The following is a 72,089-nucleotide window of genomic DNA, read 5'->3' as shown; positions in this document are numbered from 1 at the left end:
TAGGGGGCGGCAGCTGAAGGATGCACCCATGTTTGGATCTGACAGCAGCTGTGGTATCCAATTCAAATTCACTGTGGCAGGAAGAAAGAGTGTGAATGCTAAAGTATCCAAGGTGTTTGTAAATACTCTGCTTTGCTAACCATTCAAATCTGGTTTGCATAGATTGCTACAGTTGCCGGTATAAATGTAGAATGACATTTATAAAAAAAATAATGTGCAACCGGTGATGAGTTTTCCTTCTAAATGTTTTTTAAAACAGTACTGCACAATTCATTGGTATTCATACAAAATAGAGAAAGAGTGATGATTAAAAAGCAGCTTCTGACTACTGTGTACTTCAGGGGAGAAAATTAATTGTGATTTCATCAAAAGCTTCTGCACAAGGGTTCAAGGATCACCTATATTTTAGCTTTGGGTAGATTTCAAAGTTATGGAATCAAAGTTATGACTTGCTAAACTGGTTGGGAATTTTGTTTTCACTGAATGGTAGTGAAATGTCAAAGAATTTCAGACACTGGAAGTCAAATAATAGTAGATAGCTTTGCTAGAAGACTGACCTTGTATGTGCTGCGTATGTGCTGTCTGACTCTTCGCGACCCCATGGACTGTAGCCCGCCAGCCTCCTCTGTCCATTGCATTCTCCAGAAAAGAGTTCTGGAGTGGGTTGCCACGCCATCCTCCAGGAGATCTTGCTGACCCAGGGATGGAAGCCGCATCTCTTATGTCTCTTTCATTGGCAGGTGGGTTCTTTCCCACCTTGGTGATCTCTAAACAAACTTCTAAGTCATACTTTCTATTCTCTTATTGGTACTGAGATGTGGAATTTGTTCACATTAGAAACCCTCTGAAATGATGAGGGTCCCTTTGAACATACTCTGAAAGCCTTTTTTTTTTTTTTCTCCAGACCCTTCTGGAGATCTTGTTGTAGATGAAGTTACCAACAAAATGGGTAAGGATAAAGATAATTTGGAGTTCCATTACCTGTTTTGTTCTGTGGTAGTAAAGAACAGATTTAGAGACGTTCATGGGAATTTTTAAAGGGGAAGCAAAAATGGGGCCCGCATAGAATCATTTTTGTTTTTCCAAGAAAAAGACAGTCACATAACTGCATTTTGGAGCCATACATACATTGGATTGTGGCACTTGTTAGCACATATTCCCTGGTGGCTCAGACAGTAAAGAATCTGCCTGTAATATAGGAGACTCGGGTTTGATCTTGGGTCAGGAAGATCTCCTGGAGAAGGGAATGGCTACCCACTGCAGTATTCTTGCCTGGAGAATCCCATGGACAGAGGAACCTGGTGAGCTACAGTCCATGGAGTTGCAAAGAGTCAGATGTGACTGAGCAACTAACACTTTCTCTTTCAGACAGATATGGGCTTAGACTTTAGCTGTTATGTGGTACCTCTTTTACTTCCCTTGGACTTCTGTTGCCCTGTGCAGAGAGGCTTATGGACTAGCCTGTACAAGGCAGAACATCAGATTCCACTGTTGAAGAGCTTGGCTTTTCCATTTTTAACCCATCTACCTGGAATCACCTTTATTGCCCTGATTTATAAATGAGACCCCATTTTGGCCTGAAAAGTCCAAGGTGATAGATGACTAGGTGATCATCAACTGTTTTTCATACTGTCTCCTGAATGGATAAATGTGTCAGAATTAAAAGATAGTTTATGCTTTAGCTTGAGAGGGGAAAAATGAAATAAAGCTGTGTTGTCACCCACCTGGTAATGGATAAACACCAGAGATCGATGTGTGTGCTCCTTTGGAAAAGATCATCAGTGACACTGGAGCTTTACTTAGAAGATGACAAGACATTCCTTGACTGAGAAGAATTACTTAGGGAATCTCTAGCTGTTATACTTGGGATTATAGCTGACAACTTTAGGTACGTCATCAGTGGAGTCTTGGGCTGTGAGCATAACTAAGGGAGCTTCTTCTGAGGAAGAGGATTCTTAGTGTGGGCTTCAGTAGACTCAGTTCTTAGTGTGGGCTTCAGTATATTCAGTACTAATATACGACAACGAATTCTCTCTGGCTGCATTGTAAGGCAAGATAGACTTCCTCTGAGGTAGAGGATTCTTAGTGTGGGCTTCAGTAGGTCAGGCAGGTTTATGCTTCCCTGGCGACTTAGTAGTAAAGAATCTGCCTGCTCACGCAGGAGACATGGGTTTGATCCCTGGATCAGGAAGATCCCTTGGAGAAGGAAATGCCTACCCATTCCAGTATACTTGCCTGGGAAATCTCATGGACAGCGGAGCCTGGTTGGATCCATGGGGTCACAAAAGAGTCAGACATGACTTAGCAACTAAACAATAACAACAGCAACAACAAGGCAGGTATATAATTATTCCCATTTTATAAATCAGGAAATTGAAGTTCAGAGAGGGTGACTGAACTAAACATTTTAGTTTTTAGGTGGAAAATTTTATTGCCTTAACTCCAAAAGATGAACTGTATATATTCCACAGTGGTGGAATGAAGACTTGAATTTATTTCTCAACATCTAATTCAAGCATGTTTTCAGTAGAAGGAGAAAGTCAGTAATAATACTAACAGCAAAAGCTGTTAGTAATGATACAAGTAGCAAAAATGCTATTGTTGAAATATGATAATATTCAAGGTCTTTTTTTAAGTCCCTTAGCTTGAATTTTTTTCAGTAACCCAATTTTCCATTTCCTCATTTTCTGTGCTTTATGAGTTCAAGTTTCTTTGAAAATACTCAGATCAGATCAGTCGCTCAGTCGTGTCCGACTCTTTGCGACGCCATGAATCACAGCACGCCAGGCATCCCTGTCCATCACCAACTCCCGGAGTTCACTCAGACTCACGTCCATCGAGTCAGTGATGCCATCCAGCCATCTCATCCTCTGTCATCCCCTTCTCCTCCTGCCCCCAATCCCTCCCAGCATCAGAGTCTTTTCCAATGAGTCAACTCTTCGCATGAGGTGGCCAAAGTACTGGAGTTTCAGCTTTAGCATCATTCCTTCCAAAGAAATCCCAGGGCTGATCTCCTTCAGAATGGACTGGTTGGATCTCCTTGCAGTCCAAGGGACTCTCAAGAGTCTTCTCCAACACCACAGTTCAAAAGCATCAATTCTTCGGCGCTCAGCCTTCTTCACAGTCCAACTCTCACATCCATACATGACCACAGGAAAAACCATAGCCTTGACTAGATTGACCTTTGTTGGCAAAGTAATGTCTCTGCTTTTCAATATGCTATCTAGGTTGGTCATAACTTTCCTTCTAAGGAGTAAGCGTCTTTTAATTTCCTGGTTGCAGTCACCATCTGCAGTGATTTTGGAGCCCAGAAAAATAAAGTCTGACACTGTTTCCACTGTTTCCCCATCTATTTCCCATGAAGTGATGGGACCAGATGCCATGATCTTCGTTTTCTGAATGTTGAGTTTTAAGCCAACTTTTTCACTCTGCACTTTCACTTTCATCAAGAGGCTTTTGAGTTCCTCTTCACTTTCTGCCATAAGGGTGATGTCATCTGCATATCTGAGGTTATTGATATTTCTCCCGGCAATCTTGATTCCAGCTTGTGTTTCTTCCAGTCCAGCATTTTTCATGATGTACTCTGCATATAAGTTAAATAAACAGGGTGACAATATAATGCCTTGATGTACTCCTTTTCCTATTTGGAACCAGTCTGTTGTTCCATGTCCAGTTCTAACTGTTGCTTCCTGACCTGCATACAAATTTCTCAAGAGGCAAATCAGGTGGTCTGGTATTCCCATCTCTTTCAGAATTTTCCACAGTTTATTGTGATCCACACAGTCAAAGGCTTTGGCATAGTCAAAAAGCAGAAGTAGATGTTTTTCTGGAACTCTCTTGCTTTTTCCATGATCCAGCGGATGTTGGCAATTTGATCTCTGGTTCCTCTGCCTTTTCTAAGACCAGCTTGAACATCAGGAAGTTCATGGTTCACATATTGTTGATGCCTGGCTTGGAGAATTTTGAGCATTACTTTACTAGCGTGTGAGATGAGTGCAATTGTGCGGTAGTTTGAGCATTCTTTGGCATTGCCTTTCTTTGGGATTGGAATGAAAACTGACCTTTTCCAGTCCTGTGGCCACTGCTGAGTTTTCCAAATTAGCTGGCATATTGAGTGCAGCACTTTCACAGCATCATATTTCAGGATTTGAAATAGCTCAACTGGAATTCTATCACCTGCACTAGCTTTGTTTGTAGTGATGCTTTCTAAGGCCCACTTGACTTCACATTCCAGGATGTCTGGCTCTAGGTGAGTGATCACACCGTTGTGATTATCTGGGTTGTGAAGATCTTTTTTGTACAGTTCTTCTGTGTATTCTTGCCATCTCTTCTTAATATCTTTTGCTTCTGTTCGGTCCATACCACTTCTGTCCTTTATCGAGCTCATCTTTGCATGAAATGTTCCTTTGGTATCTCTGATTTTCTTGAAGAGATCTCTAGTCTTTCCCATTCCGTTGTTTTCCTCTATTTCTTTGCATTGATCACTGAAGAAGGCTTTCTTATCTCTTCTTGCTATTCATTGGAACTCTGCATTCAGATGTTTATATCGTTCCTATTCTCCTTTGCTTTTCGCTTCTCTTCTTTTCACAGCTATTTGTAAGACCTCCCCAGACAGCCATTTTGCTTTTTTGCATTTCTTTTCCATGGGGATGGTCTTGATCCCTGTCTCCTGTACAGTGTCACGAACCTCATTCCATAGTTCATCAGGCACTCTATCTATGAAATCTAGGCCCTTAAATCTATTTCTCACTTCCACTGTATAATCATAAGGGATTTGATTTAGGTCATACCTGAATGGTCTAGTGGTTTTCCCTACTTTCTTCAACTTAAGTCTGAATTTGGCAATAAGGAGTTCATGATCTGAGCCACAGTCAGCTCCTGGTCTTGTTTTCGCTGACTGTGTAGAGCTTCTCCATCTTTGGCTGCAAAGAATATAATCAATCTGATTTTGGTGTTGACCATCTGGTGATGTCCATGTGTAGAGTCTTCTCTTGTGTTGTTGGAAGAGGGTGTTTGCTATGACCAGTGCATTTTCTTGGCAAAACTCTATTAGTCTTTGCCCTGCTTCATTCCATATTCCAAGGCCAAATTTGCCTCTTACTCCAGGTGTTTCTTGACTTCCTACTTTTGCATTCCAGTCCCCTATAATGAAAAGGATATCTTTTTTGGGTGTTAGTTCTAAAAGGTCTTATAGGTCTTCATAGAACCGTTCAACTTCAGCTTCTTCAGCGTTACTGGTTGGGGCATAGACTTGGATTACTATGATACTGAATGGTTTGCCTTGGAAACGAACAGAGATCATTCTGTCATTTTTGAGATTGCATCCAAGTACTGCACTTCGGACTCTTTTGTTGACCATGATGGCTACTCCATTTCTTCTGAGGGATTCCGGCCTGCAGTAGTAGATATAATGGTCATCTGAGTTAAATTCACCCATTCCAGTCCATTTCCGTTCACTGATTCCTAGAATGTCGACATTCACTCTTGCCATTTCTTGTTTGACCACTCTTAGCATACTCATGTTAATCCTGCTATTGGAGGTTTTTATAACTAGTGGGATGAAGTTTTTTTGACAAATCTATAAACAGGCATAATTGTAAGTAGAAACAGATTTTATGAATATTATTACTGTGGTTATTAGTACTACTACATATCAGTTTAGTTTCTTCATATAACTGTACTTCTCAGCAGAATAAGGGATGGGGAGAAGAGAACATATTAGAATGATCCAGGAAGATTTTTCAAAATATTTATTTTGCCCTTATTAATCCTAATTCTTCTCCCACCTTCCTCTACTCTTTAAGGTGTATGAGAATTTCAGAGAAACTTAAATGTGCCTATTTTAAACAATCAACCAAACAACAAAAATAAACTCCCATGTGATTCTAGGTTATATCTCTTGATTGATAACCACTAATTAATATGATTGGGAAGAAATTCATTCATTTACTCGCTCACTCATTTATCAAATACTTTTGAACATGTATAACGTTTTAGACAATGAGCTAGATGGCCAATACATTTAGTGGCTTAAAAGATGAACAGTTTCCACTTTGCAGCTTTCCATTTATATTTGCTAATAGAAGCACACTGTGGAGGCACTGGTACTTCATCCTGGTGCTGGAATTTAACATAATTTAGAAACTGATAGACATAGAGACACATTTGAGAACTACTTTCCATATCTTTTGTTATGATGTTCAGTGACTATGAAAAGCAATAACTTGCTATTACTATGTATACTTTTTATTGGGTTCAAATATAGATTTTATATTGAAAATCATATAAAGATTACAGATCCATGAAATAACAGATGTTTAGTTGATGCCATATATGGCAAGGGATTCTCCCTGGCTAAATTGTAAGGCTAAGATAGAGCAGCAGTTGACTTTGATACTACTAAGTGACAGCTCAGATCATTGTTACTGGTCTTTTCTTTGCTATATTTTTATACTGCTTTTTATTTCGCTTAACATCTCCTCTTTTCCTTTTTCCTATCTTTTCCCTTGCATGCACCCTTCAACTTGCTGCTCCTGTCTTGCAACAAAGCATCAAGTAACACTGGTGCTCTGTACTTCACAGACCTAGCACTAAATCTTGTGCTTTTTCTAGTCCTTGCATCTGACTTTCATCTGCTTTGGAACAGCTTACCTGTTGAGACCCTGGTTCCTGATCTTATTTTTAGATCTCTCTGTTCTTTTGATCTGCTTATTAAAAACTTTAGCTCCTCTTAATGTGGCTACTATAGACTAATTTTCTGTGTGGATTTGGCACAAAGAGAGTTCTGACACAGTTCTCAGTTGTCTTTGCAATTTCCTCCAATTCTGTTTATGCTTCTCCACCACTGATTTCCATGGTTCTCAAATCTGGTTCTACTCCAGAAGTACCTGTGGAGTTTCTAAAAACATGGATTCTAGAGCTAAATTCTAGATCTTCTGAACTGAACTTGCCAGGGTGCCACTGAGTTAATGAAAATGATTGATGTCTATACTATCCCACGTGGAGCCACTAACTACATGTGGGCATGTAAATTTAAAGTTACAGAAATTAAAAATTCACTCCCCTTGGTTGTTCCAGACACATTCAAGTGTTAAATAGTCACATGTAGATATTGTTAGCATAGTTCCAGGTTGTAGGTCCCAAGAAACTAACCAACAGCCTTGCTGTGTCCCTCACAGATTTGAGAACCACGATGTTAGGTGATCAGTAAGTTTCCATTGATTTTACACTGATTGATTTACTCAATTTTAAATATAGTAATAGTGAAAATATTTCTGATTTTAAAAATGATCTGGTTACTTCCAGGGTAGATCCTGCAGTCAGGAAGATTCCCCTGGAGAAGGGAAGGGCTACCCACTCTTACCTGGAGAATTCCATGGTCAGAGGCTATAGTCCATAAAGTCCATAAGAGTTGGACACAGCTGAGTGATTAACACATTCACTTTTTTCAAGCAATTGCACATGTCCATTGAGTCTGGTCCAGGGATCAAGGAAGGGAAAGTCCTAAAAGGTGAAGGGATGGAAGGTTTAAGAGAGTTGGCCGACTCATGTCTTAAGACAGGAACTTGAGCAGTCTAGAAAAATACTGGTGTGAATCCAGTGAGGACGTAGTAGAATCTGTCTGTGCCTCAGTGTTTTAGAATGTTGGGGATGAAACTGGATATGAGGATGGCTCTACCACATAAGTGAGAGGCTGTAGTTGGTAACCCTCAGATTAATAAATAATATGGGGGGAAATGCTGGCAAAACATTTGCCTAATAGCATGTAGGCAGATGCTAGCATGTAGGCACATACTCTCACACATGTGAAAATGTTCTGAGTTGTCTTGTTTAATGATGAAAAAAAAGATGCAGAAGGTTTTTGTGAATATCAGTTAGGAGAAACACAAACCATTGTTGGTTAACTGGACTACGTTACAGCCTTGTTAGTTGCTGTCACTGAGTGGAAGAGTGGTGCATTGAAAGTACTGAGATACGTGGCATCTATCCTGACTTGCAGCTCAAGGTGGGAGCCAGAGTATGTGACACAGAATGAAACAATAAAAGTTATACTGGGGGTCACTGTTCTCATGAACCTTCTAAATGGTTTTTATAAGATAGATTTAATGTTAAGTGTAATGATGATGATATATATAAAATCTGATTTTTAAGGTATAAGTTTTAGGGCTAAATTCTTTCTTCTTTGGGACATAGACACATATTTACAAAACGGATTTCCTACTTAACACAATGTCTGATATACTCCACAGAACCACTGCCTATACCACCATCCTTCTAACCAGCTAGCCATGACCCAAGGAATGTTTGTGATTATCATGGGGAAAGACTTGTACAAATAGAGAAAAAATTCTCTCTCGGAAGAGAGAATCCTAGGAACCAATCAAGCTCCTGCAGAATCTCCGGAGTAAAAAAAATTTCCTGATAAAAAAATGGAATCCATTTGCCATATGGATTATTTCCATCTTAGGCATGATATTTAGGTAATGTCTACTCTTTTTCACTTGGTTCTGATGAGATCAACAGAGCTACTAGTTCTGCAAATTGTAAACCTCACTAAAGGATAAAATTATCCATATCACTTGTCAAGCTGCATGGCAAGGAGACAGTTTTCAGATGTAAATGTTAACTTTCTTTTTTGTCTGAGACATTTTCTCTCTATATCCTCTACATTGCATGCACTCTCTTAAAAACACAGAAGATGTGCCCATTTGAAAAGTGTTCCTGGCCACCATTTTGTTTATAAAGATTAACTGAATCACTAAGTTCACTAAAGATATTTGCTTAAATTCAGTAAAATCCTCTAAGAACTGTCATAGGACAAAAGGACAGAATGACAAGTAAGCAGTCAACTTAAAGACTATACTTAATTTGGTAAAGTTGATTTGTGGTATAAACTAAATATTATAAGTTGTATTTGTTGTTAATTTAATAAGCAGTTTTTAATAGGGGATCTTATATCAGTAGCATTGCAATTATCATCTGAAATGTTTAAGTCTGTTTCTATTATATACAATCCTTACCCTCCATAGGGTTACAGTTTAAGATGATAGTAATTCTGGGGTGACAGAATTTCAGGTCACAGTTTATATCAATACCTAAAATGAATCAGTCACTGTCACTAGTAAAAGTGCAGATTAGCCAGCAAGTTAGAGCTTGGAATTTGCAAAGTTAATGATCCTGTAAATTTAGCCTTATTTCCATTATATTTGGAAGCCATTATGGGTAAAGAATATTCTTTGGAAACAAATGGACCTGGATGGAATTTAGGCCCGGCATGTAGCCTGGACAAGTTATTTATTGCCCCGTGACTTACCTATCTAGAGAATAGTGCCCACTTTAAGGTGTTGTGAGAAATAAATAAAGCTAATGCAGTTGGTATGGTATCTGACACATATATATGTTCATTGCTGAAATGTTGTTTTATTTTTAACTATTTCAGAGGATTTGTATTCTTAACAACAGTTATATGGACCTTAATTTTCTTGAGGATATACTTAAAAATATTGAAGATTTTTTTTTGTTTTAGATACTTGTTAGTTGAAAAGTATTTAAAATGGCATAGAAGTATAAAGATGAAAAAGAAAGAAAAAAGTGAACAAATCAAGAACTCTTTTACAAAGTATCTCTTAGATGCATATCACAAGATTTTTACTTACAAAATTTTATAGTTGAACCTCAGAATCCTCAAGCTTTGCATTTGTAGATTCAACCAATGGATACAAAGAGACAATACCAGTTTGATACATCTGGGGATTTTGGTATTTGTGGAAGCTCCTGGAATCAATCTCCTTGTGGATATTGAGGGAAGACTGCTTTTTATATAGTTTCACAGGTTCACTGGATCTACTTTGCTCTTTTAACCTGCTGCATAGATTGCTGGGAGAAATATCAATAACCTCAGATATGCAGATGACACCACCCTTATGGCAGAAAGTGAAGAGGAACTAAAAAGCCTCTTGATGAAGGTGAAAGAGGAGAGTGAAAAAGTTGGCTTAAAACTCAACATTCAGAAAACGAAGATCATGGCATCTGGTCCCATCACTTCGTGGCAAATAGATGGGGAAACAGTGGAAACAGTGTCAGACTTTATTTTTTGGGGCTCCAAAATCACTGCCGATGGTGACTGCAACCAGGAAATTAAAAGACGCTTACTCCTTGGAAGGAAAGTTATGACCAACCTAGATAGCATATTGAAAAGCAGAGACATTACTTTGCCAACAAAGGTTCATCTAGTCAAGGCTATGGTTTTTCCAGTGGTCATGTATGGATGTGAGAGCTGGACTGTGAAGAAAGCTGAATGCCGAAGAATTGATGCTTTTGAACTGTGGTGTTGGAGAAGACTCTTGAGAGTCCCTTGGACTGCAAGGAGATCCAACCAGTCCATTCTGAAGGAGATCAGCCCTGGGATTTCTTTGGAAGGAATGATGCTAAAGCTGAAACCCCAGTACTTTGGCCACCTCATGTGAAGAGTTGACTCATTGGAAAAGACTCTGATGCTGGGAGGGATTGGGGGCAGGAGGAGAAGGAGACGACAGAGGATGAGATGGCTGGATGGCATCACTGACTCGATGGACATGAGTCTGAGTGAACTCTGGGAGTTGGTGATGGACAGGGTCTATGGGGTCGCGCAGAGTCGGACACGACTGAAGTGACTTAGCAGCAGCAGCAGCAGGGAGGCCTGGCGTGCTGTGATTCATGGGGTCGCAAAGAGTTGGACATGACTGAGCGACTGAACTGAACTGATAGTATTCTATGGTGGGCATAAATTGATCATTCTCCTAGGGAATGAAGCTATGTTACGTCCAATTTTTTAAAACAGGCATTTTTGTTTTCCAAACATTTAGAATTTGTTTTTCAAAATCTAAAATAGAAACCCCAATTTCTCTGAATCCTTTATTTTTCCAGTGAATAAAATATAGTCAAGCCACCTGCAGGATCAGAACATCATAATTATTTGCTGTACCTTTCAGGGAACTGTATGATTTGGCCTATGCTATGGTCTGAATGTGCACCCCACATTCTTATGTTGCAATCGTAACCCCAAAGATGATGGTATGAGAAGGTGGGATTTGGGGAGGTGTTTAGGTCCTGAGAGTGGCACCCACATGAACAGGACCAGTGCTCCTACAAAAGAGACTCCACAGAGCTCCCTTACCCCTCCCACAGTGTGAACACACAGCTAGAAGATGCCACTAACAAGGAAGAAGGCTCTAATCAGAAGGTGACCATGCTGTTGCCCTGACCTTAGCCTTCCCAGCCTCCAGAACTATACAACATAAATTTCTGTTGTTTATAAGCTACCTAATTTGTGATATTTTGTTACAGCAGCCTGAAATGACTCTCTCTTGCTATAGAACATCATTTATTAACAAAGAGTATGTTTTAAAAATATACTTCTGGATTTCTTTCACCTTTGAAAAATGCACTAAATATCATTTATTGAGCATCTAGTTTCTGTTAAGTGCCCCCCCCCCCTCCCCGCCCCCGACCTGCACACCACTTCTGATATAGTTAAGAAACTTTAGGAACTGGTAGAGGTCACATTTGAACTCAGGACTCAAATCCTGTTTAGTCTTTCAGCACGCTAACTAAAAATGGTTAAATGAGAAGGCAATGGCACCCCACTCCAGTACTCTTGCCTGGAGAATCCCATGGACGGAGGAGCCTGGTGGGCTGCAGTCCATGGGGTTGCGAAGAGTTGGACACGGCTGAGCGACTTCACTTTCACTTTTCACTTTCATGCATCATTGGAGAAGGAAATGGCAACCCACTCCAGTGTTCTTGCCTGGAGAATCCCAGGGATGGAAGAGCCTGGTGGGCTGCCGTCTATGGGGTTGCACAGAGTGGGACACAACTGATATGACTTAGCAGCAGCAGCAGCAGTTAGATCAAATCACAAGGATTTATGTAGCATGATTAGTATATACTTAAAAAAAAAAGAAAAATGAAAACTTGATTATATACCATCGCAGCCCTGTGAGCAGAAAATAAACTTCTGGCTTCTAATTGCATTATGCTACTCTCCTGTGCATGATGCATGGGGCTTCCCTGGTGGCTCAGAGAGTAAAGCGTTGGCCTGCAATGCGGGAGGCCTGGGTTCGATCTCTGGGTCAGGAAGATCCCTTGGAGAAGGAAATGGCAACCCACTCTGGTACTCTTGTCTGGAAGATCCCATGGATGGAGAAGCCAGGTAGGTTATAGTCCATGGGGTCGCAAAGAGTCGGACATGACTGAGCGACTTCACTTTCACTTTTTTTTTCACTCTCTTGTGCAATGTTCTCCAATGGCTTCCCAATACTTGAAAAATAAAATCCAGTCTTTACAGGATGCTTTACTCTGCCTGTGTGATTTCACCACTCATCAGCTATCGCTTACTTAGTCCACTTGACTTTAGGCATTCTGGCCTTTGTGAAAGTTCCCACAACACGAGGAACATCCAGGCCTTTGTATTTGCTTTCCTGTGCTTGAGCTCTTTCCCACAGATCTGTGTAGAGCCCACTTCCTCACTTCTTTCAGGTCTCCGTCCGGTGTCATCTCCTCTGCAGAGGCCTTATGGCTCTCCCTGACCATCCTATCTCCACTGCGCCACTCTGCTCCCTCACCTTGCCTTGGTTTTCTTCCCAGAACTTGTCCCTCCCTCACGTCCTAGCATGGATTTATGCTCTACTTGGTATCTCTTGGTTGCTGGCCTCCTTCAGGGGAATGTAAACTATCGAAGACAGGGGCTTGTTTCTCTGTAAACGCAGCTATAATGGAGCCAGCTGCAGAATAAATACACAGGGAGCTTTTGCTGAGAGAAGGAATATGTGATTGGCTCAGTCTGTTTTGGCCTGTATACTCTCTAGTATATACACACACACACACATGTATACGTACATATATGTATGTGTTTTTTCAGAATTAAGTGAACCCACACCTTACCTCTGGCCATGTATATTGTGTGTATTCTTGGAAGCACAGAATTTATAGATACTGGTTTGAAGATTAAAATAGAAGTAAATATGCCTGCACCTTTATTACTTCTGAATTTTACTAAAGGATCTATATTTCTTTAATTGAAGTTTTAATGAAATATTAAGTTTCAGAAAAATGTATAAACCATAAGTGCTGATTTTTACAAACTGTGCAGCTGTGTGACTACCACCCACATCAAGAAAAAGAGCATAACCAGCACCCAAGAAACCCACTCGTGCTCCCTTGCCATCATTAGGTAACTCTCTACCAAGGGTACCACGATCGTGGCCTCTAATAATGTAGATTAATTTCACCTATTTGTCACATATCTTAATTTTAATAGTCATTTAAATTCTCTCTCTCTTCACAGTGTTTGTCCTTTGTTTGGTGCCTGTTCCCCAAGGTCTTGGAATCCTTTTATAGCAAAAAAATTAATTAAGTTCTTTAACATCTCTTACTCTTTTAATAGTTTTGTAGGAGTAAAACTGAAAGCCTCTTAGTAATTCTCAATAGACAGGAAATTCGAGCAATGAGCCGAGAGTTGAATGCATTTGATCTGTGAAATGTTTGGTCTCAAAGTACTTCAGGGAATAGCAACTTTTTGTATGTGTCATTTTAAAGATAAACAATATTTAGCAGAATATTGAGCAAAATGATGTAATATATCAGTAATGGTAATATATTTAGAAAAACATATACAGCCCAACAATGTACTTTAAAGAGATGAAAATTATCTGAAAAATATGATTCATGGTTTTAATACCTTCCAGGAAAAAGGAGTGGAAAACATAGGGGAAAGTGATAATGAATTCATGTATTTAAAAGGTGGTGGTACATTTCAAGAGTGTTTTCATGGAAATCACAGTGTTGCTCAAGAGAATCCATTATAGGATTTAAAAAAATTTTTTTAAATATGTGTTGCTGATTCATTTATGATGGCTACTGCACAGTTGGCATTAATATCAATATATCCTTGAATCCTTTCTGTAAGAATCTTATTTTTTTTACTAAGATCGATTATTTTAAGCCAAACATACTTTATATTAAAATGTATCACTTATAATGTAAATTTATACCATTTGTATCTTTAATCTTTGGAAGCTCCTGTATTTGAATATACAGTCGTACTGTTTGACTACCTTGCATGGTATTGCCATGAGATAAAACCTGTCTTGCTAACAACAGCCTGTATGTTTATCATGTGGGGTGTTAAGAGGGGCAGATGGTCTCAATTTTGGTCATTCTCTTTTTTTTTTTTAAGGTTAGTCTTCAGTGGAACTCATTTGCACTTTTGATTCAAGCAATTTACCATGTGGAAATATACCATAGGTTAAATTACCATTAAAGCAAATATAGCGTGTGGAATGGGCAATGTGTTTCAGTGAAATACTGTGAATGAGGCATCAAGTCTGAGAAGTGGTACTTTCAGGTGGCTGGAGAATGGGACAGAGATGGTTCCCTCTAGAAGATAGATGTTAGGATCACTATGAGGATAGTTAGCCCATGAGGATCACTGATTGCTGCCTCCCCCGCCCAGAATTTCTGATTCAGTAGGTCTGAGGTGAGGTGGTGCTTGAGAGTTTGTGGTTCTAATTCTGACAAGTTTCCAGGTGATGCTGATGCTGCTGTTCCAGGGACCAACTCTGAGAATCACCAATCGGAAAGTTAGAGAGATACAATGCAGAAAATGGTGGGTTAACCTCAGATAACCCACTTAACTTAAGCCTATTTTGGGGAGGCCTATGTGCAGCTTCAGGAATAAATTTTTAAAAATGCTTGCTAAACTCTAGTCAGCTACGTAGGTCCTGAACCTTTGGTAACTTGGTCCCTTTGAATCTCTCCAAATGCCTTTCTAACATGGATTTACATGGCTGGAGTGGGCAGGGTGCTGTGGAGGAAAGTAATTGGGATGTGGTTTGGGGGAAAAAAAAAAAAAAAACTTGCCAAGTGATTCTTACCCCTTTCCTGTTTTAGAATCACTGTATGTACCTTACCTGTCCTGTTGCCTTAGGGGTTTATGTCAAAGAACTGCTTAATAATGGAGGTGGCTTCCTTTGTTAGCATTTCTAAAGGAAGAGTTCAGCCTTTTTTATATCCTGTGTAAGGGAAAAGCCCAGTTCTTCCCGACTGTGTGTTTCTTTCCAGTGAGCCTCCTACTCATTTAGAAACACTCCTGACACTTCTGATCACCAAATGTGTGGAGGTTTTTACACCAAGCAATTCTCTGTGACACCAACTGGGTGCCTGATAATTCAACTTAGTTCTTGCACTGTCTGCTGATTGGAGGCATCATCTAATCCCATTGGCTGTTAAGGGCTCAGTCCTACAAGACTGCTTCTTCCTTGGACTTCAGAAGCCAGTTGCAAGTCTAGGTTGTTACCTGTGCTTCTGAGCAACTGGCTATAAATCAGAAGTTCCCAAGACCCCCCTCCTTGGGTTTGATCATTTGCTAGAGCAGTTCGCAGAAAGAACTGAGAGAAACATTACTTACTAGATGACCAGTTTATCATAAAAACATGTAACTCAGGAACAGTCAAATGGAAGAGATACACAGGGCAAGGCATGGGGAAAGGGCATGGAGCTTCATGCACCCTCCAGTCTCCTCACTCTCTCAGCATCTTCATGTACTCACTACCTGGAAGCCCTCTGAACCCTGTTCTTTTGGGATGTTGTGGAGGCTTCATTACGTAGGCATGACTGATTAACTTATTGGTCATTGATGGCTGATTCAACTTATAGTCCCTTTCCCGTCCCCAGAGGTTGGTGGTAGAACTGAAAGCTCAGGCTCTCTAATCACAAGGTTAGTTCCACTGGCCATTGGCCCTTGCCTTAAAAGCTTTCCAAAAGTCACCTCAAATTCATAATAAAAGATTCGTTTATCCCCCTCATTGCTTGGGAAATTCCAAAGATTTTAGGAGGACCAGATATAGGGACAAAAACCAGATACATATAATTGTTGAAAAAAAAAAGTGAAAAGTGTGTTACTCTTTCAGTCATGTCTGACTCTTTGTGACCCCATAAACTGTGGCGCACCAGGCTCCTCTGTCCATGGGATTCTCCAGGCAAGAATACTGGAGTGGGTAGCCATTCCCTTCTCTAGGAGATCTTCCTGACCCAGGTCTCTTGCATTGCAGGCAGATTCTTTTACCATCTGAGCCACCAGGGAAGCCTGAAATACAACTCATATTATGCAATGCATCAAATATCACAGCAACCATTAACATCTTTAGACTGGGCCAGCTACTCAGTCACCCAGCATTCCCCGAGCACCCTGTCAACTTTCAGACTGTTCAGTTCCAAGAATCTTTAATACCTTGTGGGAGGGAAATATATGAACCAGTGGAAAGTAAGTGCTAGGGGAGAAATGACCCAGATCTAGGGTGCTCTACGGCAACTGAAGGACTTTAGAGGGTTTAGTTAAGGAAGGACTTTAGAGGGTTTAGTTAAGGAATGCTTCACCAAAGGGGAGAAGAGACATCTCTGAGTAATCTTAAAGGTTTCACTGGGATTTTCATACTGAAAATTCCTGCTTGTATAGGAGAATTCCCATCCACTTCAAGGACTCTCTCAGTAAAAAGGAAGCCATGTCATGGGTCTGGTACCTGCTCAATTGGTTTGTGGAAATGTTAAATACACATATGAATTAACTGTAATATTACGGATCATTCAGTAGTGCAAAAAAGACACTGGAGCTAGAATATATGAAAAAGATATATAAGGTCAGCTTTGTAAGTCATTAAGAGAGCAATGGGGAATGTTATTAAAGTAAACATCAGCTGTTAAGATTTACAGCTGTTTAGAGGATGTCTCAGAGAAGGCAGTGGCAACCCACTCCAGTTCTGTTGCCTGGAAAATCCCATGGATGGAGGAGCCTGGTAGGCTGCAGTCCATGGGGTCGCTAAGAGTCGGACACGACTGCGCGACTTCACTTTTACTTTTCACTTTCATGCGTTGGAGAAGGAAATGGCAACCCACTCCAGTATTCTTGCCTGGAGAATCCCAGGGATGGGGGAGCCTGGTGGACTGCTGTCTATGGGGTCACACAGGGTCAGACACGACTGAAGTGACTTAGCAGCAGCAGCAGTAGAGGATGCCTTAAAATGATCACTTGAACCCTTTTCCTTGGCCTGATCAGAATTCCTACAGCTCATGCCCCAAAACTAACTCCCTGTGCCCAAGATAGCTGGTCATCAGAAAGTCCATCACTTTATCTCAAGAGAAGACACTAGTGGCAGTAACCTGGGACTGTGTCCGGATGAATGGATCAGCTCCTTGAAATAGATCTCAGTGGATGCCTGCTTTTTCAAAACCTAAGAAGACTTGCTTCTGCCATTACTGGTCAGGCAAGCCAGCCCAGTTCCAAAGCCCAGTAAGGGTCTGGACATTCTTTGGAGGCATGACTGTCCCTTCTCACATCTTCAAAAGAGCATACATACTTTGTCCTCGTGGGAGCTGGAGACTGGGAGGTAGAGACTATGGATGTGCATGAAACGTCTGATTATTACTGCTATCTTCTCTGCAGAACTTAGCCCAAGGGCAGAGGGCCAGAGCAGGGGCCAAAGTCATTCAAAAAAGGATGTGACTCTCTTTCCATCCCTAAAGTATGTTAAGTGTACAAGTTCAGAGATGAGACTAAATGATATTTTCTTTTAAGGAATTTGAATTTTCTCCTAAAGGTGATGGGGATCTATTGAAGGATTTTAAACAGGGTAATTTACATAACATCTGCATTTGGAACGTTCATTCCACTGATAGTATTGAAGATGTATAAGGAGGGAGGGAATAGAAGCTAAGCACAAAACACCTTTGTATTAAATATTGTTTCTTAATGAATAATGAATGAGAGGGGTTCCAGTGAATCCATAAAATAAACTTTTGTCTATCAAAAATATGAATCTGACTTCCATATTTAAAACTTAATATATGAATTAACTCCCATATTTAAAACTCTTCATATGCTCCATATTGCCTAGAAAATGGTCTTCAACCTATTTGATCACACTCTTTTCATTAAAGAAAAAAGTTCAAGAATTTCCCTACTCCAATATATGTGTATTTATTTAGCTGTAAATAATAGGCATATATAAAGTATTAAGGTATTAAGTGCTTGAAAAAACAGATAAATTAAAAATTTTGAAAGCACAAAGCAGAAATTCGATTTTCTTCCTAATATTCAAAGGACCCATTGCACATCCCTTTGGTGAAACAATTCTAGAGAATAGAGAAGTAGCTTAAGCATAGCATATAAACTCATTCATGAAGTGACACATACAGTATCTTCAGGCTCCCCTCTCTCCACTGTTGACCACCAGTGCCCCAAAGGCAGTCCCCTGCATTGTGCAACAATTTCTCCCCTCTGAGTCCTAAATCTTGCTAATTTCTCTTTGTGGATTATTACACTCCCGTCTTTATTCTTTTCTCTAAAGTATCTCTATCCAGATGGTGTGGACATCATCTTTATCTTTTCCCTCCCCTATCCTATGAACTCCTTGAGGGCAAGGACTATATTTGAGTCTAAGTTGTGTTTCCAGTGGAACTGAGCAGACATATCCAACGCATCCCTAGCTACAGCTTTAATCAGATGCAAATAGAAGATGTGTTTGAAGACAGGGATAGGATCAAACACGGGGTATGGTTATGTGACTGTAGTATTTTTCCTTCCTCAATTACATTTTTCTGTTAACTGTGGACACTTTATAGCTTATAAAAAAGACATATTTTTAGTAGTAATGGTAATAAATACTAATAATGCTTCATGAATAGGATTATCCTATTATTATTAATCATTAGTTAACAATAGCCATTAGTTATTAGTAATACTAATCATAATAATTATAGTAATAATAGTAATAACTACTATTATATAATATTAACATATGTTATTATAATGTATTTATATTATATAGTAATAATTATAGCAATTATTACTACTACTAATTATTATTAGTATTAATAATAATAATTAAGCTGAAGCTCCAATACTTTGACTACCTGATGCAAAGAGCTGACTCATTGGAAAAGACCCTGATGCTGGGAGAGATTGAAGACAAAAGGAGAAGGGGGAGGCAGAAGATGAAATGGTTAGACAGCATCACCACCTCAATGGACAGGAATTTGAGCAAACTCTGGGAGATACTGGGGGAGAGAGGAGCCTGGTGTACTGCAGTCCATGGGGTCGCAAAGAGTAGAACATGAGTTAGTGACTGAATAATAGCAACAATATTAGTAATTAGCTTCAGTTCAGTTCAGTCGCTCAGTCGTGTCCGACTCTTTGCAACCCCATAAATCGCAGCACGCCAGGCCTCCTTGTCCATCACCAACTCCTGGAGTTCACTCAGACTCACATCCATCGAGTCGGTGATGCCATCCAGCCATCTCATCCTCTGTCATCCCCTTCTCCTCCTGCCCCCAATCCCTCCCAGCATCAGAGTCTTTTCCAATGAGTCAACTCTTCACATGAGGTGGTCAAAGTACTGGAGTTCCAGCTTTAGCATCATTCCTTCCAAAGAACACCCAGGACTGATCTCCTTTAGAATGGATTGGTTGGCTGTCCTTGCAGAATTATTCATTAGTTATACCTGAATCTTCTTTTCAAGTAATAATAATAATAACAATAATTCTTTGTATTCTGCTTTGTTATTTTATAAGTGGTTTAATATAGAATATCTACTTCCAAATATACCTCCTTCAAGAACCTGAGAGAGGGGGTAAAATTCTTATCAATTAAAGCAGGCTTGCTGAAACGTTATCCAAGTTTTTTGCAAGAGAATAATCATTTGGGAAAAACTAGGTTCAACAGTTAAACATGCCTCTTACTGTAGGATTGTGAAATACTTATCTTACAGGCACATACATAGGTATGCTATATCTTCTAAAATTTTTGATCATGGGAAACCCCTTTGTTAAGGAAACATCTCACTGAGCTACCAGGTTCTACAAAACTGTGAGAAATCCTGTCTTAAAGGCTTGAAGACATGCTTGCCAAGTAGGTGCTATGCATACCTGCTCAGTTGCTCAGTTGTGTCTGACTGTGACCACATGGATTGTAGTCTCCCAGACTCTTCTGTCAGTGAGATTGTCCAGGCAAGAATATTGGAGTGCATTGCCATTTCCTCCTTCAGGAGATCTTTCCTACCCAAGGATTGAACCTGGTTCTCTTGCCGTTCCTGCATTGGCAGGTGGATTCTTTACCACTGAGCCACCTTGGAAATCCCAAGTAGGTTCTATGCATCAATCAATAAATAAGTGAAGTGAGGGAAGTCACTCAATCGTGTCCGACTCTTTGTGACCCCATGGACTGTAACCTACCAGGCTTCTCCATCCATGGGATTCTCCCGGCAAGAATACAGGAGTGGGTTACCATTCCCTTCGCCAGGGGATCTTCCCGACCCAGGGATCGAACCCAGGTCTCCCACATTGGAGGCAGATGCTTTAACCTCTGAGCCACCAGGGAAGATAAATACTTTTATAATAAAAAAAAAATTGACTGGTTTTTATCTCTGGTTCCTAGGCAAATTCCTAGCACCTTGGGTCATAAGTGATAGCCTGTGCTAATGAGGTGCCTCCTGGTGGACCCCTGAAAGCTTCAGCATAGAGGCTGGTCATGCTGGAAAGACCAACCATATGATTAGTGTGTTGGAGTTTTGAGCCACTTTTTAAGTTAATTAATTAATTAGTTTGTTTTTGGCTGTGCTGGGTCTTGTTGCTGTGCAGACTTTTCTGTGGTTCTAGCAGGCAGGGCCTCTTCGGTTGTGGTGTGTGGGCCTCTCACTGTGGTGGCTTCTCTTGTTGTAAAGCATGGGTTCTAGGGTGTGGAGGCTTCAGTAGCTGGGACATGTAGCTCAGTAGTTGCAGCATCAGGCTCTAGAACACGTAACTGTGGCACACGGGCTTAGTTGCTCTGCTGTGTGTGGGATCTTCCCAGATCAGGGATTGACCCTGTGTCTTCTGCATTGGCAGATGGATTCTTTACCACTGAACCACCAGGGAAGCCCCCTGAGCCACTTTACATCAGCTGACCTCCCACCCTCTGTGGTGATGAAGAGTGCTGGAGATTGAGTTCAATCTGTAGCTCATGATTCAATCAGTTATGTCTATGTAGTGAAACCACAATTAAAAACTCTGGACATGGAGCTCAGTGGAGCTTCCTGGTTGGTGCACACATTGATGTACCAGGTGGGTGACATGCCCTCATTCCATCAGAACATAAAACAGAAGATCTGTATTCAGGACCCTCCCAGACCTTACTCTGTGTCTCTTCAATTGGATGGTCTTCATTTGTATTTCAGTGGCAAGATTGTCATAAGTGTAGTGCTCTCTTGGGTTCTGTGAGTCATTCTAGTGAATTGAATTATTGACCTAAGGGAGCCATGGGAATCCCCAAAATTAGTAGCCAGTTTGTTGGCATGCTGATGGCCTGGGGACTTTTGAAATGTGATTGGTATTTGAAGTGAAGCAGTCTTATGGAGGACTTAACTGTTAACTTACGGGGTCTGTGCTTCCCTGGTGGCTCAGACAGTAAAGCGTCTGCCTGCAATGCAGGAGACCCGGGTTTGATTCCTGGGTTGGGAAGATCCCCTGGAGAAGGAAATGGCAATCCACTCCAGCATAGACGGAGGAGCCTGATAGGCTACAGTCCATGGAGTTGCAAAGAGTCGGACACGACTGAGCAACGCAACTTCACTTAACCTTAACTTACGGGGTCTGTGATGACTCTAGGTGGTTAGCCAGAATTGAATTTCAGTACACCAAGGGGGTCGGAACATGAAACAACAAAGGAACTCTGGTGTTCTGACTCCCAGCCCTAGATTCTGGTATATTCTATCTGCCCTGAGTGCAGGGATGCATGTTCCAGTTGTTATGGTCCTACCCTGGCATCTTGCACAGTATATCACAATACGCACAGTAGTTGCTTAATACATGTGGTGCAGTATAGAGTTAGACCACGGACTAATACAAACCAAGTGAACAATTTATACTTAAGCAAAAAGAGAAAAAAAATGACATAGTTAACAGATTTAATACACCTGGTTGGAAACGACTGGAACCTGGTTATTCCACACTCACTGTGTCTCAGTATGTATTCCATGTGCATTTCTGCTTAGTATTTCTGTTTCCTTGGTGTATACTCCTCAAAGAGACATAACAAAAAATATTGAATGCATCATGAGTAAGGTTCAGGATTGGAATTCAGTTCTTGGTTTCCTGGTCTGAGAAATGATCACTCAAAATTGTCAGGTTGGGGGATATGAGCTCAGTCATACACTTGATCTTTTAGCTGGTGAGATTGTACTGAATTGAAGTGTCTGCCACCAGAGAATAACTCCAAAGAAGCCATGCAGTCCAGTACCATGCCTCAAGTTCAAGATTCAAAGGATATCCATCTCTTTTTAGGAACCTCCAGGGAGACTTCACAAGATACCAAAATTTCTTTCAATTCACTGGTTTTCCAGATATGAATCATCCTTAAAAAATAAACAAAACCTCTTGTTTGAATCTTAAAAATCTTCCTTGGATTTTTCCTTTATCTTTTCCCTCTTCTATTTTTTTCTTTCTCTTCCTCCTCTTCTCTCTTTTTAAATTCTCTTCTGCACCCTTTCTTGCTTCTGCTTTGCTTTCAGCTGTTGTCTTTTTCTTCTCATCTGTGCTCAACACTGCCCCACTTGATTTCTATTTATTTGCAGACTCCTTTTTTGTTTCACCGTATGAAACACACTCTCTAGGTTCTAGGACAGCTGTTAGGATCCTTCCTATAATACTTATTGTCATAACTGTGGCTTAATAGGTATAAAGGAATATTATTCCAGTTTGCAATTGGCATTTGTTTCATTGGCAAAGAACCAGAACCTGGCCCAGGTCAGTACCATGACATTAATCCTCCAGTGCATGGAGAACCTAAACCTGGATTCAAATGAATTGCTTTGCTAGGTAAATTATCCACATGAAGTTTGCATGTGGTCTGACAAAAACAGATAGTAAAAAATACATAATAATCACACAGTTAAAAACCAATTAAAACTTAATAAAATGTTCACAGAGTGTATGTTTTTAAAATCACAGATTCTGTCTCCATAGGTATCATGAGAGGGAGTTCCACTGGGCATGTGGCATTTACAAATTTTGATTGGCATTTCCTTCTTTGTTGAAAAGCGAACCTAGCTCAGTTTGCAGCAAATATGACAATAGGCTGTGCAAATGTATGTCTAAAATGCAGCTCTGTGGGGGTTAAACATTCAAGCTTATATGAGACAGCATCAGTTTCAGGTCAAAGTGCTGTTCTTAAATGATCAGTATAGAAGAGAAAAAAAGGCATTGGAGTGACCTTGCTGAGGGTCTAAAACTGCACTGAAGCCTTTTCTGCATGATTAAGTGAGCAGAATCTTAGATTAGCTAAAAGCAGTGCAGAAACATAATGAGTTCACTTATTTTGGAGCATTTAATAACAGTTATAGACAGTTATGTGATCAGGCGGAGTTATGACTTATTCATTCTTTCATTGCTATTAAAATTACTGCATTTGAGGTTTTTAAAGTCATTGAAATAAAAAAAGTCTGATTTATGTTAGGAGAATTTAGCTTGCCCTTTGGTCTCTCAGTTTTTAAATGATATAATTAGACTTTTTAAAGACCATTCTAAAAGCATTATTAGCATTTTGTATAGCAGAAAGTAAATGCATGTTTTGTGGATAGTTTAATTTTAAAAGGGATAATAGTACTTGATCAGACAGTGATATTAAAGAAAGATTTTTTGTATGAAATTTCTCAAAAGGCAATTGTATAATTTTAGTAATAGACTATACAAAATATGTGTGGATTTTGCTGTGTGTACACACAGTTGCTCTCTTTCTAATGCACTCTCTAATTTCATTTTGAATGGACATTAGAAAGACATGGAAATAATACAACACAGCTTTCTTCCCATTTGGGAAAGCAAGGATGGGAAGAGAAAGTACCAGAGGATGTATTAACTCATGACCTTTAGCATATTTCCCTGAAATTACAGAGCCATCTATCAGCCTGGGGATGGGGGGAGGCTTGCTTTAATCATAACAAAGGGACATGCAGGTGGTTTGAATTAGCAGTAAACAACAATCATTAATAAATCATTTTGGAAGAATATGGAAATGTACTGGATGCATCAACATTTTAACATGATTCTGCTTCTTAAACTTTTCTTACTATTTCATTGTATGCAAATATCATCCTTTGTCTAAATGATTCCAAATTAGACATTACTTCCATTTCAAGTGGGTTACTGTACTATGCATAAAAGAGCAGAGAGAAAATATATCTCCCATGAAACTGTGAAATAAAGTGCTGATTTTAGGTAGACACCACAGTTGGATTATTGAATATACACATCTCTGCTCATAAAATCCAACTGACTGCAATCGCCTTAAATAACAGCTATTTGTGCCACATGTGTGTTCTGTAAACAGTTTGGGTGTCTCTTTGGGAGGCTCAAAATGCAGTACACTATACTATTAAAGAGGACTTCCCTTGTGGCTCAGACAGTAAAGTGTCTGCTTACAATGCGGGAGATCCAGGTTCAATCCCTGGGTAGGGAAGATCCCTTGGAGAAGGAAATGGCAATCCATTCCAGTACTCTTGCCTGGAAAATCCCATGGACAGGAGGAGCCTGGTAGGCTATAGTCCATAAGGTCCCAAAGAGTCGGACATGACTGAGTGACTTCACTCACTCATACTGTTAAAGAGGGCTTCCCAGCTGGCACTGTTGGTAAAGAAACTGCCTGCCAGTGCAGGAGATGTAAGAGACACAGGTTTGATCCCTGGGTAGGGAAGATGACCTGGAGGAGGGCATGACAGCCCACTCCAGTATTCTTGCCTGGAGAATCCCATGGACGGAGGAGCCTGGCGGGCTGTAGTTCACAGGGTCACACAGAGTCAGACATGACTGAAGCAAGCACACACGCTATTAAAGACAGAAACTGAAAAACACTTTGATGAACTCAAAGAAGCCCTTAAAATAGCCAGTAATGGAGGATTATCCAGCCCTGTGGAAAAACCAATGGTCCAGCTTGTATATCTGTTCAAACATGACTACATGTTTATGAGTACATTACACATGCTTGTTATGCCTCCCTCTTTTATCTGAATTTAGTCATATTTAATTATTGAAGTTTGCCTTCCACATGTGTAACCACCCTCTGGGAAATGAGTCCTTAGTTGAATCCACTGAAACAGCCCAGTGATTAGTTCTGTTTACCCTTTTTTTTTTTTTATAAACTGACAGGAAAAGGTGTCACTCAGTTTACAGGAAGGGAAGGTCAGGTTATTTGGGTGGAAGCTGAGGGGTCAGAATTGTGAAGCAGCAGCCTCGAGTGACTTCACACCGCTCGTGCTGTTTGAAGAGGCTGCTCTGAAAACAGTTTCCTGACAGTGATGTCAGCATCTACCTGGATCATTTCCAAAGGGACAGAATGGACTGGAAACATGAAATCCCATCAGTCCCACTGACAGGGGCCGATGATACGTGGGGCTATGGTTATTGGGTGGCCTCCAACTCATGCAGTGCAGATTTTTGTCCACTAGAGACTGATCTCTGCCCAGTAAACATGTCGCTTAAGGTTTCACAGTGAAGACTTGAACTATGGTCTCAGAGGTGAGAGGCTAGCGTTTCATCCACTAAGCCATTTAGCCTTTTCCTTTGAAGGAAGATTGATTTTAAAAAAGCTATTAACCTTCAGTGATTTATCTCATCAGATCATCTTCATTTTCTTCCGTTTATAATAAGACTATATTATATAGTTTTATTCTTCAGTTAATTCAACGAGACTATCTGAAAGGGAAATACACGAGAAACATAAAGAAGGCAGAGATAATAGAAAATTATCAGCAACACTGAAATGAAAATGTTAACAGGGGAAACAAAAGAAACTGCGCAAATGTTATCGCAGATCTCAGAGATGCAATCACAGAAGATATAATGGTTCTATGTAACCCAGTTTTACAGAAAAACTTTCCATGTGTCACACTGATTCTAGGGCCGTACACCATGCTAATGTCATAGGCACTACCTTCCTTTTTCCATTGGAAAGACAAAGGAGACAGGTTTCATTTTTTTGCAGTGACTAGATTATAAGCTAAGGAAACCAGTGGTAATTAATTCACATAGAGCATATATTCAGAGGTGCATAAGAAACAGCAATTTTCAAGGAAATTGCAATAAGACACATTCTGTTCTGAGCCTGAAATTAGAGTTTATCTATTTTTAGTGAAAAATGTGGAAAAACGTGTTAAGCAGTAACTTATTCTGCTGCCTTATCCTGAATCCCTTTAAAGTGAACCAGAAAACCAGTCACTTTCTGTACTGAATCATGTTTGATATATTGCATTATATTGATTGAGTTTCTATTTTGGAGAAAGTGTTACATTTTGTGAAAGATATGTTAGCATTAATGACTCATTCATTCTCCATAACTTTATGATAGACACAAATTTACATTTCTTCCGGAGTACCTGATAGTAAAGGAAGTTGTGCCATTTTCTTTCTTTCTTTTTTTTTTTTAATACTTCCCACCAGGTTCAGTGAGAAAGGAGGGTGCAAGAACAGAAGAGTCTGTTTTGAGGAATAAAGGCTCTCCCCCACCCCCTAACCTAGGCTGCCTCACCGCCACACTCAGATAAGTTCACTGAAAGTCAAACTGGAGGCTTATGATAACATCTCAGTGTTTGACGAGGCTAAGCAACAATAGCCATCAATCTGACATTTTGAGGGATTATTTAACACTCATGGTTGAAACTCCTTTTGTTTCAGGTGTTGTTAGATTATAGTTTATTTAAGTTGGTATTTGGGCAGGTGAGACTAGCTCAACAATGGCAAGTTCTGACAACTTGATTCTAAGAAAATCGAAGAAGCTGAGCTTTACAAGCTCTTGTTCTGTGTTTCCTGAACTGGTCAGTAAAGATACCATGTAAGAAGATTTGCAACTGGAGAAATAAAGGACTAGAAAAATATTTGTGGTAATGAAGTCACCTTTCTGTGTTTTTTGAACAAATGAAAATAATGACAAAATAACTCTCTGGTAGCTAGTTATACATCCCCTTGTTAGGTATTTCACGATACAAAATGACTAAGTTTAATGCCTCTTCTCTCATTTTTTCAGTACAGTTCTAATTTCCTCAACTCACTGTAGTTAAATACAAAGACATGTTTTAATTGCTTTTCCTTATCTGGACAGAGTATGAGATGGTTGGATGGCATCACCGACACAATGGACATGAGTTTGGGTAAACTCTGGGAGTTGGTAATGGACAGGGAGGCCTGGCATGCTGTGGTTCATGGGGTCACAAAGAGTCGGACATGACTGAGCAACTGAACTGAACTATCTGGATTAACTCTGGGATTGATATTTGCAAAATGAATTTTGATGGGAATTTGAGAAGCAGGGTTGGTGTTAAAGGTGAAGGAAATTACAAGAAGGTAAAAGTAAGTGATTCTTGGAGTTCAAGTGTGGTTCAGCTTCGCAAAAGTGAAAAGGTTTGAGGTTGAGAAGCGAAGGAGAATAAGGAAGATGACTGTTGCCCTTTACTCTCAGCTTCTCTTTGGTTCACTTCAAGTGTGAGGAGAGAATTCTGAGTTGCCATCTATTGTTTCTCTGTCTCTTACCTAGATTCCTTAGTGTGCAGAATTCCATAAGTTCTGCCCATCTCTTGACCCAACTCCACACTCACTGAAATGTCCATTCCTGTTGGATTTTCTGAGTGTGATCTTTCCATGATCGCATTAAAACCCACATTATTCCAGTGCCTGTTTTATCTCATCTGCTAGGAAAAAGGAGGAGAAAAGATGATGGACCACACTAAGAAATGATCAATTGCCTAGATTTGTGAACTTTAGAAAACTCTGAAAAATGTTTGACATAACAGGCTCTTTTAGATTTGGCTACTTATGATAAAGTATCTTATCAAAGAGTTAATGAGTTGCATTTCCTACAAAATTCATGTTTTCCTCTATGTTGAAATTGCTCCCTGATATAGAAAATGCAATGGTGAAGATGTCTTAAATAGTAATAGCAACTAAAATGATAATTAGCTGGGTTTTACTGACATACCCTAACATGACTCTTATCCCAGGTATGAAATGACATGTCATAATCAAATAATCAAATATGTCAGAAGATAATGAAAAAGTACAGAATAAAACCAAAGAGATAAACAGATGTTTCTTTTTGCTATATTAACCAAAGACACATTTCTTTTTTTCAATTAATTTTGATTGGAGTATAGTTACTTAACAAAGTTGTATTAATTTCTGCTGTACTGCAAAGTAAATCATTACATATATCCCCTCTTTATTGGATCTTCTCATTTAGGTTACATAGAGCTTTGAGTCGGAGAAGGCAATGGCACCCCACTCCAGTACTCTTGCCTGAAAAATCCCATGGACGGAGGAGCCTGGTGGGCTGCAGTCCATGGGGTTGCTGAGAGTCGGACACGACTGAGCGACTTCACTTTCACTTTCATGCATTGGAGAAGGAAATGGCAACCCACTCCAGTGTTCTTGCCTGGAGAATCCCAGGGACAGGGGAGCCTGGTGGGCTGCCATCTATGGGATCGCACAGAGTCGGACACGACTGAATCGACTTAGCAGCAGCAGCAGCAGAGCTTTGAGTAGTTTCGTGTGCTATACAGCAGGTTCTCATTAGTTATCTATTTTATACATAGCAGTGTATATATGTCAATCCCAATTTCCCAGTTCCTCCCACTCCCTCTTCCCCTCCTTATATCCATTCTCTATTTCTGCTATAGAGTAATTTCTTACTCCTCTCTGTTTTATGTCCTTCAAAATATTGCAGTAGATTTTAAAATAAGATAGTAGACTTTAGGTAATAAGGGATCCTACTCATTGTAAACTCTAAGCATAAGCAGCAATAGAAGTAGAAAGTTAAGGATTACAGTGTCTCAAATCAAACATACTCCGAAAGCTGCCATGGTTACCTACTTGGTGAAATGGTGAAAGACTTTGCTGGGCAAAAGCTCTCATGGTTTAGAGTCTTTGTGCTACACTTACTGCTCTTTACTTGGCCATACATAAAAGGAAACTTTGGTTCCTTATGGAGTTCTGAATTCTTGGCTTAGATCTGATCCCTGTACCCTACTCTTTCCTTTCTCTGCACAACCACCTGTTTCTAGTTCCCCAGCTTCCAATGGCATTGCTTGCTTTCTGCCTTGGATTTCTCCCTGGTGGTCTTCGTGGCCATCATCATGGTTCTTCACAGGTAGTGATTCAGGTCTTCCTGCCACCTTTCATCATTCTTGCAGTCTGTGTCAGATCACGTGGTTAGGTACTCTCTCTCCTGCCTTTACCCCAATCCAAATGCATTCTAATTCCTGCTGCTCTGTAGGTGAGATTCTTGTATGATTTGCCTCAGTCTTGAAAGGACAATCTGCATAATAAATTCCTGTCACTTTGTAATATCAGTGATTTGGAAGGGACTGATTCCACCAAAAGAATGTGCTTAAAATATTTGTGAACCACCTTTTAGTAATTTGTTAATTAAGCTGTTATATTTGAAGTTACAAGATGCTTATGTTTGCCAAAATCTGTTGCAGGATTTTTTGTGGAGTCTTTGAGCACAACTATTACAATGTTCTAAGTAGTACTAAGTCTAGGTGATACACATTTTTGAAATCATAAAGATATCCAACCAATCAATAGAATATTGTCTCTAGATCCAGTTGAACACATTCCTCTCTGTTTGTACCAAATCTGAATTCTTCCAGCCTCTTGCAAGAAATTCAGAACTAATATAGTCTTCTAACTTACCTCCATATTAAGCATCTTATTTAGAGTTGAAACATTGGGAAGCCAGTCATGATTTTCCTTAGAAGCAGAGTAATTCCTGCAGCTTTAATAAGCATTTAGGAGGCATTTGTCTGAGCTTCCAGGTGTCACTATGGTAAAGAATCCACCTGCCAATGCAGGAGACTTAAAAGACATATGTTTGATCCCTGGATCAGAAAGGACCTCTGGAGGAGGGCATGACAACCCACTCCAGTATTCTTGCCTGGAAAATCCCATGGACAGAGGAGCCTGGTGAGCTACAGTCCATAGGGTCGCAGAGTCGGACACAACTGAAGTGACTTAGCACGTATGCACGCACGCAGGCATTTGTCAGGGGGTCTAATTAGCTCTAGATGGATAACTGACAGGATGAATCAAATATACAGTGTGATCAAGAGCAAAAGTCACTCCAGGTGGACACTACATCCTTGAAAGCTTTCCAGTAGCAGTCCCATCAGACTTGAGAACAACTTCTCCCTAGTAAAGTGATCCTAATGACCCAAATTACTGATCAGTCTCCATTTGACCTGTGATAGTTGAATTTCGGCCAGTCTTTAAATTATCCTCCCATTTTGTAGTCCTCACTCTCCAGCCTTCAAAAAGTACGATTGTCGGCTCTCATGCCCGTAATACAAATTGACCATGCTTAAAATGAAAGGTTATTGATGGAAATTAAGAATTGCTTATGGCAGCACAAAAACCCATGCTCAAAGACAGGTGCAAATAAATGGTGATATAAGAGCCTGGAGAGTTTGACTGTTTACCTGAAACAGCTCTGCAAATATTGCCTGTGGAAGTTTATTTTTCACCTGGCCTTTACATGTTCCTCTTTTAGGGGCATGGAAAGTGAACATTAGGTTAAGAGAAGTAATAAAAAAAGAAAACAAAACTGTAAACCCAATTAATTAAAGGCTTGTCTTTGACTGTAAGTGGCAGATGTATTTGTGCAGGGTGATTATGTCTCAGTTACAAAAGCATCAATGTGATATTCTGCCTGTGCTTTCAGCAGCCTCTCAGGTAGAGTGAATTTGTAAGTGCTAAGCACACAAATGAGATGTACAATTTTCAGTGGTTTCCAATCAGAGGTTTAAACTTGGTGCATAAAAATAACCTCATCAGGGTAATTTTTTCCTCTCAACAAAATGAAACAGAAAAACTTAACTGTGGAAATAATAGTTAGGTTACCACATTCAGATGATTAAGCATCATTGCTTTTGTTGAAGTTCTAGCCTCTTTAAAAATTCAGAAGCAAAAATCTTAGAATATCATATATATTTCTTTCAACTGATTTGTGGCCTAGATAGAATCTAGAATTCAGAGGTTTTTATTCTTGCTTTCCTAATTTACATTCCCTTATAGCGTTTTCCAAGGGCTTACCAGGTGGTGCTAGTGGTAAAGAACCCACCTACAAATGCAGGAGACATGAGACATGGATTTGATCCCTGGGTTGGGAAGATCCTCTGGAGAAATCCTCTGGAGAAATGGCAACCCACTCCAGTATTCTTGCCAGGGAAATCCCATGAACAGAGGGGCCTGGCAGGCTACAGTCCATGGGGTCGCAAAGAGTCGGACACAACTGAAGCGACTTAGCACACTGCAGAATTTTCCAGCTTGCACTTGCTTGACTCAGCCTGTGCCCACTAACTGGTCTCTTGCCTTCCTGTAATTAACCTCTCAAAGAACATGGCCGCCTCCACAGTAGCACATACACATCTCCATCCCATGACTACATGGCTGCTGTGGCTCTGAGTGCCATTCTTGGCTTCACTCAGCCACTGTTCCACGCCCTGCTTCAGCTTGGACATCTTTGTGCGCTTTCTCCCCCAACACCTCCATGAAGCAACTTTCTCTTCAGACCGTGGCTGCTCTGTGCTTGTCGCCTTCATTTTCTGCTTTTTCTTCCTAGCCTCACATTCCCTCTCCATCCCACAGTTTTATGATTCCACCCAGTCACTTTACAGAGACTGTTCTTTTTTTTTTTTTTCAAAAGTCACTAATGACCTACTTGTCAAACCCAGTGACTCCTGCAGAGCTTCTGACAATTTTGACCATCACTCTTTCTTGTTCTTGCTCTTCTCTCTTTTGACTTTCTGACTCCACAATGCCTTCACCCTGTTCTCTTCCTATATCTGAAATGCTGACAGTAACTTGCTGGTGAATGTCTAACAACCATATCCTTGAAGGGAAAAAACAAATAAAAACCTCTGATGTGCAATGCTTTCTGATTTCTGTGGTGCAGATACTCTCACCATGGTCCATGGTTTCATTTCAAATGACCAACACAAAATCACTGAATGCAGAATTGAGAAGAGATGTAAACAGTTATGTCTTCAACTGATTTAAGTCAGCTCCAGCATACTACCAACTCTTTGTCTTCTTTTATTAGCTTGCTCCTCAGAATAGGAGTTCTCTGAAAGTGTGGTTTCCAAGTTGAAGTGCATGTATTCCATGGGTTCTACAAGATAATCTATTGGAGTGTGAAAGTAGTATATTAGAAATTATACTTAATTTTAGCTTTGTTTTCAAATGTTTATCTTATGTGTGTTTTATTATGTAAATATTACATTAGAAAATTATACATATGGTATATATGTATGTTATATATATGTGTGTGTATGAATAGTGTTTATTAGACTCTTACTATATGCTAAGTGTATGTTAGGTTACTTCTTACTATAATTCTATAAGCACTGAAGTCCAAATATTTAAATAATTAGCTCAAGATGAGTTATAATTTTAGAGTAAGTAAATACAATATATTGATGATGCATCCTCATTTTTTAAATTGATGAATTAAACAATCCAAAACTTGTGGAGGTTGTAGCCTGAAGCTTGGCTTACTTTATACTCTGTTTACTCCTACCAGATTACCTCACATGCACTGATGGTTTTAATAAACATTCATAAGCATTTGATTTACATTTTTTTCTCCAGTCCTGGAGAGTTTTAGACCTAAATTTCTAAAGCCTTCTGGTAGCCCAATATGTTGAAGAAGTAATGAGAAGACTTCAGGGCTCATGTATTGAGTTTTTTGCTAGTATAATTGCTTCTAATTATAAACAAAGTTAAATTTCCAGAAAAATGTCAAAAACGTAACGTTAAAAGATATCACTTGTTGTAATACGTATTTATGTAAAACCATTTTGTAGGGTCCTAAAAAGTTAAATCAAATACATCCTGGCCTTCAGTTTCCTCATCTATAAAGCAAAAAAGTTGAATTTGGTGGTTTACTTGAAATATTTTTGTCCTCGATTCCTAGTAATACTCTACTTTATTAGTGTTTTCAGCATAAGTTTCTGCCTAAGTTACCAATCAATAACAATTTGCTGGTTTGTGGACTTACACACTTAATAAATGGAATTCTGATTTTCTTCACATTATCTCCTTTAAAAATGGATATATGTGTCTGTTACAGAAATGACCTCTGATTTCTGACTTGGAATTGACTCTTAATTTCAAAATAATGAGTTTCACATGAAAGATTATTTAAATATATGTTGGCAAATATCCAGATTGACAGGTTTCCAAGAGAATTTTTAGTAAGCTACTTAGGAAAGAATGTAATGTACCCTTTGCACTCACTATAGGCATAAGGGAAATCTGCGTTTGTAAAACATTTGGTGATCACTAAGCTTTTGACGCTTGCCTACAAATGTTATTGTATGATGGATATAGTCTCAAAAAGACAAAACTATTAAAATGTGATGGGGCAAGAGGACATAATATTGAGGGTTTATTTCACAATCTCTTGTTGGAGTGCCAACTAGTTGCAAGGTACTAGAGTTTTCTTAGTGATAGGTACTTTCTTCTTCTTTACTCTGAGGCTTCCTATTTTCATTATAGCTTAAGGATTCTTACTTAGAACAAGAGCATTTATGACTCCAGCAAAGATGATTTTGAAATAGAGACAGGTAAGACTTTAATATCTTGACATGTACTGATTTGTAAGATTTTGAAAAAATTAGTTCTATAATTTCTTAATTTTCATTTTGTAATATGAGAAATAGGATAAAATGGCTTCTTTGCATCTGCTGCTGCTGCTGAGTCGCTTGAGTCGTGTCCGACTCTGTGCGACCCCAGAGACGGCAGCCCACCAGGCTCCCCCGTCCCTGGGATTCTCCAGGCAAGAACACTGGAGCGGGTTGCCATTTCCTTCTCCAATGCATGAAAGTGGAAAGTGAAAGGGAAGTTGCTCAGTCATGTCCAACTCTTAGCGACCCCATGGACTGTAGCCCACGAGGCTCCTCCGTCCATGGGATTTTCCAGGCAAGAGTACTGGAGTGGGGTGCCACTGCCTTCTCTTTGCATCTAGATGATGTTTAATCCTTACAGATTTTTTCACTTAGAAATGAATTGAGATTTTTCTTTATTGATATATCTAAACATTTTGAGGTATATGAATTAATCTCTCACTGCATATAGGTGAAGCCTATTATATTTCCAAGGTTATTTTTTAATCAACAGTTTAGGTAAATCCTGTTGACTGTGAAGTTTAAAAAAATCCTTTTAGCTTTATATATATATGTCAGAGAAAATATTTGCTTTTAAAAATGATGTTCTAATGATAAAAGAGCTAAATATACCAGGTCATCTCTGAGTAAATGTAAGTTATCAGAACTCACTGTCCATCTCCTATAGAAGCTACAGTCTGTTCTGCATTCCCAGTTTATCCATTTATAAAAGAGAGAGAGGGGTAGCTGGAGAAAGATTTATGAAGGGATATCCAACCATGTCTAAGGAAGATCTTAAAGTTCTACTGACTTTCTTTGCCACTAAAGCTGCGTGAAAGTTAATATTTTTAGTCCACAGAGACTTATGCAAATTATTTTTGAAGTCCTAGTCATGTGAGGTCATTTCCCTTGAGTGTCATCAGAAATTCTGATTTGTATTAGCTGGTATTCTCAGAGCTAAACTCATCCAAAATGGCTGAAAGGTACCAGGGAGATTTTGTGTTCAGGAGATATATTTCATAGAGGCAGAAAGAAGACTTTGATAGTTCTTTTTTAAATTATGAAAATAGTACTTTCTTGTTTTAAAAATCAAACAATATAAAAGTTTATAAAGTAAAAAGCAGAAGTTCCATACATCAACCATTAGAGTTAACCAGTAATAATTGTCTTTTTTTTTTTTCATTTTTTAACAACAACAACAACAAAAAGGTTAATCTGCCCTTACTGTTGTATAACTTGCTTTTATTTACTTTGGGATATGTCACTAACATCTTTCCAGACTTATGCATATAGATTATACCTAATACATATTTATACACTTCTCTATAGAAGGATATTTAGATTATTTCTAATTTTGGACCATTACCAGCTATAATAGAAACTCTCCTACTTTAAGGCTTTCATGCTGCTATTTCTGAAGGCTTGGTGCCAGAAATAAGGTTGCTTTATTCATTTAACATCTTTACAGGTGATGTATAGAAGGACTTTACAAAACTTTTTCATTATAAGATCTTGATCTTCGCATGTAAAATAATCCTGGGTTAGAGACCAAGTGGAGCTCAGCTAGGCTTGGTGTTCAACACAAGAAGTGGTTATGTATTTATTTGTTGGGTTTAATTGCCTGACAGTCTACAGCCAGCTTTATGAACCAAGGTAATGCATATCTGTGGAAATGAAAACCACTGAATCACTTATGCAAGTTTAATTTGGCCTTATGAATATTTTTAAACATCATTCAAAAGGAAACTATAAATAATCTTCCTTGAGTATAATCTTTCTCTTAAGGAAAATAATACACACCTCACAGATTGGGTATGTTATTGCCTGCTGCCATACCTGGTTTATATCTGTGCTGTTTTGCTTTTTTATACTCTGTAGACTATTTTGTGAGTTAATAAATTTGCATTGGCACATCTATATGCTACCACAGATAGTGGACACACTGCCCTAAGGCAACTGAGTGAAAATAAACCATGGAGAAATTAGTGTTAAGATTTGGGGTGCAACAGTGTCACTGAGAACAAAATCTGTCCTGTTTTTCACGCTTTTCTGGACTGATTCTGTTGCCCCCAATCTATCTAGGAATAGAAAAATTACTTTTTGACTTTCCTTCCTATGCTTAAGGCCAAAATGACGACATATTCTTTTTTTTTCTCATCTCACTTTTATTTATAGTTCCAAGACATAGCCATCATAACCATACCTATATATATAAATATTATGTTTTGGTTTTGTTTTGTTTTAGAAGCAATCAGACTATAAATACAGTTATGGAGCCTCTTTTATTTTTTATCTTCAATACCACTTGGACAAATTTCTATCTGGCATAGTTATACTTACCCACTGTACTTTTAACTGCTACATTTGATTTCTTTTTTAAAAAATATTTTCCATTATGGTTTACCCCAGGATATTGAATATAGTTCCCATGCTATACAGTCGGACCTTGTTGCTTGTCCATCCTAAATGTAATAGTTTGAATCTACCAACCCTCCTGCAATGCCCCTCCCCTTTGACATCCACAAGTCTGTTCTCTATACCTGTGAATCCATTTCTGTTTTGTAGATAGGTTCATTTGTGCCGTATTTTAGATTCCATGTATGTGATATTATATGGTATTTGTTGTTCTCTCTCTGACTTGCTTCACTTCGTGTGATATTCTCTAGTTGCATCCGTGTTGCTGCAGATTTCATTATTTCATTATTTTTTATGGCTGAGCAGTATTCCATTGAATATATATGTACCACATCTTCTTTATCCATTCATCTATAAAGTGACTACATATTCTATCACTTCATCTACTGGTTTAATAAAATGAGAACTGAAAAAGCTTAGGGACAAGAGAATTTAATACCAACAGTAGCTATGATTTTGCCACTGGGATTCTGAAAGTTATAAAGCAAGGAGATCAAACCAGTCAGTCCTAATGAAAATTAACCCTGAATGTTGACTGAAAGGACTGATGTTGAAGCTGAAACTCCAATACTTTGGCTACCTGATGTGAAGAACTGACTCATTTCAAAAGACCCTGATGCTGGGAAAGATTGAAGGCAGGAGGAGAAGGGGATGACAGAGGATGAGATGGTTGGATGGCATTACCGACTCGATGGACATGATTTTGAGTTGGCTCTGGGAGTTGGTGATGGACAGGGAGGCCTTGCATGCTGCAGTCCATGGTGTCACAGAGTCAGACATGACTGAGCGACTGAACTGACTGACTGACTGATCCATTGGAAGGACTGCTGCTGAAGCCGAAGCTCCAATACTTTGGCCCCCTGATGTGAAGAGCTGAATCATTGGAAAAGACCTTAGTGCTGGGTAAGATTGACGGCAAGATGAGAAGAGAGTGCTTGAGGATGAGATGGTTGGATGGCATCACTGACTCAATGGACATGAGTCTGAGCAAACTCCAGGAGATGGTGAAGGACAGGGAAGCCTGGCATGCTGCAGTACATGGGGTCACAAAGAGTTGGGCACGACTTAGCAACTGAATAACAACAAAATGCCAACAGATTGGAGTACTTATATAAAAACAAGTACTGATGACCAGTACTGATGACCTTTATATCTTCTTTCAGTAAAATTATTTCATCATCATGATGATGTTATATCTTTCTAAACTTCCATGGATGCCAGCAAAAGACACTCTTGATGTCTGGGTACACTCAGAAATGTTTGGATGAACAGATACTGGCTTTTAATATCTTTTAGTTGTTCATTTTAGACCTTTTCAAAGAGCTAATTTTCAGCACATGTACAATTAAGACTTTGAGTTTCTGTTGGGGAGAGTTATAAGCAAATTGTTTCCAGTGCTTGCTCTTACCATTCCATATGTTGGCCCCCAATTAAGAACTGGTCAGGTCTCAACTGGGGCAATCAAGGCCCTTAGTAATTTTATTACTGTGCTCAAATGTAGAAAATGCATCAAATGGTCCAGTGTGATTCTTTTTTTTGATATGATATTTTTCATTTTGCCCTCTTTCTACTTTCAGGGGGGAATTAAGTAAGGTATTTTCTTAATAGTAACCACTTTATTCTCACCACACTCCCAAAAGGAAGGAGCCAAATCTTTTCTCAGAACTGCAGCAATAGTTTTTGAACTTCTCTGCCTTTTATCCAGTTCCTACTGTTACTGAATGCTCTTTGTACAGAACTAACTTGTTCTATCACTCCCTTGCTTCTTTCTGTGGCTTCCTTTTGCCCACTCTGGTTGTGCAGGTAATGCCTGCCATGATCTCAGTCCTCTCCCAGCCTTTTCTTTCAGAAATACCCCTTTGCCTAAGAAATTCAGTCGTAAGAGATTGCCGTGCATTTTCTTTCAAAAATACCCCTTTGCCTAAGAAATTCCAGTCATAAGGATTCTCCAGGACTGTAACTTCCACACATCTTTCCTAAACACTTTCATCTAGAATACTTTCTCCACCCTAACACCCCAGCCCTGGGAAGCTGGTCGGTCAGTCTTTTGTGCCGAATTGTATCTGTGAGTACTGTAAAAATAGTTCATTAACTATATTAGTTTAGATGCCTATTTTATATTTCTGGACTGAAAGTGCTTCATTGACAGAACTAAATTTCTACATTTTTATATTGCCAGGTCTAATCTATAGTAGGCAATGCCTAATTGGCCAAATAATTAATGAATAAATATTAATATATCCATTGCAACCAAAGGGAAATTAGACCTAGTTATCAGAGTCATAAAACTGTATTTTGTGGGTGTGTGTTTGTCTTTTTCTTTTGTCTTATTCTAAAAAGGATTTAAGTTAATGAAAAAATTATGTATATTCATTCTAACAGGATAGTAAATAAACAATGGTTGACATTAGGATAAAATTGATGAATGAAAAGATGAATTGTAAAATCATGTTTAGAGCTCTGAGTCCATTGTTTTAGCCACAATCAACTGTACCCTTAGTTACACTGTTAGGAAAAGCAAAAAGTAGACTTGAAATACTTCAAAGAGTAATCTGGGACTTACTAAAGGATTGTGGGTTTAAAAAATCCGCTGGACATAGAAATTAGAATATTTTGAAAGGAAATATCAATCAGTGAAATTAAGTATAATTTTATTAAATAATTTTACTAAATTATACTCAAGTTAATAAGTATAAATTAAATATTATACTTGTAGTTATATTTATAATACAAAATTTATCTAAATTTCAGAATTAATACATTGTAGAATAATGGTATCTCATTGTTATTGCCAAAGGCCTGAGACTATACATGTATTATCATTGAATATTAAACTATAGCTCTTGGGGTTCTCAGGAAACTTTAGCTTAAATTTTTTAAACATATTCTGGAAGCTTGCCATCAAATATGGCATGAAAGACAAACTAGACATACATTCATTCAAGGAAATAAATTTTTCTTGGCTAGGGGAGAAACAATAAAAGTTTGATTTTCTTTTCCTTGGAACACAATTTTAGCTAGTTATCCATGCTATTTCATTGTTGTATTTGTAAGACATTTAGGACCTTAAACTCTGAAAAGTTCAGAGAAGCTGAAAGAAAGGAAACTGTGTGGAATTTGAAGGGACATCTAAGAATGAAAACCAACAGATTATTATAAAACACAGAGATTATTATATCTTATACTAAAAATTTTTGGTATAATGACAACTCCAAATGGTAGAATTTCTCCTACCATCAAATCTAAATAATTGTACTTTATTCACTTGGAGAAGATCGAGCATCTGAACTTAATGTACAAAGCTTAGGAAAAATGTAAAATATTTAAATTCTAGGTATAACTTTTAATCACATTCTACACACTTATCTAAGTTGCAGTAAGTTCAAGAGTAGTTAAAATTTATCCTGATCAGTGATTATCTTATTTGCATATACCCTTATTAAAATATTATTAATGTGATTGACTCTCAAGTAGAAGAAAGCTACATATATCATGGGGGTATGATTGCTGCTTTCAGAAGAGATGATCAACCACATTTATTCAGTTTATGCAGTTCAGAATTGAAAGGAGGCACAAAAATTAAGTGATACTCTTGTGAAAACCTCCAATTAAATTTCAGGTAAATATCTAGTGTGTTAAGAACCCTTGATCTCTTGGAAGTAGCACTAAACTTGTTTCTTTGTTGAGAGTTAAGGTTGATGTTCAAATATATATTCTAATTTCAGCTTATATAGTGAAAAATCTCTGATGAGATCCATTCATCAGGCAATAATCAGGGTTTTCTATCTTTTAAGAAAAATGTGTTTTATCTTTCCACATTTTGAGTTAAAGAACTTTCATGTTCACTCAGCTGTGGGAAAAGAAAATGGGAAACATATGACCAATTTATTTCCAATTTATTTCCAAATTATGAGCAAAAGAAGGTTTTTAATTGGGGATTTTCAAGAAACCCTACCTACAAAATTTTTCAGTAGGTAATAAAGTTGATTCCTCTAGTGAATGCTAGCAAGGTTGTCAGCTGGCAGGTGTAGATAATAAGTTTCTTTCTGCCTGTATCTTCTTTTGTCATCTCTTTTTCCATGTACTATAAATGAGAAGGAGAGATGAATTTGGTAGGGGTGGACATCTGGAGATGGGAAAGAGGAAGTCAATACCACACCGAATTCTTTGGGTTGATTATAATAGAGAGTGTTAGAGGCAGTAGCTGAAGTGCTTATTTAGTAGAGATTTTCTAAGACTACGGTTTCTGGGACAGCTTTAGGCCAAGCAACTAAGTTTGGAATGCAGTTGTGAAGAAGACCCTTTCCACTGCTTGTGTACCATACCCATCATCTCCTGGAGAATGATATGGTTCTGGATGAAACCAGAAACAATCCACTGCTGCTGCTGCTGCTGCTAAGTCGCTTCAGTTGTGTCCGACTCTGTGCGACCCCATAGACGGCAGCCCACCAGGCTCCCCCGTCCCTGGGATTCTCCAGGCAAGAACACTGGAGTGGGTTGCCATTTCCTTCTCCAATGCATGAAAGTGAAAAGTGAAAGGGAAGTCGCTCAGTCGTGTCCGACTCTTAGCGACACCATGGACTGCAGCCCACCAGGCTCCTCCGTCCATGGGATTTTCCAGGCAAGAGTACTGGAGTGGGTTGCCATTGCCTTCTCCGAACAATCCACTAGCCATGGCCATTGGCTTGCTTACATTGAGTGGCAGCAATGGGAAAGCTTCTCTGAAAGTCTTTGAAAGCAGCACACATAGACAGTGGGAGCACGGCAACCTCTAAGAGAGTGCCAGCAGAGCCAACTGGCTAGGGCTTACAGAGAGCCTTGGGAGGCAGCATTTTCTGGAAATCACTATGCTATATTTGAGTAGAAGGTTTAATGGATGTGTGTATATGCTCAGTCACTTAGTTGTGTCTGATTCTTTGTGACCCCATGGACTGTAGCCCACCAGACTCCTCTGTCCATGGGGATTCTCCAGGCAAGAGTACTGGAGTGGGTTGCCATTTCCTTCTCCAGGGGATCTTCCCAACCCAGGGATCAAACCCAGGTCTCCTGCATTGCAGGTGGATTCTTTACCATCTGAGCCACCCGGGAAGCCCACTATTTAGCACAGGATTTAATTAATCATGAATACAGACATGCAAATCATAAGTACTCACTGCTCTTTATCATCTATTGTTTTTACTTCTTTAAAAGTTGATGGAATGCTTAACTCTGTGGACATAAAGAAAATGTCTCCATTCTGGTATTCACTTTTGTTTGTCTTGTCCTAAATTCTTTTTCTGCATAGGATTCCATTCTTTTCCTATACTGTCCTATAAAATAATAATTTCCTTGGATCATGACTTTAAATTCTAATTAAGAAATTTCTTTATAGTTGGAAGTTTCTCAAAGTCAGACCTTATTTAATATGAAATATGAATTAACTGTATTTCCAAAGTTTTGGTTCCTTCTAATGCATTTTGTAATATGTCTACCACCAACTCATTATTGTCCTGGGAATGGCTTCTCTGTGTTTGTGAGTTTCTTGAAGTCTGTTTTGTGTTTTTGATCTGATGCTCAATGCTCTGTATCTGCTGTTTATCTCTGTTCACCTGTAGCACTCAGTTCTGACTTCTCATTGGAAAACCAACCTGTTGAATAATCTGTGTTGAAAAGGAATTTCCCTGCCTAAAGATACAGACACCCTGATACTTTTTGTTTAACACTATTAAATGTCTTTTGTGCTCACAGACACACAAAGTTTTATATTTCCATTTCAAATGCACTGTCATGTGAGCTACACAAGATCTGTGGTGCAGATGTCCTTCCAGTTCTTTGATTAGGTCAGTGATATTAAAGTAGCTATTGAAATTCAAAATAACTGTCAGGACTTTTGAAGAAAGTGGCCTTCAATCTATCACTGCTATGTGCATCAAGTCAGATCATCTCAGCTAGCTTGGTCACATCTTTGACCAGAGTGTAGTGCTCAATGCAAATATTTATAGACTGGATGTAAGCAAGGCAATAACTTGCCTGCCATTGCGTATGATGAAACACCGACTGTGATGGTTAATTTTATTTGTCAACTTGACTGAATCATGGGATGCCCAAATATTTAGCTAAACATTATTTTGGGGTGTGCTTGTGAGGGTTTCTAGTTGAGATTAGCATTTGCATCGGTAGACTAAGTAAAGTGGATTGCTTTTTGCACTTTGGTGTGCATCCTCCAAGTTCAGTTCAGTTCAGTTGCTCAGTTGTGTCCGACTCTTTGCAACCCCATGAATCGCAGCACGCCAGGCCTCCCTGTCCATCACCAACTCCTGGAGTTCACTCAGACTCACGTCCATCGAGTCAGTGATGCCATCCAGCCATCTCATCCTCTGTCATCCCCTTCTCCTCCTGCCCCCAATCCCTCCCGGCATCAGTGTTTTCCAATGAGTCAACTCTTTGCATGAGGTGGCCAAAGTACTGGAGTTTCAGCTTTAGCATCATTCCTTCCAAAGAAATCCCAGGGCTGATCTCCTTCAGAATGGACTGGTTGGATCTCCTTGCAGTCCAAGGGACTCTCAGGAGTCTTCTCTAACACCACAGTTCAAAAGCATCAATTCTTCGGCGCTCAGCCTTCTTCACAGTCCAACTCTCACATCCATACATGACCACAGGAAAAACCATAGCCTTGACTAGATGAACCTTTGTTGGCAAAGTAATGTCTCTGCTTTTCAATATGCTATCTAGGTTGGTCATAACTTTTCTTCCAAGGAGTAAGTGTCTTTTAATTTCATGGCTGCAGTCACCATCTGCAGTGATTTTGCAGCCCCCAAAATAAAGTTTGCCACTGTTTCCCCATCTATTTCCCATGAAGTGATGGGACCAGATGCCATAATCTTTGTTTTCTGAATGTTGAGCTTTAAGCCAACTTTTTCACTCTCCTCTTTTACTTTCATCAAGAGGCCTTTTAGTTCCTCTTCACTTTCTGCCATTAGGGTGGTGTCATCTGCATATCTGAGGTTATTGATATTTCTCCCGGCAATCTTGATTCCAGCTTGTGCTTCCTCCAGCCCAGCGCTTCTCATGATGTACTCTGCATATAAGTGAAATAAGCAGGGTGACAGTACATAGCCTTGACTTACTCCTTTTCCTATTTGGAACCAGTCTGTTGTTCCATGTCCAGTTATAACTGTTTCTTCCTGACCTGCATACAGGTTTCTCAAGAGGCAGGCCAGGTGGTCTAGTATTCCCATCTCTTTCAGAATTTTCCACAGTTTATTGTGATCCACACAGTCAAAGGCTTTGGCATAGTCAATAAAGCAGAAGTAGATGTTTTTCTGGAACTCTCTTGCTTTTTCGATGATCTAGCGGATCCAGCATCTTCCAAAGCCATCCTTTTTGAGGGTTTGAATAGAACAAAAAGGCACAGGAAGGGAGAACTTGCTGTCTCTCTGCCTGATTGTTTGAGCTGGAACTTCTGTCTTCTGTCCTCAGATTAGGACTTACACCATTGGCCCTCTCATCATCAAAATTACACCACTGGTTCTCCTGATTCTCTAGGTTTCAGATCTGGAACTGCTCAGCTTCTATAATCATATTAACAAATTCCTTTTAATAAATCTCTTTATGTCTGCATCTATAGATTATGTATACACATATAGATGCAGATATAAATAGATTTTTATATTATTATAGCATGTGCTATTGGTTCTATGTCTCTGAGGAACTCTAATACACTGACCTGATTAGATCTTCTGTCTTGGGCAGAATGGAAGTCAGATATATAAGAGCATTAGGGCCACCGGAGCTGATAATTGTCAAGTAGTATCTTCATTGTGTCAGGGTTGCCTATCCTACTTATAGAGGTGGTACTTTACTGTAGTTTGATTTGCATTTTTCTATTAGTGATGTTAAGCATCTTTTAGTGTACCTGCTGCCAATTGTATTATGTACTTGTTATGGGTTTGAGGACCAGAAATGGTATGAAAAAAAATTAGTAGGTCAGTAACAATAGGACAAATGTTAGCTACAACCTGCAAAGTTACTGGTCTCATGTTTTTTTTTTTTTTTAATTTGTAATAAAAAGGTGTTGTTTCATAATGACTGTGATTTGTGAAAGTATAACCTCCCCAATTCTCTTCATATAGATGAGTAGATAGAGAATAATGGTCTCCTTTTCTAACATTTGGTTGCTGATCTATAACCACTGATTAGTAGGCCATTGTGACACATTACTGAGCACCTGATTCTCTCAAATTCACTTCCTCTTCATCCTTTTCATTCTTTTCTCCACACTAACTTCCCTTTGTAATGTCACTGTGGTGACACTCCAGTCTAAGTTTGAGCATGACTTTAGACTGCAAGACATTTTGAGCTTCTTACCAAAAATCATAGAAAAGCAAGGCATTATTGTCAACAAAGAATTTTTATTTTATTTTTTATTATTTTGTACTGATAGGAATAGCAAAAGACAAGAACATAAGCTAATGTAACCCCTATGCTTTGGTGTACAGTGAGTTCCCTACATACCTATGAACATACAACTTGAGTATTTTCAAAGATGTGAGCATGCATCTGGTTCCAGCAAGGACCAGTGCCATCAGTGTCAGGTGTGGATAAGATTGCAGCTTACCCTCCATCTCCTATTGCTGACTATCCTTCAGTTCTACCATCTCCCACCTCCTCTCCCTCTTCTAGTCAGTAACTTGTCTTGCCTGTTCGTTTTTTTGTGTTTGTTTGTTACAGATTATTTGTGTGAAAAGCATTATAAACCTACTACAGTTCAGTACTATATAGGCCATTTTATTAGTTGGGTACTTAGGCTAACTTTGTTAGATTTATGAACAAATTGGACTTACACACATGCTCTTGGAATGGAACTCATTTGTATGTAGGGGACTTACTGTATTTTTCTTAAAATGCATATTTAGAAGGTACTCTGGATACAGAAGACATGTCAGATAGGGTTAAATATCCTATTACAAAGGACAGAAAAATATACGTGAGGACACTTGGATTGTTTTCCCACAGAATTTCGCACATTTTTATCATATCACTTCATTCTAGGGCATGAATCTTCCCCTGGCACCAAGAAAGGTCATGGGCTCCGTTCCAGCCTGTCATGTCACTTAGCTGTCCTGGAAAGACATGTTCTGCTCGGTCATAAGAGACCGGCAAGACCATATTTATAGTTCATATCTCCTTAAATACACACATGTATTTGCTTCTACTACCAATGCTGCTTTAGCATCTGGAGAAGAGACAAATATTTCAGTCAGGGTGGGAGTAGGAATAGGGCTCCCCTTTATCAAATCTGAAATTCCAAAAATGATATTTGCAGATACTCTTTAGAAAAATGGGTATCTTTGGAGTCTGTGGTGATTGTGTAAGAGACGGTAATAATAAGTCATGTCAATAAGGTCAGTTTTATTTATTTAAAGCCCTGGATAACCAGAGTCACAATTTCATGGTTGGCAAATTAGAACTACTATTTGGCAGTCATTAAAAGGCTTTTCAATAAAATTTTTCCCCAAACAGGAATGTGTTAAGAAGATGATCTGCAGGGCTCCACGTTATGATGGTCCCTGGGAGAGCCACTTGACACCCCTCCCCCATGTAGAAACATGGGCTTCCTTGGTGGCTCAGTGGTAAAGAATCTGCTGGTTAATGCAGGAGACCTGGGTTCAATCCCTGGGACAGGAAGATCCCCCTGAAGAAGGAAATGGCAACCCATTCCAGTGTTCTTGCCTGGGAAATCTCACCGACAGAGGAGCCTGGAAAGCTACAGTCCATGGGATCACAAGAGTCGGACACGGGACATGACTTAGTGACTAAACCACATATAGAAACAGAAGCTGGCTTTCTGTCATTCTTGGGAAGTTGTATTTCCTGTTTGGAGTGGAATTTGGGAGAGTGGTTCATATTCTACATTGAAAGTTTCTTTTTTTGCCTCACCTTGGAAAGCTGTGCTTTTGTTTTTAATTGTGAACTCTATGGAAGTTTGCAGGATAGGGTGCATTAGAGAACAAGGTTAGGCAGGCAGGTCTTGAGACAGTTTTGGCAAGGGCAATTCAGCAGTGATTGTTTTAGGGGAGGGGCTTGTTTTTGTGTTTTATATTGGTGTTCAACATCACTTTTTGTTTGAATAAAATGGTAGAACAGCTAACAAAAAAATATATATATATATTTTAAGTCTTGACTTAGGGCATTTTAGTAAACATTTTGTGTTTTATTTCCCTTAGGCAAAAAATAACTATAGTATTTACACCTTTACTCCCACAGTACTCACTGTCCCATTCCTTCCTTTCTTCCCAGATGTCATAGATGTTGTAGAGGAATAATTAGATCAAATCTATCAAATGTCTTGAATTGTAAGAGAAAGCCCTCTGAAAATGCAACCTGTTGTTATGCTTGTTCCTTGTAGACGCATTCAATCACAGATGTTTCCATCTTAACTCAGAACCCATCAGTTTGTGATATTTAAACTTCAGGAAACAGTTGGAGCTATCTGACAACTTCTAAAGAACTGCAGATCTGTAGATCTTAGTGGGAGACAGAGCAGCAGGAGACTATACCCAGGAAACCAAATATATATTTATTAGTCTTATTCCCTGTCCCATCTTGTTTTCTCTGGCCATCCTCTCCCTTCTCAGCTGTACCTCCAAATCCCTCTCTACATGGTCCTAAGACCTCAAAATTCTCTTTAAATTTACTAAAAGAAGTATATTTATTAAAAGAAATATCGTTATTTGAAGGAACACAGTGATAGATCATTGTCATCACTGCAGTCTTTCACCCTCATTTAGAAGTTGGCATGAAAGGTTTGATGTACAGAACAATATCATCTGCTCTAATGATCTGTAGACTGGACCCGGAGCTCAAAGGCTCCAGCCTTTCTGGCTCATACTGTGCAAGTGAAGCAGCTGGTGCTCATGTTTTATTGGAAGGATGGGAACAAAGGATCTTAAGAGGACTACACAGGGGCCATGTGAGTCATAACAAGCCTTATGAAATTGTTTCAACTCCTTGCCTCAACCCTAGCTGTTGTGACAAATGTGTCAAAGCTTTAGACAGGGAATACTGGATACTGATGGAACCTGGGTAGATGCATAGCAGAATTGTGCCTCCAAGTCAAGGTACAGAAGCTGGAAGGAGAGAAAAAGGAGTCTTTGCAGAAAGATAAGGTTGCTGACATTTACTGTTAAACAAGCTGAGCACTACTACTTTAAGAAAAATTTTGTTTCTGGTCTGGAAAGCTACTTTATCACAAGCGTTCCAACTGCTTTATATTCGTATTGATGCCATTACAATTCATTGACCTGAGATTGAAATAAAAAAAAAAAAAGAGTAGTCAGAAAAACGTATTCATCTCAAAGTGTGCAAGTAGCTAGCTTCCAGGGTATTGTGCGTTTCCTGGGCCAGCTGTCATCAATCTGGAGATTTCACTTACATTGTCTGTGAACAAGTGTGTTTGGGTAAGTTGTGACTTCTCTGCAAGGGAACTAGTCATGCATTAAAGCCCATATGGCTTCCCTCTGGGACATGTAACTGGGGCTGAGCTCTAAGCGATGATCGCAAAAGAGCCCTGAGTAAGTTGCCAATGTTTCTGCCACCTATGGTACAGACATTTCGAGTTTGCAAGCCCATAAATTCTTTCCCAATCATCCAGGAGTATAGAGAAAAGTAAATATTGAATTCTGCATATGGTGTCTTATTTTCTGCTCATTTCCCTTCAGACCACCAAGGTCAGTCAATAAAAGTACACTAGTAGTCTTTCCTGGAGAGAGCAAAGGCCACCATGTGTCTGAGAACTGAATTTGAAGTTTCATTGACTTGGAATCCACTGTATTTCTAAGTCATCATCCAGCTTGAAGTGGAAGTTAAAGCTGAAATATATTTCTAAAGGAAGGAGCTGGATTTTGGATGGCTTCAAAGGGATGCAGGCCAGAGTTTTGTTTCTGAATTTGCGAGGCTGCCTCATCACCAGAATATAAAGTAAGGACTCAAAAGAAATGAATTCTTATTTTCTATTCTTGTACACAGCCTGATAAAAAATTTTGCTTACTTTTTATACTTTAAAATTTGCATCTGCAGAATGGGGATAAGTGACCTTTATTGACCTCTTAAAAACCCTGTAAGGCAGATATATCTTTAAGGTCTAAGGTAAGGAGCTGTTGAATCAAGAGGGTGTTCTTTATTATTATTATAATACCAATCACAGAGTGGGCTCACATCAAATAATTGTTTTCTTTCGTGTCTACTGAAACATTCTTAAAGCTCTTAGGAGCCACTTTTATCACAGAGCTGACTGGAGCCCTGTTGATTACTCTTTGAAATTGAATGCAAAAAGATTGCTAATATCCAGTGGGGAAACAGGTACTCTCAGACACTGTTGGTGGGAGTGTAAATTGGAACAGCCTTTTTGGAGGGCAATTTGGCAACTTCTAGCAAAATTTAAAGTGCTCAAACCCCTTTAACCAAGTAGTTTCACTGGTGGGTTTCTATCATAGAGAAAAAAATTTCTCATGTGCACAAAGTAGCACATGCGAAGATGATCACTTGAATGTGGTGAAACATTAGAAGCCCTTAAGTGTCTGTAGGTTAACAAATGGAAAAACTTAAATGATGGTTCACCCATACTTCAGCATACTGTATGGCTGTTAAGACGAATGAAGATCTCTTCACACTGCTGAAGAACTCTTCAGTGTATATTTGAATGGAAAAAAAGAATGAAATATTTCTACTTGTGTCACAAAAGACATATTTTTATACATGTGTATATATAACAGTAGGGCAAAGCTTGGGAGTGTATATATCAAGTTGAAGACCTCTGACAAGGATTATAGAAAGAACAGGCTAGGAAGCAGGTGACTTCTACTCTCCATATTTCTATATCTTCTGGGTTTTTATAAGCTATAGAGAACATACTTAGATATTTTTATATAAAGATAACAAATATATTTCAGAGCCATTTTTGTTTGGAAAATATCTAATAAGCTTTCTTTGCTTCCTTTTTCATCTAAAAATTGTCAAAATAGTTCTACAGTCTGTTTTGGTTCTAAGTATGATCAAAATTGATGGATAGAAGATCCAGATTCACGGCAAAGTCAAAACTTGGATCTGCTGTCTTTCTTCAGTGATTTCAGTTTTCTTGATTATCCTTTTATCTACTTGGTCATGAGACATAAGAAGATGTAGGAATAAGAAAAGCTTAAGGTGGTATTTTTGAAGGTACATTCCACAGAACACTTAGATTTGAGTGGGAATCCCAGGTGGCTCTGTGGTAAAGAATTCACCTGCCAATGCAGGAGACACAAAAGATATGGATTCAGTCCCTGCGTCACGAAGATCCCCTGAAGAAGGAAATGGCAACCTAGTATTCTTACCTGGAAAATTCCATGGAGAGAGGAGCCTGGTGGGCTACAGCTAATGAGGTTGCAAAAGAGTCAGACACAACTGAGCACCCATATACTTGTTATTCAAAGCATGAGCTATAGGACTCCACTTACTCTTTCCTTTTCCTAGAAAGAGTCTATTTCTCTGTCACATGGTTTGCCTGGAATTAGCCTTACTTCCAGCTCCCACGGTGGTCCTGTAAGGCAATCCACCCACCCTGATCAGCCAAGGAATAATGAAACCTAAACCAATCAGCACATCACGTTTCCATGGATAGCAAATAGCCCCAAGTGGGCAATCAGAAGAAGCTTCCTTTTCACTTTGGCTGTAATGAAGACTATCTGGGAGAGACTACTGTAAGGGTAGCTCGCTTGAAGCTGACACAATGAGGAGGGCAAAGATGAGAGCCTGGAACTATAGCCCTGGTGCCATAAGCTCACACTTCAGTTTTTAGTTAAGTGCACCTATAAAGTTCCTTTATTTGTTAAATTAGTTTTGATTTGGGTTTCTGTTGGTTGTTAAGTGAAAGCATCCTAACTATGGACATAGGACAAGTCATTCTGTAAGAAGAGGTAGGAAGTGCTGGTTTGGAGTGTGACCCTGCTGTCAGAGTGTTGGGGTTTGAATCCTGGTATCACTCACTGGCTCAGTAATCCTGGGCAAATACAATAGGATTATTAGGGGTACATCTCTCATAGAATTGTTATTGTGATTTAAAGAGTTAACACATATAAAATGCATGACACTGTTGCTGGCATGTAATAGTACTCAATGAATTATTACTACAATAATAGTCATTGAATTAAAACAAAGAATTGCATTATAAGATAGGTTTGGGGAAACTGTCAATCAAAGTAAAGATGGTTTCTCTACTGTGGGACTTCTTAAAGCTTATAATATGCAAACATGCACTGTAAATTTCCAAGACTGAAATGTTATATGGAGTATTGTTCAGAGTCATTTTTCCATAGGAAACTTTTTTTTGGAAAATAGCTTAAAAAAATTTTTTTTTAATTTTATTGTTATTATTTTTTTTTTACTTTACAATATTGTATTGGTTTTGCCATACATCAACATGCATCCGCCATAGCTTTAGTAACTTCTGTAGCGGGGCTTTCCTGATATCTCAGTGGGTAAAGAATCTGCCTGCAATGCAGGAGATCCTGGTTGGATTCCTGTGTCAGGAAGATCTGCTGGAGAAGGGATAGGCTACCCACTCCAGTATGCTTGGGCTTCCCTTGTGGCTTAGCTGGTAAAGACTCCACCTGCAATGTGGCAGACCTGGTTCGATCCCTGGGTTGGGAAGATCCCCTGGAGAAGGGAAAGGCCACCCACTCCAGAAAATTTTGGCCTAGAGAATTCTATGAACTGTATAGTCCATAGGGTCACAAAGAGTTGGATACGACTGAGCGACTTTCATGTTCACTTTTAGTGACTTCTGTAGAATCTTCTTCTAGAAATGTTGACTTTGAAGGAATGTTACTTAAAATAGGACTCAGGGTGCCAGATGCCCAAGAGTCTCTTGGTTCAGCTCCTTTATAACCTCTGTCTAATTTTGCACCTGCTAGATGTACGCTGACGTATTTTTGTCTTATGACCCCACTCCAGTATTCTTGCCTGGGAAATCCCATAGGCAGAGAAGCCTGGTTATAATCAATGGGGTTGCAAGAGTCAGACACTACAGTGACTAAGCACACACCCCTGCAAAAAAGGGACACTTATATCTAGTGCTCAGTCTGGTTTTGAAAACATAGTTTTCACTCGCAGCCAAAATGATGAGAAATTCAGTGCACATGCTTATAATAATAATAGCTATCGTTTATAATAGGGGCTTCCCTGGTAGCTCAGACGGTAAAGTGTCTGCCTACAATGCGGGAGACCTGGGTTCGATCCCTGGGTTGGGAAGATCCCCTGGAGAAGGAAATGGCAACCCACTCCAGTATTCTTGCCTGGAAAATCCCATGGACTAAGGAGCCTGGTAGGCTATGGTCCATGGGGTCACAAAGAGTTGGACAGGACTTCACTTTCACTTTCACTTTCATCATTTATAGTGGGCTAAGTACTTTGCTAAACTCTTCACATTCATTGTCTCAATCATCTTTTCAATAGTCATTCGATGTAGGTATGATGATTCTATCCCTTTTGCAGATATGATAACTGAAGCTTAGAAAGGGTTAGTAATTGCTATGGTCATCAACTTGTTGGGGGCAGAATTTGAATTTGGAACTGGGTCTATCACAACTTAAGACAGTAACCAACACATTACGCTGGTATAAAGAAAATTTCCTTTAGAAATTGTCTTAAATGCACATCTAGATGGGCTTCCCTGGTGTCTCAGATGGTAAAGAATCTGCCTGCAATGTGGGAGACCTGGGTTCGATCCCTGAGTTGGGAAGATTTCCTGGAGGAGGGCATGGCAACCCAGTCCAGTATTCTTTCCTGGAGAATCCCCATGGACAGGGGAGCCTGGCGGGCTACAGTCCATGGGTTACAAAGAGTTGGACACGACTGAGTGACTAAGCACAGAGCAGCACACAGCACATCTAGATATTTATAATCTAAGATGGGTGACCCAATAAAATCCTTAAAACCAATCTGTGCACAAAGAGTTAGTTGTACACACAATACTGTTAGACTAATGAAAGTGCTCCTTTTTTTAAAAATCATATATGGATTTCAAAGCCATCCATATCAAAGCACCATCACCTGAGAAACTAAAACCCAACAACATGGCTTCTTTATCAAGGAGCGTCTGTTTCTTATAGTGATCAGATTGCCTTTCAGCCTTTTCCTGCATAGTTGATAATTCAGAAGCATTCTCCTATACAGTAATTAAAGATGAGTTTTCCAGCCCTGTTGAAAAAACTCCTCAATTTAGCTATGACAGGTTATATTTTATAATGAGGTGAAAGGATATCATTGCTGGAGAAAAAAATCCACGGACTCTGCTACTCACAAAAGGCTGTCAAATACTATATCCTTCACTGTAGAGGCTCATTGTGAAAGGAATGCTTCTGTGGGGTTTCAGATTTTCCTTGGTCTCTCTGTATTCTCAGAACAAACAACTGTGGAGAAATGGTAAAGCTCTGGAAGGAGTCAGACTCTCAGTGACTGACTGGACTGTTTTTCCTTTGGAACAGCAGCAAATGCTCACAAATAGCCCTGCTCACGGTCTCTCCACTGCCCATTCAGAAGAGTCCTAATTAAAGTCCAGACCTGCACAATGAAGGCACAGCTAGAGGACAGAAAAATTCACTCTAGGTTTCACAGACTTTCTGTGGGCCTGGGATGTTTATTAGAAACAATTTTTTAAACTGTATTAGTAGACTATCAACCCCTCACACCCTTCTGTTTCCTCATTTGACTGTTTGGCAAAATTATTGTGACTGTCACCTTTGCCCTGACAAAAAGATAACAATGACCTAACTTTATTTCCTGTTTAAATTTAAACCAGAATATCTGGGGAGTTCCTATCACATGTATTGGCTCTCTCTGTGTATTTTTTTTTTTTTAATACACACAGATACATTCACAGACATATTCATTCAAGGCTGAAACCCATGTGCCTGCCATCTCAAATGAGATCCCTCAGTCCCCAAGGGCTTGCAGCCATTTGCCCTTTGGAAGTGCCTGACAGGTTGGAAGCTGGTTCATTTCCTGTGGTTCTTTTAAACACAGCCAGCTGTGTGGGGACAGAACTTGCTGTCTTCCATGCTGTTCCAGTAGATGTTTCAGAAACTTCCTGAAGGGAATTTTTTTTTTCTTACCAAGTTGAGAGTTTTTAAAAAGTGGGGAGAATATATATATATATACACACACACACACATACACATATATGTATATATATATATATATAATTTTTTATGATAAAAAGATCTTATGGGAAGTTCACAGTTGTAAATGACAGATAAAAAATCAAAAGGGAAAGGAAAGACTGACCACACTTAAGTTTATGCACAGTCAGTCCCATGACATCAGGGACTCCAGTGTATAAACAAAACTAAAAGGGGAAATTAAATTTGTTGGCTAGAAAATTTTATTTAAAAAATAGTCACAGTTACAGGAAATATTACAGATTATGTGACACCAGATAGCCTTTATTTATCTGCCTTTTCATTGCCACAGAGTACATGTTAACCTTGAGAGCACCTGAAAAAAAAAATTCAAAATATGTGAGCCCTTGATTTCCTATTTACTTTCAATAATAATTCAGGTTTTGTGGCAAAAATACTAATAAATATTGCCAAAAAGACAAATTATTTTTGGATTTTGTTTCTTCAGAGGATGATATCACATTAAAACTTGGCAGAAAATGTGTTTGTTAAATATTAACTTCAAAAGCTTGAAAGGAAAAATATTGGGAACCAAAATATGTTGGACAAATAACATTATATCTTAGCGTATCTAGTCATAAAGAAGAATCTTTAGTGATGGATGTCCCAGTAGGATGATACTACTTCAGTATATTTTGTTTGTTTGTTGCTCTGTTCTCTGCATCACTCTAACATTTATTGCATTTTGGTGTATATTTAATCTTTATTGCTTTTTCTCCAAATTGTTATATTTGTAAGTTTAGAGTCCACAGAGTACTGTCCATTCCAATTCATGGTAGTACCATCTAGTGGCAGAATGATAGCTTTTTCTCATTAGATTTAAGTAGGATAATGGACGGAGAATATGCTGGGAAGAGAAGCCATTTTGTGAAGATTAGGGGTTGCCTAAGTTGGACTAAAACTAATGCTCTACTTTTGTGTTACTTTTACCTGTTTTCTGCACATCTTTATTTTTTCTCCAAGAAAAGGTTTATAGGAAGATGATAATAACCAAAATCAGTTCATTAATTCAGTTTCTTTATGAGGGCTTACAGTAACACCTTATATTCAATGAAAGATAATTTCCCTCTGTTTTCAATCTCTCCTTTTGCTTCTCAAGTTGATAATATTACTGTTCTCTAGGACTTCCTACTTAATTGGCTCCCCTGTCTGTTTTCTTTTCCTGTGTATGTTTTCCTAAACCATTTCATATGAGAATCCCATTTTTGAAGATGTTTAATAGTGACAGATTTTATTTTCTTGGGCTCCAAAATCACTGCCAACAGTGATTTCCAAAATCACAGCCACGACATTAAAAGATGCTGCTCCTTGGAAGAAAAGCTATAACAAACTTGGACAACATATCAAAAAGCAGAGACATCACTTTGTCATCAAAGGTCCATATAGTCAAAGCTATGGTTTAATTTTCTAGTAGTCATGTACAGATTTGAGAGTTGTTTCATAAAGAAAGTTGAATGCCAAAGAATTGATGCTTTTGAACTGTGGTGCTGGATAAGACTCTTGAGAGTCCTGTGGACTGTAAGGAGATCAAACTAGTCAATCTGAAAGGAAATAAATCCTGAATATTCATTGGAAGGACTGGTGCTAAAGCTGAAGCTCCAGTATCTTGACCATATGATGTGAAGAGCTAACTCATTGGAAAAGACCATGATTGTGGGGAAAGATTGAAGGCAAAAGGAGAAGTGGGTGGTAGAGGATGAAATGATTAGATAGCATCATCTACATTTTAGCTGTAGAAGACCTCACAGTGAGGTGGGCAGGGGTGAGCTTCAATTTGGGTCTTGAAGAGTAACTGGAGGTTTACAAGGTGAAGTAGATGAATAATAATAACACTATAGGATTGATTCTTTGGGTTTATTCTTTTAACACAAAACAGGACTTTAGTCTTTAATTTTACTTATGTACCCAACTTAATTTTTATCCAAAACTTGTAGTAAATATGGAGCGGTTAACTGAGTTGACCTAGAGATGATAGTTAGAAAAATAATTATTAGAGTAACTTTTCTCACATTGTTCAGTATTCAAAATAATGCAGATTCACTCCCCATTTTATTTAACCTAACTACCATGAGTAGGCTTTTCTTTGTTGGGACAGAGAAATAAAGTAAAGTGACAAGTTGTCAAAATTACCAATAGCCAAGCTAGAAGTCATTAAGAGGTTGAAATTTACCTTTTCCTAGTATGGAGGTCTTTTATACACAGAGGTAGAGTAGACTATGATCTTTGTTTTCATTTCTAATCATATATTTCTTTTTAATTAATTCATTAATTTATTTTACAAGTTTTACTACTATTTTATGCCAGATGATATTTTGAGTACTGGATATTTCACGATGAAAAGGACAAAGTATCTACCCTCAAAGGGGTGGGCAGAAGGAGAGAATGTAATTGATATAATATTAAAAAATGTATGATAAGGCATATTATAATACATAATGTCATTGAATAATTTTAGTAGTAAAAGTGCTATATCATTCCAAATCAGGGGAGGAGTTCGTCAAGGCTGTCACCCTGTTTATTTAACTTATATGCAGAGTATGTTATGCTAAATGCTGGACAGGATGAAGCACAATCTGGAATCAGGATTTCTGGGAGAAATGTCAATAACCTCAGATATGCAGATGACACCACCCTTATGGCAGAAAGCAAAGAAAAACTAAAGAGCCTATTGATGAAAGTGAAAGAGGAGAGTGAAAAAGTTGGCTTAAGACTCAACATTCAGAAAACTAAGACCATGGCATCCAGTCCCATCACTTCATGGCAAATAGGTGGGGAAACTATGGAAACAGTGTCAGACTTTATTTTTCTGGGCTCCAAAATCACTGCAGATGGTGATTGCAGCCATGAAATTAAAAGGCGCTTACTCCTTGGAAGGAAAGCTATGACAGAGATATTACTTTGCCGACATCTAGTCAAAGGTGCGGAGAAGGCAATGGCACCCCATTCCAGTACTCTTGCCTGGAAAATCCCATGGATGGAGGAGCCTGGAAGGCTGCAGTCCATGGGGTCACTGAAGGTCAGATACAACTGAGCGACTTCACTTTCACTTTTCACTTTCACGCATTGGAGAGGGAAATGGCAACCCACTCCAGTATTCTTGCCTGGAGAATCCCAGGGACGGGGGAGCCTGGTGGGCTGCCGTCTATGGGGTCACACAGAGTTGGACACAACTGAAGCAACTTAGCAGCAGCAGTCAAAGGTATGGTTTTTCCAGTAGTCATGTATGGATGTGAGAGTTGGACCATAAAGAAAGCTGAGCACCGAAGAATTGATAGTATTGAACTATGGTGTTGGAGAAGACTCTTGAGAGTCCCTTGGACTGCAAGGAGAGCAAACCAGTCAATCCTAAAGGAAATCAACACTGAAGGTTCCTTGGAAGGACTGATGCTGAAGCTGAAGCTCCAATACTTTGGCTACCTGATGTGAAGAACTGACTCATTTGAAAAGACCCTGATGCTGGGAAAGATTGAAGGCAGGAGGAGAAGGGGATGACAGAGGATGAGATGGTTGGATGGCATCACTGACTCAATGGACATGAGTTTGAGCAAGCTCTGGGAGTTGGTGATGGACAGGGAAGCCTTGCGTGCTGCAGTCCATGGTGTCACAAAGAGTTGGAGACGACTGAGCAACCGAACTGAACTGAACTGAAAGTGCTTTGATGAGAAAATAAAGCGGAGAAAGGCAATAGAAAGTGTTGAGAGTGTGTTGGAGCACCCTGAGACCAGCATCAGGTTCTATGATTCACCAGAAGGACTCACAGGGCTCAGAAAACTGTTACACTTACAGTTATGGTTTATTATAGGTAAAGAACACAAATTAAAATTATCAGAGAAAAAAAGGTGCATCAAGAGGAAAACAGAGGAACCAGAAGCAAGCTTTCATTTGCCTTATCCCAGAGGGCTTGGGGCTTCCCTCATAGCTCAGTTGATAAAGAATCTGCCTGCAATGCAGGAGACCTGGGTTCAACCCCTGGGACGGGAAGATCTCCTGGAGAAGGAAATGGCAGCCCACTCCAGTATTCTTGCCTGGAGAATCCCATGGACAGAGGAGCCTGGCAGGCTACAATCCATGGGGTCGAAAGAGTCGGACACGACTTAGCAACTAAACCACCACCACCACCACAGGGGGTTGCGGGGAGATCACAGGGCTAGTGCTGAATTCTCTCAGCAGCAGTGTGTGACAACACTTGCAAAGTGTTTCCAACAGGGAAGCTCACCCAGGTCTTGGTGTCCATGGTTTTTATTAGCGATCAGCATGTGGCTTCTGCATGATTGACATGAGCTAGTCAGTCTGCAGCCTCCCAGATGTTAAACTGACACAGGGTGTCCCAAAGCTTAGGCACCAAAAAATAGGCATTCACCATAAAACATGTTGTTAGCACAAACTATTTTGCATGGCCTGAAGGTTTTTTATACAAAAGACACTCTTATTAGGCAGGATACTTCGAGGGCTCAGATGTCTCCCAGGAGGGAGACCAAGGGCTAGTCCTGAAAATGCTGGAACTGTGCAGGGTTTGAGTAGCCCAGGGCTGCTAAGTTAACCCTTTACTTTCTAGAGTGAGAACCAGGATTCTAATAGGGGCTTCTCCTCCTAATCTCCTCTTCAAGTGTAACTCAATTTACAGTTCTTGGGCTTCCTATTCTTGTTGTGCTAATCAGCGTTGCTTCTTATTTCAAGACTAATAACCACCAGTGTGTGTCAGGGCACACACATACACGTGTGTGTGTGTGTGTGTGTGTGTGTGTGTGTGTGTGTATGTGAGACATTCTAGGACAAGGAAGCAGTATTCCAGCACCTGTCTTTTCAGGGCAGCATGGATTCATGCACATCCCATTAAATTAATGCCTAGATCTCTGTGGGCTTTTTGATGGTAACAATACTCTTTGCTGTGTGTGGGCTGATCCATGCATCCTGACTCAAAATGTGTAAATTATTTTCATTATATATTTTATCAGTCAACACTGAGAAATGTGAAGATTTTCTTTCTCTTTCCTAGTTTTTAACAATGTCAGTTGACTTATAACTTGAATTCAAAAGTATATGTGTGCTGGAAATGGTAGGGACTGGAAAGAGGAAAGATACAGAAGTATAGGAGAGAGTTTTGCAGCTGAGAGCTATTTGTATATTAGCAGCTTAAAAAATCTGCATTCCACAGAAGTAAACTGCAACCTATTATATAATATGCCATGTATATATGCTTAGGAAACAAATACATAGTCATTATATCCTTTTTTAAAAAAAAGATAATTATGCTTGATGAAATTTGAAGTCTTCCTGAAAACACATTTATTCTCATCTTCCAAAAAGTATGCAGTGGAAGGCTAAGCTCTCTCTCCATCTGACTGTAATATGGTGGGTTTGCCTTTTGAGGAGAAACCCGCAGATACCAAATTCAGAGAAAAAATGAAGGTCCTGGCTCTTTTCACTATGAACAAGGAGGACATGAATGATGTACCTTTCCCTGTGGAGTTGGAAGACTAGTCAACTCTGTGAAGAGGAGGAGGAGATTTCCCTTCCAGATCTTTCTTTGAGCAGTTGGTTTCAGAGACTGTTTCATAAATGTATCGTTACTGCTGTCCACTGGCCATTTCCTTTGCCTGTGGCATCTTTCTTATGAACAAGTCAGAACAAGTAATTTTTTCAGCATGTTGCCACTCTAAGTGGAGCTGTCCATATTTATTCCATAAAATGTTTGTTGGAATTTCTAATCTACCAGGGTTTTATTTATCTGCTTTCCTTATAGTTTTTAGCGCCACTTCACATGCTACCAGTTTGAGTGAGGCGTATTCATTTGTCTGACAGTATACACATCCATCTCTTAGAGTCTAATCTAATCTTCACATTAGTTGTTCTAGACCCTTTTCCTTCTCTGTCAAACCCCTGACTGTGCTCTCATTTCTCATTCTTAGCCGATTGCTAACACTCCCACTTGTGAAATCCAGTCTGTTCCCATTGTGCTCTGGCCCCTCCTCCTTCAGGCATCACTCATTTCTTCTCCATACATTCTTTGTGGGAAAGAATCTCAGCATCTCCTTGTCCTTGCCTCTCAGCTCAGCTACCAACATGTTCACTCCTGTTGCCACCGTTTTAGCTCATCACTTCATTATTCTTACCTCAACTGGGTTTTTTGCTATTCTGCTGCTTCAGTTCTTTCACCTTTCCTGACTGCAAATCACACTGCTGATTAATTTTTTAGCATCTTTATATCATTTCATTCTCAAATACCTTCAGTGGCTCCCCAGTACTTATTAATGAAGTTCCAACTCCTTAGCTTTGTGCTTTGCCAAGCTTCCCCCATGACCTGGCTGTCTGCCAGCTTCCCAGCTCTCCCTCCATTAACTCAACTTTATATTCTCTATTGTTGGTTCACACTACAGCCTTGCTGGTTGTTCCCTATATAAGCACTGTACTTCCTCATCTTCTTTTCTTGGCTGACACCATTCCTTAGCCTGGATTGCTTTCTAACATTCAAAAGAGCCTTCTTTCTTTGCCCACTTCTACCCAAGTCCTCGGTTAAGGTCTAGCCCAAATTTAACCTCTTCTCAGAAGCTTTCTCTACCTAGAAATGCTCTGTTTGTTTTAAATAGCTTTCTTAAAGTTTAGTTTGTACCCCTCCTAGAGTACTTTTTCCATTTTGTACTGTTACCACTATTTATGCTTATCTCTTCTGCTAAGAGTGCAAGCTCTTTACTAGAGTTTATACTTACTTCTTTGTTGTGTGTTCTATAGTGCCTATTTCTAGCACAATATGTGAAAAACACTAATGCTGTGTTTATTAAATAAATGAATGCATATCTCCAGAAGAAAGAACTGCTGATAGAAGTATCCCTCATATCCTAACTCAGTATCTAGGTGTGAATAAATTAAAATAATTACCCACAGCACATCAATTCTTCCAGATACTTTGTAATTGCTCTTATCATGTAAAACATATCAAGGTAATTGGATACAATGTGTTTACGAGCTGTAAGATATATTACTGGCCAGATTGAAATTTGTTTCCATCTAGATTAGTCATACTGCTTTCTAATGACCTCTGAATCTTGCAGCAGAAGTCATTAGGGTATTTATCGGAAATAGAAATCAGATGGAAAGGCCATTGCATCTTTTCGTCCTCTCTTTACCCCAACCTAAATGCAGAAAATATTTAGTATCTTCAAAACATTTACTGTTCTACGACTTTTAAAGAAAACCCCAAACTGAAAACACAAACAACATATTGTGTGCCTTTCTCATATTCTGACCTATAAAATTGCAGGCTTTAAAGATATTTTGAAACTTGGAAATAGAAATGGGAGCATCAAAATGCAGCAATGTCAACAAACTTAAAAATTTTGTAGGTTTGAGCTTTCAGAAAGGGACTTATTATTTTCATTCCTCTTGCTGAAACTCCCATTAATACAATGCTGCTCTCCCCAAGGATCCCCAATAAGCTTCACCCATTTCCCCACCACTGAAAAGAGAGGTACCCCTAGGCTGGAGAGCAGTTCCCATTTAATAGTGCATAACAACAGAACCGGTGCTGTCAAACTCTGACAGCTTGAATGAGGGAAGATTTCAAACAATTATGAGTGGGATTTTAAATACCTCACCTGAAACGCATTGCAGAGTCCTTATCACAAAAGGGAGATACTTCGGAAACTGCCTGAAAATTCATCCAAGAGGAATTAAAGAGAAACTTGGCAGATGCTCATGACACAACAGTTGAGAATAAGAAATGAAGCTGGGGTGCTGAAGCGATTTGGGGAAGTTGAACATAATCACTGATGTAAGAATGAGGCCAGGACCCAAGAGATACAGTCCCTGCCCTTTGTTACAAGACCTCAGGGACTGCAAGTGTCTAAACCCTTCGTTGTTTTGTGTTTCGTCTCAAGCCAAGTTGTGTTATTCTCATTAGCTAAAAAATAGGAATTGTCTAGCTGAGTAAAAGCCTATTCAGGACTGGGCAGAAAGGGACACTCCTGCTATTAATACACCACCCCTTACACATATCCATTCATCCTCAACAGCACTCTGGGTAGAAAAAAATCCATGATCAGTGCTGGTAGGTCTGTTTTGTTGATAAGGACTTCAAGTGAATAAGTAAATCCAAATCCTGTTGTAGTCAGGTTGAAGGTGAGATTGTTTTCTGACAAGTCTGGCCCTCTCTTCTTTCCAGACAATCCTATCACTGTGCTCAAATGACTTGCCAGTTTTACTCTTAGAACATTTCTCTTGTTCTAGGATTAGATTTTTTTCATGGCATGTTTGCCCAGCAATTTATTTAGACTATTTTTGACTTTCAGGCTTCTTTAAGTTCACATATGCAAGCAATTTTATTCTTCTTCATACAGTGATTATGACTAACCATTGTAAAGCCATTTGAAATGAAGAATTTAACAGAAATTTTTTTGGTAAATTAATTTATTTATTTTAATTGGAGGCTAATTACTTAACAATATTGTAGTGGTTTTGCCACACATTCACATGAATCAGCCATGGGTGCACATGTGTTCCCCATCCTTAAGCCCCCCTCCCACTCCCCAATCCCATCCCTCAGGGTTGTCCCAGTGCACCAGCCCTGAGCACCCTGCCACATGCATCGAACCTGGGCTGGCGATCTATTGTATATATGAGAATATACATGTTTCAGTGTTATTCTCTCAAATCATCCACCCTCACCTTCTCCCTCAGAGTCCAAAAGTCTGTTCTGTACATCTGTGTCTCTTTTGCCGTCTCACATATAGGGTCATTGTTACTATCTTTCTAAATTCCATATATATGCATTATTATACTGTATTGGTGTTTTTCTTTCTGGCTTACTTCACTCTGTATAATAGTCTCCAGTTTCATCCACCTCATTAGAACTGATTCAAATGCATTATTTTCAATAGCTGAGTAGTATTCCATTGTGTATATGTACCACAGCTTTCTTATCCATTCATCTTCTGATGGCCATCTAGGTTGCGTCCATGTCCTAGCTATTGTAAACAGTGCTGCAATGAACATTGGGGTACAAATGTCTCTTTCAATTCTGGTTTCCTTGGTGTGTATGCCCAGCAGTGGGATTGCTGGGTCATAAGGCAGTTCTATTTCTAGTTTTTTAAGGAACCTCCACACTGTTCTCCATAGTGGCTGTACTAGTTTGCATTCCCACCAACAGTGTAAGAAGGTTTCCTTTCCTCCACACCCTCTCCAGCATTTATTGTTTGTAGACTTTTTGATAGCAGCCATGGTACCTCATTGTGATTTTGATTTGCATTTCTATGATAATGAGTAATGTTGAGCATCTTTTCATGTGTTTGTTAGCCATCTGTTTGTCTTCTTTGGAGAAATGTCTGTTTAGTTCTTTGGCCCATTTTTTGATTGGGTCGTTTATTTTTCTGGAATTGAGCTGCCGGAGTTGCTTGTATATATTTTGAGATTAATTATTTGTCAGTTGCTTCATTTGCTATTATTTTCTGTCATCCTGAAGGCTGTCTTTTCACCATGCTTATAGTTTTCTTCATTGTGCAAAAGCTTTTACATTTAATTAGGTCCCATTTGTTTATTTTTGCTTTTATTTCCATTACTCTGGGAGGTGGGTCATAGAGGAGCCTGCTGTGATTGACGTCAGAGAGTGTTTTGCCTATGTTTTCCTCTAAGAGTTTTATAGTTTCTGGTCTTACATTTGAAATGAAGAATTTAACAGACAATGTAAGTGAAGTTAGATCCAGCCACTCTAACCATTTACTTAAGTTTGACCTAAATATTTTAATTTCCTAAAAGGCCAAGGGAAGGGGAATTGTTTGTTAATAGCCACACGGTCACATAATTCCTGTATCTAAATTCCGGGGCACCTCATGTGTTTTATTTTATTATTTTTTTAACTTTTTGTTTTACATTGGAGTATAGCTGATTAACAAATGTTGTGATAGTTTCAGGTGGACAGCAAAGGGGCTCAGCCATGCATATGCATGTATCCATTCTAGAATCACAATTTTTGGATTTTAGAAACTGTACAGAGCATAAATATTGTATACTATGCTAATGTATTTAGTGGCATCGGGGCAGCACCCGTAATCATTGCATTGATGCATCTATAATAAAATGCAGGCATTTTCATATCAGTTCAGGTCTGTGTTGCCACCAAATCAGTTACAAACCACTTTTAGTTTTCAGAAAAATTGGCTTCCAAGTTTCAAATAAGGCACAGATATTTACTTAACTTTCTTACTTATTTTACCAAAACCTTCCAATATTCTCTTTCTGTTAGTGAGGAAATTGAACTGTAGTGCAATGGAATAATACATCTAAGGTCACATGACTAGCAAAGGATGCTAACCCAGTGCCTTCTATTCCATTCTGCCACATTGCCTTTCTTCATAATACATGCCTACTTAATTTGCTTACATTTTTGCCCTGGCTCTCACTGCTTTAATACCCATGAGTCCATTGAAATCTAGGTTATCTTCTTATACAGAGCTTGTCTTGATGTAATAGTAAAAATGAAATGATACTTCATCTCATATAGGCCCTGAAATCCTCTATGAGGTGACAGAGTTCAAGTCCTACATTTATTTAAGTGCCAGAAATTAGTAAGCGTTCCTTTTTCTTGTACAGATATTATCTTAAGCACCTAATTTAGGCAACCATGGGATAGGTTCATGAAATGAGTTCAGAAAAACCTGGACATTTTCTCAATGTTTACCAATTATTTTCTGAAATATTTTAAGGGAGGGAAAGAAAAAAATAATTTTGCAGGATTATTTTGTATTTGCATTTTTTGTCACATCAAGTAGGATCAGTTACTGTTTGAAGTTACATGAAAAATGTACTTGGGGATCAGGCTAGCTCTTATGTTTCTTAGGAATAAAAAGAAACTTCTTTTTCCATTGTTTTTACACAATATTTTTGAAATTATGTGATTAAAAGGAACTTGACACATTAGTCATCTCTTCACGTAAAGGTAAGATTGCCCAAACAGTGGTGCTCAGCAAAAGTTATAAAAATTTCCATAAAGATAAACTTTGAACTCACTCAATAAGCTACTGATAACCACATTGGCAAAAGATTTTCCTTTAGATCTAGTATGAGTCCTTATTGCTGCAGTTTCAGTTGATTCTTAGGCTTAATAAATGCTATCTTTGTTTATGAAGGGCAACACCCTTTGTAAAATAAAGCTGAGATTTTTATAACTTCATTATAATATATATTAGATTAGTTTTAGTTTTGCAAAAGAAAATCACCTAGGTGTTCAAACTTCCAAATACCAGTCTTTTTTTTTTTTTGGCCTCATCACACAGCTTACATGATCTTAGTTCCCCAGACCAGGGATTGAACCTGTGCCCCCTGCAGTGCAAGCACAAATTCATAACCCCTGTACTGCCAGGGGAGTCCAAGAGTCACCTTAAATTTTCCTTATAACAAACTGCTCTAATTTTATATACAGAAACTATATATATCATTTTATTTATGTGTACACTTAAGACATTCTGCGATGGGTAAAATCTACCTTCAAACTTGAGAACAGCTTGACCACTCAAGAATGTAAAAAAAAAAAAAAAAAAGCCATCTTTCTGAAAATTCATGATTCTTTTGCTTAAATTCTTACTGTCTTTGTCTGCTGCCTCTACTGTTTAGTTGCTAAATTATGTCTTGACTCTTTGTGACCCCACAGATGGTAGTGCCAGGTTCCTCTGTCCATGGGATGTCCCTGGCAAGAATACTAGAGTGGGTTGCCATTTCCTTCTCCAGGGGATCTTTCTGACCCAGGGATTGAACCAGCATCTCCTGTTTGGCTGGTAGTTTCTTTAACCACTGAGCAACCTGCTGCTGCTGCTGCTGCTAAGTTGCTTCAGTTGTGTCCAACTCTGTGCGACCCCAGAGACGGCAGCTTAACAGGTTCCCCCGTCCCTGGGATTCTCCAGGCAAGAACACTGAAGTGGGTTGCCATTTCCTTCTCCAATGCATGAAAGTGAAAAGTGAAAGTGAAGTCGCTCAGTCGTGTCCGACTCTAGTGACACCATGGACTGCAGCCCACCAGGCTCCTCCATCCATGGGATTTTCCAGGCAAGAGTACTGGAGTGGGGTGCCATTGCCTTCTCTGCTGAGCCACCTAGGAAGCCCTACTATTACTGTAGAATAGACTAAATTAATTTTTGTACCCATCTTTCTTAATTAAAAAATATAATCCTGCTCAGAGTCTGAAAGTAGAAAATGAATTATGGAAAACATCTATGCAAGACTGCATTAAAAATTAGACAATATTTTCAAAAGACAAATTATAAAAGGTACAATATTTTGTTCAAGAAAACACACAGAAACATTTAAAATCCAGAGATTCTATACTGTTATCTCCTGGCAAAAATGGCTTTGTAAATAAATTATACAAAGGAAAAGATGTCCATCATTTCACAATGGATCTGGAAATTCTTTATGTCAAACAAGAATTGTTTTTGTGCAATTAAAATCTTCAGACACATCAGAGAGCTGTAACATTTCCTTTCATAAGGTCAGCAACACCATCAATTCAATTAATCCTCTCAAATATTCTCTACATTACTCAAAAGCTGTCCTCGTCAAGGTGGCTGATGTGATGGCATCAATGGCAGGGGGAGGGCATCCTGGGGATGCAAGACTGGCATCCTGGTGGATTGTGTTCATTGTTTCTCTCTACATTATCAAAAGATTTGTGTGAAAAGACTTGGAATCTTATTTTTAAATTGTCCTCATTCAGTGTCACTTGCTTTTGTAAATGGAGTTGAGCAAGAGCAAATGTTCCCTATTTGTCGATGCTTCCTTTGTACATCTGTTTGCCCAGTGGCATGACCAACTCTGAATATACAAAGTCATCCCTCAGTATCTGCAGGGGGCCAGTCCCAGGACCTGAGGACACCAAAATTCACAGATGCTTAAGTCCCTTTTTCAAATGGCATAATATTTCCATCTAACCAATGCATATCCTTCATATACTTTAAATCATCTCTAGATTACTTATAATATCTATTACAATAAAGTTTTCTGTAAAGAGTTAGTGTCATGTGGCAAGTTCAAGTTATGCTTTTTGGAACTTTCTGGAATTTTTTTCTAAATATTTTCCATCTGCAGTTGGTTGAAACCTTGGATACAGAACCTCAGTTATGGAGGGCTGACTCTGTGTGTGTGTGTGTGTGTGTGTGTGCGTGTGTATGTATTCAGATCAACTTTTTGAATTAGGTGCCCATACATTTGAATGATTGGTGGTGATACTAAAATTAAAGTTACAGGGCCTCGTTTTTCCTCCCACACAACTTTCTCAGGATTTGTGTTCTTATCTCAGAATGCTCCCTAGGAAGGGAAACCTGTTAAACACTTCTGCTTTACCAAGAATAAAAGCAGCTTTAGAAACAGTAAATAAATTTCTCTGAATATATTTTAGGGCTTTTCTTTTATAATACATAAAGTGCTAGTTTCATGTTTCCACCTGTTCTAATAGGGCTTTTTAATTTATAAGAAACCTTTACTGAAGTGCTCTATTTAAGTTTAGGGACAAGGAGAATTTGGAGAGAGTCCAGATAGAGTAATAAAAATCAGTAAGCCTATATGCAAATACATTTGGGGAAAATGGTAATGCTTGCCAAGATTTTAGTCAACCTGCCAAAAATTGCATTTTACAAAATGCAGTGGTGTTACTCATGCATTTTTCGCACTGTGAATGCTAATGAATAATTCCCAGTGGTTGTTGAGGGGACTGGTCCAAAGAAGTAGCTTCTGGGGCTTACAAACGAGTTACAGGCTTAATGTAGATGTGGTTTAAGACTTTTCTTTTAAAATTGGGCTCTGTGGGTACCTAATTCTTACTATTCTATGTTATGGAAATGAATCTAAAGGGCAGAAAAAATGTAGGAAGAAATGTTCTCATTCCAAGGACCTAGTTATAGAAAATTTTTCATTAACTGATTCATTTTAGGTTTGCTAAAAGAACAGTTAAAGGAAAATTGTGTTCCTCCTTATAGTGTTGAGTTAGTGCAAGAGTCATATCCTGATTTTATCATCTTGGGTTTCCCAAGTCTAATCTTTTCTTGAAAAGACAAAAGGAAGTAAGACTCGGCCAACTATTCTGACTATGAAAAGGTAGCTTTTCATAATGGCAAAAATATGGACTTTGCCATTCAGCTGACTTGGCTACCAGTCATACCACTGCCCATATGAGCTCTGTAACTTGTGCTGCCTTTGTAGATAATATGAATGAAGATACTAACTCAGTTCAGTTCAGTCAATCATGTCTGACTCTTTGGGACCCCATGGACTGCAGCATGCCAGGCTTCCCTGTCCATCACCAACTCCTGGAGCTTGCCCAAACCCATGTCCATTGAGTCGGTGATGCCATCTAACCGTCTCATCCTCTGTCATCCCCTTCTCCTCCTGCCTTCAGTCTTTCCCAGCATCAGGGTCTTTTCTGGTTATTCAGTTTTTCACATCAGGTGGCCAAAGTACTGGAGCCAAACTGCACTAGACTATAGTTTCAGCATCAATGAATGGATCAGCTTCAGCATCAACTTCACCTTCCATTGAATATTCAGGACTGATTTTCTTTAGGATTGACTAATTTGATCTCCTTGCTGTCCAAGGGACTCTAGTATCTAGCTTTTAGGGTCTTATGATAATAAGGTTTAAAACATTAAAGCCTTTGGCTAATATAGATGCTCAATAAATGTAAGCCCCCTTTCTAGAAGCAGTTCTTATCAATAAAATAGTATGATTTTACTAGAAAATTGACATCTAGTCATACACTTAGGGAAAGTGAGATAAACATATTTAACTGATCAAGTAGAGTTGTTGAGGGGAAGGAATCACTTTGATATCTACAAAACAGTTCTTGTTGTTTAGTTGCCAAGTTGTATCTGACTCTTTTGTGAACTCCCCTGACTGCAGCCTGCCAGGCTCTTCTGTCCATGGAATTTTCCAGGTTCTTGCCTGGGGTGGATTGCCATTTCCTTCTCCAAGAGATCTTCCTGATCCAGGGATTGAACCCATATCTCCTGCATTGGTAGGCAGATTCTTTACCACTGAGATACCTGGGAAGCTGCCACAAAATAGACTCGCATGCAGTTTTTCAAACTCCAATCAAACAGATAAAAGGCCACTCTTGGTTTGCTGTATCTGCTTCTCTGCATACTTGGGTAATCATAATAGATGAAAACATTTGAACTTACTCCTTAGGGAATGCATGGTATCAGAGTCAGTAAAGTGTATAGATGTAATGGATAATCATTGTCTAAATCACAAAAATAAATAGATCTATTTATGTGAAAGGTTTATATTACATTATTTGTTACACTTTTTTTTACTAGGTTCATATTTAGAGTTGCCAAATAAATTATAGAATGTCCAGTTAAATTTGAATTTCAGATAAATACTGAATACTTCTGTAGTATAAATATGTTCCAAATTTTGCATGGGGCATTCTCATATTAAAGTGTAATTTGTTGTTCATCTGAAATTCAAACTTGACTGGTTGTCTCATATTATTTTTTGCTAAATCTGGCAACTCCACTCATATTCTAAACTCATTTTACATTGGATGGTTATATTATGGATTTTCCTATCCTAAAATCAACTCCTTTGCCTATAACTGATCTCAGGCCTTTTATGCATACTATTTTTGAGTTATTTCTTGAGACATTCTTTTGCTTTATATAGGAAAGTGATGGTGAAGTTAAAATTCTAGGAGAACCCTGAAGCTAAATAGTCTATGAGAAATAACTTCTACAAACTGCATAATGAATATCAGCTGCATTCACATTGCTCTGTTTTAATACATCAGAGTAAAAAGATCTCTACAAGCAGAAGATAGCTGATATCATCAAATTGCACTGTATGGCATTGCAAAGAGGGAGAAAGAATAATCAATCCAGAGGTTCTGAAAGACTGTCCCTTAGCAGGCTGCCTGTGTGGTTGGGAAGGCTTCTCTGTATGCAGCAATATAAAAGCTAAAAGAGGGAGGGATTATGCTTTCAGTTTTATTCATATTATGCACAAGAATCTTGAATTAGTTTTTTTGTAGGTAAGCACCTTAAATCACCCAGAAAATATCAACTTTATTGTTCCTTGTTAAAGAAAAGAGAAATAGGAAAGAATTTGAAGAATTAAATGAATACACAGGAAACTTGTTCATACACGTGCCTTATGTTTTAACAGTTAATCGCTAACTTTTTAGACCTGGCACTGCCTGCTAACACTGAGTTCCAAGGGGAAAAAAAGAGAGTGAAAGAGAAAATTTCCCTTGGATTGGAACAGAAAATAAGGTTGAAGCAAATAGAACTCTATATACTTCTGACAGTTCAAATGATACATAAGTACACAGGCTGACAACGGCTGGTTTGTCCCTGTAGTTCACTTCACTCAACTCTGCACGGTTCTGTAGGACAATGAAATTCAATGCACTTAGAATTTCCAAAAAAAAAAAAAAGTGAGCTCAGATTCTTTTAAAAGCATTTCTATGAGAAAACGGATCATTTACATGCCAAAAGCACTTTTAATGTGACATATTTAGCACATGTATTATTTAGAACGAAAGCTGCTTGAACTTAGCGAATTTTAAAGTCTATAAAATGGCACCCCACTGAGCAGGAAGGTAGCTGTTCTCTGTTATGTGATTATTTGGAATAATAGACTTGTATATAACTTTTTATGAAATTAAAGGTATGACATTTACTTTCATTTAGCCCCATAAATTGCACTTTTTGAGCATAAAGGGGCTGATATATGAATTTGTTGTTCCTTCAAGCAATTTAACTGATTTTTTAAAGAACAGTTTTGTGTTTCATCTATTGAGTAACTGATCAAACAGTTATCTCAGATTTAATGAGACTCATGTATCACTTAACTCTTCCAAGAAATGTTAGGGACCTTTCAAATGAGATAGGTGGTAATTCCAGGTTTAATTTGTTTTCTGCTTCCAAGTGGAGTCCAAACCCCAGAGTGGTGCTCGGCTGCAGTGGCGGTTACTGTGCTGGCGGGCACAGGGATGCCTGGTCTGGAGAGAGCGTGGCTACACAGCTCATGCCTCACCGTGGGATAACGGGCTGGCTCCAGTTCCTTTGGAAGAGAACATTGACATCACAAATCTGATTAGATGTGGACATATTCTCCTGACAAACATACCATTTCCCAAGAAGATCCTCTCATCAGAGTACACTGCCTGACTTAGATGAAGAACTTTGAAAATGCTTGTTTCTTTCAGCATAGCTGTGGACAAAGCATACAGGTCTTAAAAAGTTATTGCACAGAAAACGGGGATCTGCTGCAAAAAGCCTGAGAGCTCTCAACCTTTCCTCATGTATGATCAGTTTGCCTCAAATGAAGAGATGTTGATAAATTAACACACACACACACAGACCACTAAGTTTTATGACGCAGCCAGTCTGAAATATATCTGTGCCTGTATAGAAGTGATTCTCAAGATGAACCCAGGACTATGTTCACGATTCCCAAGCACGGCTCAGCCTGCGTCAAACCTTTAGAGCTTGAATGACTTGTAGGCTTCAGATTAGAATGAGAATGTTACAGTGGTACACAAGGCTGTTTCCAGATTTCCATTTTTAAGCCTCTGCTCCCCACTTCACCTCCTTTGCCCACTCCAGAGATTTCAATGAGAATGTTTAAATTTGCTTCAGGCTTGAAATCTGACATTCAGCAAGTCAGCTCAGCAACTCCTGAGTAATTTATCTGGGTTTTCAGAAAGGTGTCTTTGGTACTCTTTAGAGACAGACACTTGACTGAAAAACAAAGTGCTGGGCAGGTCAGAGATTTGCTGTGGGTCCATACAACCCTGAAAACAAGGTATGATTTTTCTTAAAGGAAAGTTTGCTGTTTCTGATCCACATCAAGGTCTCACTCTCTCTCTCTCTTTTTTTTTTCTGAATTATTTTAGTGCAGGTTACGGGGATTGAAAATGATCTTTAGGGACTTCTGATTGTCCAGTGGTTCAGACTTGGCCTTCCAGTGCAGGAGGTGTGGGAAGCCAGGAATCCCTGGTTGGGAAGCTAAGATTCCACATGACTTGTGGCCCAAAAACATAAAACAGAAGCAATATTGTAACAAATTCAATAAACACTTAAAAAAAAGTCCACATCAAAACGATCTTAAAAATAATTTCAAGTGAAGCGCCATGTTTTTTACTACGTGTGTTCCCATGACTCTCTTACTCTTGTAGCAGCTTTGTTCAGACAGAAATAGAACTAAAACTGGATCTACGGTCCAAAAGGTGCAATTATGGTCATTTAAGCCAATAACATAATTATGTATATAGTGTATATATTTATCAGATATGTGCAGCCATTTTGAACTCTTTATGTATTATCATTGCCACTTTGCAGCTTTCTTGAAACAATTTTCAACATCATCTAAGCAAACATTATGGAGAAGGTTAAGTGCTAAAAATGTACTTTTAGATTACGTTGAGGTTATGGCTTGAAGCCTGAAAAATCAAAGAATTTCTGTCTGACAGTCCTCTTTGATATTAATTAATATCAGGAATTTAATTAATCCCTATTGTTGTCAGCAGTCTTTCATGTTTATTTTGAGAAATATGGTTCAAGAAGATGCTTACCCATGACCCAAATGCAAACTGTTTCAAACTCTATTCAGAATATAAGCTTACTGTTTCATTTATGTGTGACATTAAATCTCCCTTCTCAGAATAAACACTGCACCACCTGGGATTACAATCACTCTTCATTTTTAAGCCAAAAATTTAGTAGTGTTTGAAGTCTAGTTTATTTCACACCTTTCTGAGTTTCTCTTTAATGCAAGTAGGTAGGTTCTCTAA

This window comes from Bos taurus, chromosome 10, assembly GCF_002263795.3.
Source record: "Bos taurus isolate L1 Dominette 01449 registration number 42190680 breed Hereford chromosome 10, ARS-UCD2.0, whole genome shotgun sequence".
Classification (NCBI taxonomy): domain Eukaryota; kingdom Metazoa; phylum Chordata; class Mammalia; order Artiodactyla; family Bovidae; genus Bos; species Bos taurus.
This window is presented reverse-complemented; position numbering follows the sequence as displayed.